The sequence below is a fragment of the Anopheles marshallii genome, chromosome 2 (genome assembly GCF_943734725.1).
Source record: "Anopheles marshallii chromosome 2, idAnoMarsDA_429_01, whole genome shotgun sequence".
NCBI classification, from domain to species: Eukaryota; Metazoa; Arthropoda; class Insecta; order Diptera; family Culicidae; genus Anopheles; species Anopheles marshallii.
In genome coordinates this window covers 62,556,631-62,628,719 of record NC_071326.1, presented here as the reverse complement: position 1 = coordinate 62,628,719, position 72,089 = coordinate 62,556,631, and the positions used below count along the sequence as shown (strand labels likewise).

At 41.5% G+C, this 72,089-nt stretch overlaps 4 protein-coding genes across 4 annotated transcripts; 3 read left to right on the top strand and 1 right to left on the bottom strand.

Annotated features, from left to right (window-relative positions):
- Positions 1 to 29,334: 29,334 nt before the first annotated feature.
- Positions 29,335 to 38,656, top strand: LOC128708652 (STE20-like serine/threonine-protein kinase). Its single transcript, XM_053803630.1, has 13 exons — positions 29,335 to 29,658; positions 30,452 to 30,650; positions 30,729 to 31,039; positions 31,119 to 31,262; positions 31,604 to 31,645; positions 32,597 to 32,672; positions 32,751 to 35,749; positions 35,817 to 36,062; positions 36,139 to 36,293; positions 36,381 to 36,549; positions 36,635 to 36,741; positions 36,823 to 36,955; positions 37,637 to 38,656. The coding sequence occupies exons 1-13, from the start codon at positions 29,335 to 29,337 to the stop codon at positions 38,654 to 38,656; spliced, it is 5,925 nt and encodes a 1,974-aa protein (XP_053659605.1).
- A 1,807-nt stretch (positions 38,657 to 40,463) lies between these two features.
- Positions 40,464 to 41,318, bottom strand: LOC128708653 (antigen 5 like allergen Cul n 1-like). Its single transcript, XM_053803631.1, has 2 exons — positions 41,037 to 41,318; positions 40,464 to 40,955 (listed from the first exon to the last, which is right to left on the bottom strand). The coding sequence occupies exons 1-2, from the start codon at positions 41,316 to 41,318 to the stop codon at positions 40,464 to 40,466; spliced, it is 774 nt and encodes a 257-aa protein (XP_053659606.1).
- Positions 41,319 to 47,039: 5,721 nt separating this feature from the next.
- Positions 47,040 to 47,991, top strand: LOC128707543 (PRADC1-like protein). Its single transcript, XM_053802500.1, has 3 exons — positions 47,040 to 47,166; positions 47,250 to 47,505; positions 47,697 to 47,991. The coding sequence occupies exons 1-3, from the start codon at positions 47,040 to 47,042 to the stop codon at positions 47,989 to 47,991; spliced, it is 678 nt and encodes a 225-aa protein (XP_053658475.1).
- Positions 47,992 to 48,086: 95 nt separating this feature from the next.
- LOC128708173 (alpha-L-iduronidase) lies at positions 48,087 to 51,010 on the top strand. Its single transcript, XM_053803133.1, has 7 exons — positions 48,087 to 48,445; positions 48,843 to 49,024; positions 49,101 to 49,196; positions 49,263 to 49,593; positions 49,681 to 50,517; positions 50,588 to 50,772; positions 50,901 to 51,010. Exons 1-7 carry the CDS (start codon positions 48,087 to 48,089, stop codon positions 51,008 to 51,010), a joined length of 2,100 nt encoding a protein of 699 aa, XP_053659108.1.
- The last annotated feature ends 21,079 nt before the right edge of the window (positions 51,011 to 72,089 follow it).

Sequence of the window (72,089 nt, the reverse complement as noted above, 5' to 3'; positions counted from 1 at the left end):
AAAGTGCTGACTAAACGTATTACTCATTTTTTTTAGATTTTGTGTTATCTTAACGACCTAGGCTTATCATATAGCAATCAGACTAACGAAATCATCACCATGTAAAAGTCAACATTTTGTCTGCGTTTTCGTCAACTGTCTGCCGTGAACTTAACAGATTAAAGAAGTTTGACTACAGCTCAAATATAAGATCAGATTCAAACTATCAAATCTAACAGCTTAGTCGCTTGATTATGCATTCGTAATTTAATTATCTATACATGTGTAACTCCATCAACAAAGCCAAAACATATGTTCGGTTTACCAATCGTTGTGAATGCAGCAAAGTAGCATCTGCAGTGAAACTTGCACGGAATGTCAACGTTAGCATGGTAGTTCGTGATCTTCAATGAATTACTGTCCAAACTCGTATGTCTGCCGGAGCTAATGCTAGAGTGGCATTCTTGTAATATATGAACGATACGTGATATGATGGTGATTGTGTGCAAGAAACGTGCCGCGATCCGCAAACTTTCCTGCAGAGGGGTGGGACGGTGCGAAATATTAAGTTTTACGATGTCTTAAGTTAACAATACTTACAAATATAATATTTAGTAATTCGTATTTTCAGATTTCGTTTTTAACATGTCTCTTTTTTCGTGTAAAAAAAGTTACGCGTTACGTACTAAGTTTCATATAAATGTTAAAATGTAAGCCATGTTTGTATTACCCCGTTAAGCCGGCTTCGGCGGACGATTAATAAACAAAAAAATAATAATAATAAATGCGAAAAAGTTACTAAAAATTATGAAGGGCATTTTGAAGTTTTACAAATACTTCATCGCGATAGGATCATTGGACTCGGCGGGCCGTGCAAATCCCCGGTCAATTGTTAGACTACATTGTCGTTGGATCCAGAGCACAGATTGTTGGGTCTGGGCACGTACATTTTAAATCAAATGGTTTATCGTCTACAAACTGCCATTGGCAATTGGCAGTAGCGTTAGGCCTTTCCTTTCACTCTGTACCATACCGGTTCGCTTTTGTTGCTCAGTTCGATTAATTAGATTGAGCTGATGTTTGATGTGTCTGTGTGTGTATGTGGAAAAGTTTAAGGTAGTTAAATGAAATTGCGTAGGGAAATTGTACCATAACTAGAATATTGATTCAAGCTGAATTTCTTCGATCAGGCAGACTGATAGTAAAATATATAATCTGACAGAGAATTAGTTATTCTAGCAAAATCTAGCTAACGTATTCGTGCCAAAATTTGTGGACATACTTTTAATTCCATCATCAGCAACCCATCGGCATACGTGCCCTTGGTTTCTTAGTGCTTCCTCAACAGAATGGCAAATTCATTAGTTGCGCTTTTAAAAAGCATTTTCTGATCAATTGTACATGCGCTATCATATTGTCTTGTCGTTGGCGTGCAATCAGTCCGAGATTGAATGCATGATCTACCAGGCGTGTGTAATAAAGTTGTCTTCTGCCACCGTCGACCATTTGCTACGTAGCGTGTGATACTTGAAGCACTTAAAGCTGTTCAAATGGCTTCGACAGGCGATTGATATGAAATGGATGGTCTGTATGTGTGTGTGTGTGATTGAAGTAAATTGACGTTGAAGAGAACGAGTTATTTTTTTTATGTAACTAAAGGAAATGGAAGGAAAGGAAACGAAGCAAATGTGTGATTTAATAACAAGCATGGCACCCACACCATCCGTAACTGTTATATGAGCTCCATAAGCTTGAGCACGCCTGTCATTTAGGTTAGTACCGGTGACTTTTCGGCAATGGAATGTGTGTATAGTGCACATTGTGGGAAGTAGAAAAACCTTCAAATTTTACCAGCGGAGGTGGCAAAAATATCCATAAAAATGGCATTTTGGTATCGTAAAGTGGAGTGAAATTGTTCGCTGCCCAATTTCCAGCTTGATTGGTTTGTAGTGGGTATTTGTATTTTTTTTTGGGGTAACACAATCATGTTCAAATGACATTTTAATTGAGTAGAATGAAATTCGATCGATTTGCGTCTACTTGTCGTGCTTTTGTTTTGCTTGGGTGTGGGTTTATTTTCACTATGATATAAGGGTGATTATACGCACCGGTGTACATTTGGATGACGATTGAAGTGTTTCATGTGACTTTTGCTGCATATTTACTTAATGTTGATGTTAATGCATGAGTAAACGGAAATATAATAGTTCAAATTTGATTTTGCCATCAATTGTGCTGAAACATTTACATTATAAGTCATTTCGATGCGTTTAACTTGAAATGTAACGATGAGTCAATTGATGAATGGATTAACTCATCGATTTTCCTGTAGATCAATCAATACCGTACGTCATCCGTATCGGTTAGAGATTATTTTGTCGAGCTCACGTTACAATACTGCATGTTGTGCTATTTCATGATGCCATCCATTGTGATGTTCACCGGTCAACCACTTGAGTAAACGCGACTTGTGATGACTAAATTGTTGTATATTTCAATGAAATTCTTATCGCAATACTTTATTCACACTTTATGGAGCTTACAAATGCAGCTACAAATACATATAGTTTTACTAGCATGGTAGTCACTATCACACAATGGTCGAACTTTGATTGCAAAAACATGTAAAACTTCAATTGCAGCTGTATGAAGTCAACAGTGTACGCAGGGTTCACAGCACTCTCTTGTCCTGTAGCTGAACTGTCAGAAGTTCGCAGAGTTCGAAACACTCACTTGGACAAGGGTTCCGTTTCTTGCGTGAATTGAATAACTCACAATCGCGAGAAAGTAACGAATGAAGTTCAAGAATTTACCTATTCTTGCAGATGGCAGTAGGAATATCAACTTCCGATACACCGTTTTTGGACGGTCGTGGCTTGATGTGAAGCCATGTTTGCGGCTTGTTATCACTGTTATCCGTGCGGCTTGGATCACTTTGTCGCGGATCGACTATTCGATTGACCAAGTCCATAATTCGATTATTTCGATCCATTGTAGTGGTTAGAGGTGGGAGTTTTGTGTTATGCTGGAAACTTACTTGTAGATCCAACAACAGTAACACAAACATCTGTGCTTTTTTCTGATTAATGTGAGTTCGTAATCCAATATATGTTTAAACATCTTATTGATATTTGTGCTGAGTGAGTGCGTTATTTTCTAATATAGTGCTAGATGTGCTCTGTTCATGTTACGAAATGATAAACATAAAAAAACCTGTTTAAAACATTCCAAATACAAGCAGCGGGGAAGATCGTCAACTTCTCCCAAATTACAGTTTTTCCGCATGTTGTACACCGATTAATTCGTGATTGCTGCTAAATGATTGCACATTATGAACACCTTAAATATTGCTGCTTGTTGTTTGCACAAGTGCGACAAGATGGTAACGCACCCCAACCGTACATTAGCATTCTTATGCAAATGTAAGCGGGAGGAATTTGGGCACAAAAAGCCACCTTCTTCAGACGCGAGCGCTATTTACAGTAACATTTTCATGAATGAAAACAAAATTTGAATGCTTGAATGTGTGTAAAAAAAGGTCTTATCTCTTTCCCACTTAAACTTGGCTCTCGGCTCGTATATGATGCCGTGTTATGAGCCATTCCTCTGCCAAGATGAAAACTTTTTTATATGTGCGCGACTGTGTGGTTTAATGTTTTCTTACCCATATTTGTTGCCATTGGCATGTTCATGTTGCCCCATCGAACATACCAACGACGTGTCATTTTACAGCGTGGCCAATATGAATGTTTTCCGATCTTTTTCTTCGTTTCGTTTTGCGTTGGGCGCACGTTGCGTTCGTTTGTATTTTAGTTCCATATACATTTTTTTCGCGGCATAAAAATTTCATACAGTATCTTTTGCGCGGTGTGTCTCCTCTAATTTGTCGTGTAAACAACGGACCTCGCGTTGGAGGGTGATACGTTCAAAAATATCGCTCCGTGCCAACCGTTTCTGCCCTTGCCCTCGACCGTTTGAAAACATCTTTTCCTTCGTTTTTGACCGTTTTGTTTCCTTTTTGGACACAATTCTCATCGAAAAAACGGTTTGCCGGGGCCTCGTTACTTCCCCGTTTGGCAAGGTTGTGTTATTATTTTTGAACATATTAATGTTTCATGCTGATGTTTGTGAACAAAGCTAGATTTAAATGTTTTAAATGTAAATTCTAGTACAGAAAATGGGACAGACAGAGGTTTGGGGAGGCAAATGGAAACAATGCTATTAATAAGGGAAGCTTGATTTGCATAATAACTGCAATACAGCAAAAAAAAAGAAAAAATGCTGGATAATTTAACCAACAATAAAACAACAAAAATCACAACTTTTCGGTTAATTTCGATGTACGATACTTCCCGAACGATTGCCACCAGTCGCTGTGACACTTCCTGGGAGCATCCAACTCTTCTTCACTTGCGGGCAGGAAAGAGACACAGACCTCTTCAAGGTTGCGACGTTGTGACGACTGAGTGGACCGGACCGGACGATACCGTTGCGACCTGTTGCTGAGGTCATGCTGTGGAATTCGGCCATGTTTGAGCATGGTTTTCTGTTGTTGTATACGCGATCCCCTACTTCTTTGCTTTTACCACCTCTGGAACAATTCAACATTTCGTTTGTCACACTATTGGCGATGCTTGATTGCTTTCAAATTTCAACCTTCGGTGCACCATTCTTCACACAGCAATGCCGAATTTTGACAACATTCTATCGGCGGAGTAGTCGGACCGTTTGGACCGGTTGTTACGTCATGACCGGCGTCAAAGTGGCACAACAACCTGTCGGCTCATTAATGGCGTGTTTTATTATCGACATTAAAAGTGGTGTTTTTATTTTGACAGTAAATGTTTAGTCGTGATCCACGAGATACTTTCAAAAGTATTGGAAACTCCGCATAAATTGCTAGTATACTAACGAACGTCGTGGGGCTTACTTTCGTTGGGTTCTTTTCGTGTGATTTTGTGCATTTTACTAAAAAGTTGCTGAGAATAGCTGCTCCTGTTATAGATGTTTTGTTTATACAGCGAGCGAGGGCTGTTGATTGGCTTCTCAACCATTTGTAGCTGGCGATGATATATGGCTCATTCTGCTTGTTTATCCCATTAAATCGGTGAGGAAAATGCTTGATTCTTTCGTTGCGTTGGAATGATGCGGTTGGATGCTGCCCGATCCCGGTGGGAGGATCTTCCGCGAGTGTGGTTAAAAATGTTGAGCTGTTTATTCAAGGGCGAACATTTAACAATTCATCTTCACATTGTGGCGCCATTCGTTTAGTAAAGCATTATTAGTGCTGGATGTTTGGAGTGTGTTTTTTTTATTTGCTTTGCTATTGAAAAGTTAATCGAATGGTTGTGCACAAATGTTCATACACTATCCTTTTCTTCATTCAATTTCTTTATACCATCAAATCAGAACATATATTCAATATGGGCTGCACTATGCTCGATCAATATCTCGTGAAGTGGACTTCCTGAAGATAAGATAATTGTGTCAAATTATTCACGCTTCTATTTGGGGTTGAAAGCGAGCCCATCTAAAAATGTCAACGCAAAACTTTATCTAATCAGCGCGAGTGTGCAGAGATACTTTTTTTTTCCATACCATTTATCATGTTTTCGCAGACGTGCCAGAGCCGATATGTGATACAAATATTCTGCATGGGGTCATCATGATGAGGCGAGTGAAACAGCAACTGATTGCAAACGAGAGTTTATAAATTTGTTTCCCTTAGTCAACCTAGAAAATGAAAACACTAGTTCGTTATGCGTATCGGGAAGCCGGGAGTGTACAGCAGAGCAGCTCGGTGACAGTTTTAAATGGTTTGTTGTTGTTGTTGTTGTTGTGTTGCTTGTTTTGTAAAATCCAATTTACTTATTGGAGATGTTCACGACAAAAACGTGAGAAACGTTTTATCGACCGGTGGGTTTTGCAGCATGGGTACGGGTGTCTACCGTGGGTGGTCATGAAGGTGTCAATTTCTAATTAGCTTCTCTCGTCGATAATGCAATCTTGTGGCTAGCAGATGACGGAGATGTTGAACGTTAGGTGTTTGGGCAAGGAAGAAATATTATGAGGAAATTAAAAACATTTAAAACTGAAATACATTTAATCGGCCTCTATATCTCTTCCTTTTTATCTGCACAACAACCTCAGGAGGTCTTTTAGCCATTTCTGATTTTCTTTAACTTTATTTACCCATGGCAGGATAATCAGTCCTGCGTACGGAAGATTGGTCCGGATGGAATTTTGGCTAGTAAAATTATTCATTGTTATCCAAAAAACACATACATTCAAAAATTCTTTGACTAGTCCACATTGATTTATTGTTTTTGATTTTCTCATATTTGGGGAGTCCTTTTAAACAATTGCATAATTTATGTTTAATAAAGGCGATTTATGGCTCTCTATCTTTCAGTGTAACTTAAATGTTCGTAAAAGGTGCTATTAGTTTTAAATTTAATTTAAGTTTGTTTGGAATAGAATGTGTAGAGGTATAATCTTTCCCAATTTCTGGGCTTAGTACGAAATGTTATTGATTGATTCTGTATAAAGCATTCCTTATCAACGTATTCGTAATGTGCGTAAACTTTACGTAGAATCGATTTCATTTCATAGAAGGTTAAATTGAAAGGTTCCACGTCTGCCTTTGTTTAATCTATTTGAATACATTGCCTAAATCGCTTCAATCGCTCCAAGTAGTAGGGTTGGGTAAATCTGATTCAGATTCATTAATCTGAATAAATATATCTGAATCTTAATTTCAAAGTTTCATGTGGATTCATGATGGATTCATGATGACATTCTTGTAGGATTCTCGCTCAGATTAATGAATCTTTTGAGAGTCGATTAATGATTTGAATGACTCTTTACTTAAGATGCATATGAATGACTCTTCTTCAAAGATTCATTAGGCAGTTCACGTTTCAGACTCCAACGAGTACACACGCGTTTTAAACGAGTCTCCAATAACGAACTTTTTTTTTTCATTGTATTGCAATAGCAAAGTAGAACGACAAGTATCGAAAGTGAAACCCATACGCAGAGCGACTGCAGTCGCTAGACCTATCAACATGGGTCGAGGCAAACCAGCAACAAAACAAAGGAGTGCTAAAATTCCTTTATCAAAATTCCATCGCTTGGATCAGATGACCTCCGAGCAAATTAAAATAGCTACGCCTAATACGTACGCACTACTGGAAGACGATAAAGAGGAACATCCGATGGACACACACATCAGCAAACCGGTACCGACAAATACCAAACAGCGTATTCCACCGATCAAAGTTGCGTGCAAATCATTAGGTGAGGTGCACAAAAAAATTATTGCAGCTGGTGTAGTGCGGTACACCACTAAAGTTGTGAATGTAGGTGTTATAGTGTACACAAATACGCCAGAAGACTTCCGTGCGGTGATTAAACACCTGTCTAATACGAACGTGAACTTCCACACTTACCAACTACCTGAAGACCGAACGACCAAAATAGTGCTAAATGGTCTATACGACATGCCCACAGAAGAGGTGATAAAAGTGCTTGAAACCGAGGACATTAAACCAGTAGCAGTCAAAAAATTGGCCATCCGCAACAAAAAATATGACGAACACGCAACCTACCTTCTTCATTTCGCTAGAGGTAGCATTGAACTTGCAAAATTGCGTAGTATTAACGCACTGGAACACTGCAGAGTAACGTTCAACTACTACTCTAACAGGCAAGGACCGATGCAATGTAAGCGTTGCCAATCATATGGACATGGGGCAGCCAATTGTTACCATCCTGCTACCTGCAATAAATGTGCAGGAAAGCACGAATCAAAAACCTGCCCGGTATTATCATCAAGCGAAGAAGGCATTGTTCCAACACATAAATTAAAATGTGTTAATTGTGAAGGGAACCATCCGGCTAATTTCTGGGGCTGTCCAAAAAGGCCGGTTAAAACTAAAAACAGCAGTCCTAAACCAATAAGTAGAGACTTTGTATTCGAAGGTAATGCATTCCCCGCGCTACCACCAAAACCACCGAATCAAGGAAGGATTCCAACACATCAAAGTGAAACAGTATACACAAATACTAACACGAACGACCTCTTTAATGCCACAGAAATAACGGCTATTGTAGGAGAAGTTTTTTGTAAATTACGCTCCTGCAAAACGAAAGAGCAACAAATCACTGCCATCTTCGAGGTAGTTAGTAAATTCTGTTTTGCGAAATGATGAACCCGCAGGATGAGATAAAAATAGCATACTGGAATGCAAACGGCGTATCCAACAAAAAAATCGAACTCGATCACTTTTTGAAGCTCAAAAATATTGATGTTATGATAGTTGTCGAAACATTTCTAAAACCACAACACAGGTTGCATATCAACAACTACAGTATTTGCAGATTAGACAGAATTACAAGTACCAAAGGAGGGATTTTAATTTTAACTAAACGTACTATAAAGTATAACCTTATGTCCTCTTTCAAACTTAAAGTAATCGAAGCAATAGGAATTCAAATAAGTACAACCAACGGTCTCTTGTCAATTATAGGAGCATATCATCCCGGATCAAATTCGTCAATGAATGAATTTAGTAATGACATTAAAAAATTAACTAAAGTGAGAAGCAATTTTCTAATATGTGGCGATTTAAATGCCCGACATAGAATGTGGAATTGCGCAGCCATTAATTCTGCTGGTAAAAGATTATTTGAAGAACTGCAGAAAGGACAATTTTCCATTTGTTTCCCTAGCACACCTACACACTTTCCAGCCGACTCAACTCGAAATCCTTCGACCATTGACATTACACTTACTAATAATAATCTTAATATTTCCCAACTTAAAACCACAACACATTTTTCATCGGATCATTTACCAGTTATGTTATCAGTTTTAAAAGAAAAAACCAACCCAAAACCCGACAAATTTTTATACGACTACAGCCAAGCCAACTGGCCCTTATTTAGACACTACATTAACAGTAATATAAACCCACTACAAGTTTCCTTCAACAATATACATACTCATGAGCAAATAGACAGCATGATAGAAACATTCACATCAACCATAATATCAGCACATGACACTGCAGTTCCAGTGAAAACCTTTGGAAAATACAACATAACAATCCCCCCAAACATTCTCTCTCTCATTAAACTTAGAAATACATACAGAAAAAGATGGCAGAGACAAAGGCTTAATAACTCATTCAAACAAACATATTATTCACTCAAAAAACAAATCGATTTAAAATTATCGCAACTCCGGAACATTGCTTGGTCAAAAAATTTAGAATCAATGAACCAAGAAAAACACAATCATACAAAGCTGTGGAAATTTGTAAAAATCATCAAAAACAACCAGAAATCACTTCCCGTTTTAAAAACTAGCAACAGTACTCTCATCACCTCGAGCGAAAAATGTGAAGCACTAAAAAACATATTTGAATCAGCACACAAAGTTACAAATAGTTGCACCAGTCCAATTGAACGTCAAGTCAAAGTAGCGGTAAGAAAATTTATTCGTGAAAATTCCAATAGCAACCATTATATATTTCAATTATTCAAGCCGAAAGACGTTTCACAAATTCTAAATCATTTGAAAACAAGAAAATCGACAGGATTCGACCAGATAAATAACCAATCCCTCAAAAAATTACCATCGAAAGCAATAATATACCTAAACTCAATCTTTAACGGATGTCTAAAACTTGGCTACTTTCCAAATCAATGGAAAATAGCTAAAGTTATTGCCATTCCTAAACCAGGAAAAGACCACAGTCTTCCACACAACTACAGACCGATTAGTCTTCTCAGTTGTGTTGGCAAAATACTTGAAAAACTCATAGAAAGAAGATTAAACATGCACTCCGACAATAACAATATAATTCCTAACAGTCAATTCGGTTTCCGTCCATCCCTTTCAACCACACATCAACTCCATAGAGTAACAAAAAATATAATGCACAACAGACGCAATAGAAGATCTACAGGGCTAGTCCTACTTGACACTGAAAAAGCATTTGATTCAATTTGGCACGATGGTCTTATTTATAAACTCATCAAATTAAACTTCCCGGAATATTTAATAAGATTGATACATTCATTCATCTCAAATCGGGTTAACAAAATTCACATTGCTTGCTCAACATCTCAACCCTACACCCCTTCGGCTGGTGTTCCTCAAGGAAGCGTTTTGTCTCCGTTGTTATTTAATATATTCACGTCTGATATTCCTACCATGCGAAATTGTAAACAATATTTTTATGCAGATGACGTTGCTATATCATCTTCCGCAAAAAATCCAAATTCATTGATAAAAACACTAAACACAGCACTCCATAAATATGCTAGATACTGTAAAAAATGGAAACTTAAACTTAACGGTTCTAAATCCGAAGCTATATTCTTTACTAAATTCACTTGCTCTCGCAAGCTACCCAGCAGGAGACTGAAAATTAACGGAAACAAAATACCATGGGGAAATACTATTAAATATTTAGGACTCCATCTAGACAAACGATTAACGTTTAAGACGCATATAGAAAACTTGGTTTTCAAATGCGAAAAAATTTTCAGAACACTTTACTGCTTCCTTAACAGAAAATCTAAACTTGACTTTAGTAACAAAATATTACTATACAAAACATTAGTACGCCCGATCATCACGTATGCTTCACCAGTGTGGTCAAATTGCGCAACATACCATAAACTTAAATTACAAAGAACGCAAAATAAATTTCTAAAGGCTATACTTCAAGTCCCTCCTTGGTACAAAACGTCTAATCTGCACATGGAATGCAATATGCCCAGCATACAACACACATTAAATAAACAAAAAACGGCATACAATACCAAGTGTCTACATAGCTCATTAGAAATGCTGAGGGAGCTGAGCTCAGATACTATTAGTTAATAAGTTGTTTTTCGTTCCAATTTAGAATAAATGTATATGTTTTAGATAGGACCATTAGTTGTAAGGATATGTTTAGGACATTAGCTTAGCTTTACTAATTCAAGGGTTTTTCTACATTCCAATTACCTATTTTTCCCTTAACCGTAAATCAAAACCACGTCCAATAGACAATTAATTCAGCAAAGAAAGCTAAAAACACATATTCAACAATGCGGAGAGAAAATGTATTTCGTACCCATTAACTGCAATGTAACAACAACATCTGTATGAATGTATATATAAATGGAAATAAACTGAACTAACTAACTAACTAACTCAAAGATTCATTAAGCACAACATTAGCTCTAAGTTCAAGTGGATTTAAACGGAATTGATTTCAATATGTAAAATAATCATAAAGTTTCATCAGTTCGATTTAAAATGAGTCGTGAGATGACTGCAATTGTAACTCTTATCCCGTGTGCTATCACTAGACGTAGAGTTTTTCCTGACGAAAACATTCTTAAAATTGTTTAGTGAATTAAATGAATTTTCAATTATGTGATGTGATGTGTAGCAATACGGTATGTTACTATAATTAAGAAAAAATCAATAAACATGTTTTATATAACTAATCCCATCTAAATAGCATCATGACTGAAGTTTTCTGCTTCTTCATATGTTGTTTATTCAACAGATCGACCTTCTCGAGGGCATACTCCGTCGTAAATAAACGTAAGGGGCCCATACAGGCTCACCCTTATGCACACAAAGATCTTTAGAAATTCGTGATCAATGTCAAGGTGTACATAGAAGAAAAACAAACGTATCCCACACATCACACACATACAAGCATGAAGCTGCCCTCAGTGCAAACACACTCTCTAACGGTTACAGAAACGATTACAATCTGTCTCTCGCTGCACTAGCTCGGTGTTGTTTTTCAGGGCTGATTTTCTCTTCTCCTTTATCCGGAAATTGGAAACCGGAAAGTGTCTGAAACTGTTTAAAAAAACCGTGTGTGTAAGTGTCTAAGCGACGAAATGTACCGTAACTTGTTTATTTCTATACCTTATTATTGCTCTTTTCCCATCGCCGTCCATAAAACTCCACCCGTGAATGGGACATGGAAAGGACTGGAAAAGTGAAATAGTGTATCAGTTCTTGCTTCGTTTTTGGTCTATTCTCATCTCTGTTCGCCATCCGTTTCGCCCACGTGAGTTCCAAAATTCAGACGGAAGCTATCATTCAGACAGTCCCCCATCCAACGATCCCGAGCGATTCTAAAGTTAGAATTGGGACCGCGCGAACCACGGTAGATGACGGTGTGCGAAGAGAAGAAGATTTCTGACGTTGCTTTGGTGGGATAGTCTTGTTATCGCTGGTGCATCATGGGTGCATACAAACTCAGCTTAATGGCCTGTATGTGCTGGTGCCCATTGCTTCTACAGACGTTGGATCCAGTGTAGGATGACATCAGCAGCATCCATACGTTGCCTGGTAGACGTTACACAACGTTGGTAGAGTAAAACAGAAGAGAATGGTCGGACACTGTGGGATAGAGCATCACCATCACTTTCCTGATATCACTGCTTGCTACGCGTATCGGGAGGCATCTTCAAGCCCCCAGACATTGGAGATGTTCGTACTTCTCCTGTAGGTGGTGGTTATGATGCATAGTGTGCAGAGGCTTTGTTGCACTTCAGTGATTCCGATTTCGATTCCGATTTCGTCTAGACTAACGATAGCATTCTTTTTCCGGTTGGCGGTATGATAAAGTTGATAATGGTGTACTTTAGTGCGGAAGAAATTGTATCTGTGCAAAAGCGAGACTTCCTTTGGCTTTCAATTGCAGCTTCCGGAGTTCCGTTTTGTTGACTACGGATATATGTTGTGGAATTCACAAAAAAAGGAATCGTCTGACTAAACCTGTTGTCGTTTTACATAGGCTCTGCCTACCATTATAAGGGTGGCGAAGGTCTTCTGTATCGGATACGATGAATTGAATTTATTGCTTTATAATCTTCTATAAAAGAAAATATAAAAAAAAACACAAAATGTACCCAGTTTCAACGTATAAATTAATAATATTTTTTATCATAGTATGTTTTTGAATGTCCACCATGTGCAATGCCCGGATTGTACATAAGGCATTCTTTGAAGAGATTTTTAAATATTAATGGAGCTTTATCGACGAACCAGCTCAATCAGCATAAAAAAATCCATCAAACAAAAGTATACAGTGCTGAATTGGGTGGCTGGTTGGTTGAATGATTGTACGACATTATTGCCAACTTAGTCATTCTCAATGACGGAATATGCTGTAAAGTCGTATCTGGCAGGTGTTCGGCATGAGTCAGCTTCATCATTAAACTTACCGCAGCTTTGCTTGTAAAAAAAAGGTGAAGTTTCTTCTTAGTCTCTCCGCACTTCCGGCTGCATAACTTCAGTACATCTGGAGGGTGCTAAATATGTTTCATGGAATGATGCGATCATGATGAGGGGCTATATGTTGAAGCAAAACCGCTGCGGAGTGCAATATCTACATGGCGGAGGGTTGGTCTGCACTTTTGAAAAGGCGTAAGCCATGCAAGCATGACTCAAGTTTATTTAAGGTAAATATAAAGTTAGGCGGTGGGTTCCAGGGGGTTTTCCGGTTTCTTGTGGTAAGGTTCCGCAAACACGGGTCTTACTGGGAAGTCTCGGGATCAAGATAATTATTAAAAGCGGGAAAAAATACAAGCAAATAAATTTTTTTCAACTACAAAGGCTAATGTGGTGCGTAGATGATTACAGCTATTCTCAAACGGTTCAACAAACATAAAGCAAAATGTGTGTTCATAATATATTTTTAAGTAGTCTTATCGCAGTTTTATCGCGTCAGAACTTGATTTTTGGAGCAGATAAGAAAAAAAAAACATTTTACGTAAAACAACTAAAAGAAAGGACGGCATGTGATTGGTTGATGACATCGTGTTTATGTTAGACGTAAGCATGGGTCGTGGTCTAGAAAATGTACTTATCTATTATCTTGTGTGCAATTGGAGTTTGTTTGGTACAGATAAGGGTACGATTGAAAGTTTATAAAAAAAAAATATTATATCAAATGACAAATGCATTGTGAAGTTCGAACATTTTTCTTTATACTAGTGAATAATTTTGTATACTTAAAAAATAAACAAATAGGAGGGAAAAGATAACAACAGAACAAGACAAAATAAAGTTACATTTTATTATCATATTATAAATAATCAAAATAGGTGTAAAATGGAGCAAAAGACTGCTCCGTCCTGCCTATCCTCGGACGCATCTTCATTTTTCCGATGTGTAAGCATTAATACTTTGTTTAGAGTTCCACACCTATTTTTTCAAAACTATTTTCCAAAGGTTTGGTTCCCCGCATGCAACCAAATCGATGAATAAGCTTTCATTTCAGCACGTTCATAACAGAACGTTTCGCTCCGCATTGGTGGAAATTTTTGGTAGTGTCGAAAAATGGCTACCGAAAATCGCGATCCGGAGCAAATTGAAAGTGTGAGTTTTCCGGTCATATTATTTTCCCAACGTGTGCCAATAGCGTAAGCGCAAGGGAAGAAGGGGAGGGGCGAAAGCGCAGTGCGGCAGTGATGTGAAATTCCCATCATGTCCCTTTCGAAAGATTACCTTTCCGGTGTTTGCACTCTGCGACAGCTGCGAGATCGAAAGCGATTTTAAACATACGGGGGGCTTGGTCGTGTAAAACAGAAGAAATGAAATTTTGAATCGTCAGTCTGCTGTGAAAATCGTCGTGTCGGAGAGATAGTGAGGGCTAGGAACATAAAAAAAAACATCATTGAAGAAAAAGTTCCTTTTTTTGGGAACTCCGCGCTACTCTTGGTCGGAAATTATTGTTGAGAGGAACAGTGGTGTTAACCTTTTTTCTACTCTCTCATTCCTTTGGTTGTTGTGTCAAAGGAAAGTGTCAAAACTCAATAGCGCTTTGTAATGGTTTGTCACCAGAAACGATGTGGTTATGGTTTGGTACATAAGACCAAAACAATTAGAAAAGGGAATGGGAGTATGTTTCCATCATGCCTAATGTTTTCTCCTCAAGCCATTAAATCATGGTTGTCACCGGAAAGGAATATTTGTAGTTTCTTTCATTGCTGTGTGTTACTGAAGTTTGTTATCATGGAACAATTTCTTCATTGTCTTCTTTTTAAAATAATCGTCAAACAACGTTAATTATTTTCACTGGTACATTTTATTTTATTCATTTACATCATTTTAATCACATTAGACATTGCAAGCTGTTATGTCTCTACACTTTATCTAATTAACTTAAACAATAAAATTGTCTGGTTTGACAATACGGTGAAAAGCTGTTATACCAGAAGAAATATTCAATAGAAATTTCGTGTCCATAGCTTTATGATATTGTATAAGATTTAATGCTGTGCAATGATAGTTCATACAACCATCTCTTCAAATGAAGCTAGAATGTGCCGGGATACAACATAATATCTGTATGTTGTTGAAATGGAATCTGATTTTGTTGAGCTGGTATTTAGAAGTTTTAAAACGATCAACTTATTTCATTCCGCAGTTAATGACTTTCAAACATAATTTATTGCGGTGGACAAGTTAGCTTATATGCCGTCTGCCAGATACTGAAATCTATTTTAAGAATTAAGATTACCCTGTGTCTTTTGTAGACGATCACGGGCCGACACCTTCTTCATCTAGAGGGCTCATGTTACCATAATTCACGGCCGTTTCTTTGGCGATCTAGCGTGGCCGTTTGCTGAAAAAACCGGCACAGTGTCCAAAACCTTTGTCCATCCAGTTGTAGCTGCCGAATTATCTTCCTCCTTCGGCAATTTATATTATACTGAACCGGTTCCAATCCTCAACATTTCGGTACTGTACTTCTATTCTAGCCGGTCCGGTTGAAAGATCGGTTGTTATGTGGCATGATGCGAGAGAAAAGATTCTTCCTCTGTTCTGTCGATCGTACGTACTTCTGTTCCTACCGTTTTGTTGTCATCTTCGTCTCGGCGATGCGGTAAGTTGACATGATGATGGTGCGTGAGAAACGAATTAAATTAGATCCGGATCAGGGTACACTACGGAGTATCCATGACCGGTTGTTGTAGCAGTTGTTTTGTGAACTGAAACCAACACTAAGGAGAAGTTTATTGGGTGGTATATGAGCAGCAGCAGTAGCACAGGTATGCCGAAACATGAAATCTTCATTCGGTCGCTCGCGACATGCGACTAGTGTTTAATTGCACCAGCAATTTTTTTACCGGTTGTGTATGTAAAAATTTGAGTATTGATGTACAGAGCAGTTAATTAGCAGTTAAGAATTTTAATTTAAACATTTCTTGAGCAATTGCATCCTATGTTACAAAATCTTATAGCAAATGGCATGCAACTTTATAGTTCAGCTAGAAAAATTCTAAACTCTTCTATTTTAATATATTAAATCGATTTTTTAAATCTCGACTTCATTAGTCGAGATGTTCTATGAAAGTTCTTTATTTATAGTTTTGTAATATCATGTTACCACAAATAAAAACAATATGGAATATAAAACTAAAGCCAAAATATTTGAAAATGTCGATGCTCACACCATAAAACACAATAAAAACGATCGAAATTGACATATGCAGTTGTACTGGCACTCTCAATTCACAATCTTATAACATTTATTACAAGTTAGATACTTAAGTTTGATAAATAAATTATGAATTAAAAATCGACGTTATGGGATTGGTTTCACCAAACATTCCGAGCGTTCCTTTTTTAACACTTTATTTTCGGCAATGTAGATAGGGGTTTAGCTACAAGTACTGCATCACGCGTTGCATAGTGCATTGCACTGTTTAGTACAACAAATTCATTACGGTAAATTAAGCCTTCATGATTATTAACTAAACTGGCACGTACGCCTAGACGACCTCTTGCGGAGTTGTACAATTTAGGTCAATTAATCCATGCTTGTTTGTTGCAATGGTTGTGTGTGGTACATTGCTCCTGTTCACAAATGTGTCCGCCCGGCGCACACATACGTTATGCATACTAAAAGGAGTCAATGATGCGCGTAGGCTAAGTACATCCCAACGTCAACGGTGTACGGCGGTATGTAGCGCGCTTCGATACGAATTTTCACCAGACTGGTTGAGCAAACCATCGACAGCCGAGCGGCGCAAAACAAACATTGCACGGGGAAAATGGGCGAGAGTAATGAACGAAAATCTTAACCTGTTTTAGAGCCAGCGCAAGGCGGGGTCTCTGTGTACATGCTGACATCAGCAGACGATGGTGCGAGCGAGCGGCACTTTGCCATGTGCCATGATGGCTGCATGACCGACTGACAAACAAACACGATGAAGTAAGTGACGCCCCGGTGGTGTTGCGCGCTATAGTTTGATCAAGAAGCTCAGGGAGTTATTATCGGTCTTGAACGATGAGCAACAGCGGCGAGTACATCGTGCCGCGTGATAGGCGGCATATACCCCTTAGTCCTTTTGGCCGTCGAGGGCTTTGAGTAGCAAATGTTTTGTTGGTGCTTCACGGTCTTATGGAACTACACGCGTAGTTATTAAGGAATGGTAGGGCTGAAGACAAGACCTGTCGGGTAAGATAAGCCGTGTAGTGATTGGTCGATCGTAACCGGGTGTCGTAAGAGGGCGCTAGAGAAGGTAAGGTTAGTATGTTAGGACGGTTGTACATTTTTCTACCTATGTTGCCCAGGCGGTGTGTCGTCCTGTCAATGGTACGACCTCGACGGTGCGTTAGATAACCCGCGCCTGGTGCGCTAGTGTTTTGGGAACGCTTTGCTGATGATGTCGAAAAGAAGCCTTCATAGATACGCTTGTGATATGTTGATTTTTGAAGAATTTAATGTTAAGCAAGCAGATATGGTGGTTATAGAAAAGGCGCGAGGTGATCTCTTATTGCGCTGTGAGTATATTCAAACAATCCTGTTGTAGAAATCTGATATGCAGTGGTTTCATCTGCTCCTGGAGTGAATTATTAGAAATGCTTTCCTTTACAAAGCCCATTTCTGACGTAATTTTTCCCCTTTTTCACCTGATCGTTGATGTGTGCTGCAATACTACAATCGTACAAACACGCGCGCTCGAAACTGTTGAAAAGACCACAATTCACAGTTCTCGTCGTTAGCACTCGTCGTTTGGCCATGCTGTTTTTAAGACCTGTGTGGACCGGTGGAGCATTATGAAATCTGAGCGAGCTTAACGTCGATGACGACGTTGCGGCTCCTTATGTAGCATCGATTGAAGTTTGCTACAGTTTTCTTGTCCATCGATATGTTCGACCACTCTGTCCAATTAGCATACAGCCGATAAGTGGGCAGCTTTCCGGGAGGGCAAATAAACCAGACCGCTGCGTGACCGATGCAGACGCGTGAATATAGTTCCCTTGGAACATCTCCGCCGTTACATTAATCCTTGCCAGCAGGCAGATTTCACAGACGGATCGATACGGTTTTTCCTGAACCAATAGCTGGCGTAGAGTGATAATTTTCGTTCAACTCTCCCAATAACGTGCTAAACGAATGCGTTCGATCGAGCATTCGGTTTTATACGTTTCCGTCCCTCGACGCTAGATTGTGTACCACCAACGGAAGTAGCAGTCGTTTGCGAAAAGTGTGTTATATCATCATCAAAAGTTATATCATGATAATTGACAACTACTGGTGGTGCAAATACTTTGTCACAGTTTTTTTTCCTTTTTGAAGTCATTTTCCAATACAAGTTCATATGTTACATTCCTCGATTCCTGCCACTCCTCGCTGTCGTTCCTTTGCAACGTTTATACGACGCAGGAATAAATGCATTTTAATTGCTGCAGATTACGGGGGGGAACAAGCATTGCGAGTGTTAGCAAAATATATTTAAACTCCAGCTGCATATTCATGATACCTGTTAATAGGTGTACGACTCCCCACTGGCCACTCATAGTTCGCAGTATGTACAAGGTAAAGGAAAAGAATTTCAAACATTAGATTGTTTAGTTGATGTAAATGTAATTTTTGTAACTTTATTGCTTGTTTTTGTGCGTCGCTGTGTTTTATTAGATGGATTTGTTTAACTATCTTTTATAAACCCTTTTCTAGAATTCGTAACATTAGCTAATCGTACTTGATCATGAATTGCTTTTATTAAACTTTTTTGATTCATTTTCCTTCCATTTATTTGAGTTATGTTTTTTAACTTTATATTTTTTTTTCATTGCACTTTCGTGCTTTTTCCCATCTTTTTGTTACCATTTTATCGAACGTAGCAGTTGTTTAAAGAAGCCACTTATTTTGTGTTGAACTTTTTCTAACGAGCAGTACGTGCTAATTAGCAATTGTTTTTCCTTCACGACAGCGCTCGTTACGGCGGGGGCTCTATTTTTGGGGACCGACCTAACGTTTTTTTTCAGCAAATTGAACACACTGCCGCTACTGCCGTTTAGCATTAATTTTCGATAATTATACGTCACCACCTACGACTTCGGGTGGTGTGTAAAGTACGTATGTCTTCATCACGCTTGAGAAGCTAAGAAAGTGAGACACAACGTGACCGCGGTACCAGTGTGTGTGTGTGTGTTGCACGAGTTCAAGGTGCAAACTCTAAGGTGCCAACCCGTCCCTTCTTTCGCTCTACGATCAACCTGGATCAATTTGCCTGGAGGTTAATTTTTCTCGACAATTCTTTCCCTCAACCCCCCACCCCATTATATCGCCCGTCAGCAATGGCAAAGAATTTTTACTGAACATTATTAGAGTTTGCTGAACGTTTGTGTCTGTGTGCCAAGCGCTCATCTGCCAACGTTCCCATCGACTCCAAATGGGTAAAGAGATCGGACGGAGGGAAGCGAAATGCATTCAAGTGCACAAATGCACCGATTGGTTGCTTAGTCGGTCGGGGACGATGATGATGGTGAAGGGCTTTAACATGTGTACATGAAGACAGGTTATGGAAGCGTTTGTTGATGAATCGCGAACCGATTCGTTCATGACCTCTATTTCTCTCGTGCATCTTCACAATGGTCTTTGAATGGACGGGAATGGTTGGCTGTTAGAGGTATTGTGTGTGTTTTTAATCTTAACCATGCGCATTAGGTCATGCAAACGTCAGCGCTAGGGTGTACACGTTATTTACACATGAGAAATCAATTATTATCGACATTTCTGTTACGGTTAGCTGTTTCTCTCTGGTTAAATGCAATAATAAACAGTGCGTTTATTTGCAATGGAGATGTTATCTGTTGACGGTTATTAAGCGTGCAGGAAAGTAAGACTGCATTTTGAAATAGATGTGCATTTTTTATTGAAATTTCATATGAATATTTTTTAAATTCTTTGCTAAGGTTGTATTTATGTTTATTGAGTTAAATTGGAATTAAAAACGTCATTAAGAAATCTAATTCAAGCGACGGTCTGTTTCATAACCAAGCATAGTACTGAAATTTGACAAAATAGTTTATTTAATAGATTTTTGATTTTGGAGGAGGAAAAATTTTCGCCTATCATCAAGAGCTCTATTTCGTGGCAGGATGCTACGGTTGGAAGAAAACAGTAGAAAGTTAATGCTTTTAATTGTGGTTGCAAAAATCAGCCAACCACATATTCAGGAAAGCGAAAGGAGATCATATCACCGAAGATGATGCGAGTGATGGGTATGATAATAAGCAAACGGGCTAGGAATGATAATATGAGATTTGAAGTGGGTGGAAATGCATGTGCAAACTTGTGTTTAATTTCGATTTTCAATCTATAATGTGTCGTTTTATGTTTATTGTTTTTATAGCTTGTTTTTTTGTGTTTAGGCATGAATGGAAAGGAAAGGAAATTTTAGGAAAGAATGTAAAAGCTGTGTAAAATAAGGTAAATAATAACATTCACAAATGTTCGTAATAGACTTTCCAAACAATTCAATCGATTTATCGATTCATTCGAATTCATGATTTTTAATTAGTTGCATCCATCACTGTAACTCATTCATACATACAAGCTAATTGTGTTATGCTTTGATTTTAATGTGACAGCTCCACAAAATCGCCGAATTACTACCGATTACTGTGATGATGCATTCAGAAGGTTACGCACAGCTTTTAATTTTATGGCAGGGTGTCAAGTTGAACTGGCACAGTCACAGTCATTTCTGCATTATATTCAGATTGAATTAGAATGTACCGATGTAGATATGGAATTCTCCGCATCTTATGAATCTTGTACCTGAAATGCTTCTATAATAAATCGAGCCTCCTTGGTTGTAATGACCGCGTTTCCAAATTCTATCCAAATCGTTATCTCGTACACTGAACATTTTGTTGTAATTTTGTCGTGAAATAAAAAAAAAAAACCAATAAAAGGCAGGAGTTGCAACACTTGCGAGGTTGTAGTGAACCAATGAAGAAGAGAAAAATACAACCGCGCTTTGTATGTATACATTTATATTACCTCAAACAAGTAGGTTCAAAACTATTATACCAACAAAACTCAGTTATTGTACAAGTAATGCATAACGCGTCTTATAAGAGCTCGATTTGCACAACTAAACGACAGCATCCATTTCGAATCATAGCTTGTCGCGTCTGACCACAATCTGATCTGATCTCCATTCTCTATTGCGGAGCATTTGAATGCACCGGCAGACGAAAATTATTGGAGCGATCGCGTTTTTGCTTTCATATCGATCGTAACACTTCCTTCCGATCATAACACATCCATGCCCTGGTGTTCCATCCAGTCATGGATTAATGAAATGGCCGAATGTCTGGGAGTAGGGCAACGCCAGACATGAAGCACAGAATAGGTTATTGCCATATCGAGTTGCATGATGCAGATCATGACGATCATGCTGTGGCATGTGTGTATGCTTGTGCCCGGGGTACGTTATGTTGATGACTCGCACCCGTGCGCTGTGTTTAGATAGAAAGTCAATCATTAGCAATCATTGCGCGTGATGGAAGGAAAGTAAACACCACTCTGGTTTCCTTTTCCTTTCCGCTCAAATTTCTTTTCACGCTCACCGCGGCACCATCCAGTTTCTGCCGATAAAGTCGTTGAAAGTGTCTCGTTTTGCGAAACTCAAATCCAATATCGTTTACAGTCTCTTATGGGGAGACTGAGGGAAAAAGAAAAAAAAATAGATTACTGGATACTTTGCCAGGGAATTTCAACCGTGTCCGCCGGTTTTATTGGACAAAAGTTCATTGGACTACTGTCCACCTTAAAGGGGGATGTGCAGTAGGGATTCCAAAACTGAATGCTGTCCGACGCTACGAGTGTGTATGTTATCGGAAAGCAGGTAGGTTGTTGCTTCCGTTCTGGCTGTTTTCACCTGCCTGTTTCATCTTCCTTGCAAGTAATTTGATCGCTACACTCGACACAAGCCGCTACTGTCGGGGTGTCGGGGCTTCTATACCACCAAGGCGCCAAAGCTTGCGGTCAAAGATAAAGAGAAAAATGTGCAAGATGCCAATGATTGCATCTCTTTGCCACAAGTGTTTGTCTACACCGTAGCTTCACTTTCACGTTTGAAAGGAAATAGGAATTTCAATACATGCGTGGTGCTGTGTGTGTGCAGTAGAGTTCCTACCGTATATCGTCTTACGCTTGCTTTCCTTTGAGGCGTGATTTATGTTCCTCTGTTGCTTATGGTGACGGTGTTCCCTTCGTGGATAATCTGCCCAGTGAGAGTGGTAACAAAATGATGAAAAAGAAAAATCGCACACGAGGACAAACATGGTTCATACTTGCTCTGTTTGGTTCGTACTGGTTGCGATTCGCGAAATAGTTGCATCTTAATGATTGGAAATGGTGCGTGCTTCGAAGCCGTTTGCATTTTTTGTTCAGTTTATCTGGTTAAAGAGAGGTGTGTTGATCGTGTGCTATGTTTATCTATGCGCTAGAGGGATTACATTGTAGTGAAGGAATGGAAGGTTGTCGGATGTAATTTCATCCAAGCGGTGTTTCTATGTGTACAGTGGTTACCTAATATTTGCTCTAAATCTGTAAGAATGCGAAATTGATCTCAAAGTCTTAACAGACGGATTAGAGCTTTAGTAGATCTCCAACAGCTTGTTCAAATTATTACTTCAATAACAGTTACTCCAGTACAAAAGTACCCCAGCTCAAGAGAATACTCCAGTGGAATAAATGCCATATGTTGGGTGAATCTGAACTAGCTTCATGGCTCGGAATCGTTAATTAAATCGAGCGTTTATGTGATATTCTAAAATAGAGAAACTGAAAAAAAAAGAATACTATTTAAATCATTACCGATTTTTTTTTGAGATAATAATATTTCTTTGGAGAATGAACTTTAATGATTCCAATGATTCTGTACTGAAGATAATATGATAATATCACTGGTTGTGATGTCTTTTTTTGATATTTTATTTTTCGTTTGTTTAATTTTTGGCATTTGTATTAAAAAATGTAAAAAAATTACATTAGATCATAACACAACTTTGCAATATTTTGAAGTCATTTTGAAGTTTTGCAGGTCTAAAATGCCATCCGGACAAGTCTCCCGTACGAAGGACTGATTATCCTGCTGCGGGTAAATAAAGTAAAAGAAAGCCAAAAATGGCAGGGCTGAACCTTTCAAGGTTTTTGTGCCGCTAAAAAAGAGGAACGTGTGTTTTTGAACGATTTATTTAACTTTCAGACACTTTTCAGACAAATAACGTTTGTTTTTCCAAACTATTTTTGTTCAAAACAAAAAAAAAAGATTTCTATTTGTTGTTATCAATTTCAGTGTTCAGTCATATAGTTTTGCTCTAACAAGGAAGGGAATACACTATTGTTGATGATTTCCCATTTGCTTCTTTTTTTGTTATGATTTGTGATTTAATCAATAAATTGCTTCTTATTATGGGTGACACTTAATAGAAATTACCATTCTTAAGAGATATTTCCACAGTGTAATAATAGACAAACAAATCATGTGTTTCCTTTTTCTAATTGCATAAAAAAGAGAAAACAAAACATTTTCCATCCAGTTACCTTTCCCGCACCACAATAATAAAACTGTTACAAGTTGTTTTAATACCCTTTGGTGTTAATATACAACTCCCATCTTGACGCTCCGTGACGAATGTTTTCCGTTCTTTTTTCCCCTTGCTTTTACCATTAATAACCTATCAAACGGGCCGTTAATCAGCCATTCGGGTATGGGAAACACAGGAATGACGGGTTTTAAATTTGGTCATAAAATAATTTAACCTGTTCCACATTGATGGAGCATGTGTGAGTGAATGGTTGACGGGACAGGTGGAGGCCTATTTTTCGATTCACTGTAATTCTGCTAAACCTTGTTTCTGGCGGAAGTGTGTCATTTTTGGAACCTTCCATACATAATCGGCATAAACACAGTGTCTCAAACAAACTGTGCAGTAGAGAGTGATTGATGTTAAACCATCCGATGGTACAGTCGTCAACGCACCACGCACCTGTGTCATGCGTTTGCGTCCCGTTTAAGTATTTAGATGGAGCGGGGGGTGGGGCGGGGGTGGAAAGGAATCGAAGGTCCACCGTATCTAAAAAATGTGAATGAGCGGCAAACAGGCAAACAGGCAGCAATGAATGGTTGTGCTCTCCCAGTGGTGTGTCTCGTGTGTTAGTTTTTCGATGAGTTTTTTCAACGATCACGCCGCTGGTATTCGTGCAGTGTCGAGTGAAGTTGTTGTACCCACCACAGCCGGTGCGATAGTCACCGGACATCGTCGCTGTGATCGTGTGCTTATCGTAATAGTTCCATTCACCATTGGAACTGCGAAACGCTGGAGGTACGGAGACCTCGAAAGCCAGTGCACTGCTGAAACACCAAGCTACCGTAAAATGAAAAGGCGGTTTGACTGCTTGGCTATTTGCTGGTGAGGTTGGAATGTGTCCAATTCCAGATGGTGGCGTAGCTCTGGCCCTAGCCAGCTCTCCAAGGAGTGGTATGCCTGCGAGCCTTTTCTTCATGTTTCGATTGCTGCAAAGGTAGTGGCCCGGTCGGGTATGTGCCCCCAGGGGTTGGCCGGAGGAAACCGTGCGTTTATATGTGTTGTCTAATTTGGTTGTCGCTTGCAAATGAGTGGAGATGGGGAGGACCACCCTTGAAGGTGCTGTGTGACCTTCCTTCCGCGGCTTTCTCCAATGCGGACCAATGAGAACTGTAAGAGATAACTGAGAAGTAGGAAGCTTTTTCTCTCTACCTCTTTACTTACGTCTGCACTGACGTCCACAAGCTTGCGGCCACAATTTCACCTGATTTAATTCTGCTTTGTGTATTTCCTCTCTCGCTCCTTCGCCAGTTACGCATCACCGTCCGCTTCCGTTGCGTTAGATTGGAATCGATGAAAATCGGGTTGTCGAACCCACCCTCCTCCTGACACACGCGAACTCTATTGCTCCGACAGCTCGCGGAGATCCGTGTGCGAAGCATAAGTTTGATTGAGCTAATCGGTTTGCTAGTTTTTGCTCCGATATTTTCCCTTTCCAATCTAATTCACTTTCAGCGACTGGACATACGCAATGAGAGACGGTGCTTATTGCGGCAAGAGCGGCCAGAGAGGATAAGCGAGAAAGTAAAAACCAAAACCGGGGAAAAATGCCGTTCATTCGTGTTCGCGTTCGTTAGCCTGTTACGCATTATTGGCGCGTTGGAATTTAATTTCATAGAAATTAATTTCATCTTCTCATCTCGGGCCGCCACCGTTGTTAGGCGCCCATTGGTTTCCATCGAAGTTCACACACATACCACCAATGACACGCGTCAAGAAGTTGGTGATTACCGTTAGAGATTGGCATGTGAAGTTGTAGGCAATGTGTATCTCTTATCGACCTGCGAGACTCTGTCGTCTTTTAAATAATTGTACCAAACAATACATGCTGAAGACGATATCTTTAATTTTCTGGTTAGCTTATTCTAATTGAAGTTCAGGAGAATGTGTACCATCAGCTATCGCTATACATTTATGCGGGTTTTAAGTCTATATTTTCTTTAGTTGAATATTGGAATTGGGTTCGGCAGTGTGAAGTTTCAAGTTATGACCAAACTCTTTGTGTCGACAGTGATCCAAACTTCTCCATTACGCACGCATTGGGGATGTACTTACCGGAAATATCTCACAGTCTCGACTCCTACCGGCTAATTGTACGTGGATTAAAGACTACGGAAAGACGAAATGGAAAGTGCATCTTTACTCGGCCTTTTCGACCAAGAAAGTACCATTCAACTTCCAAATGCGACACAAAGTGGTCTGTAATATGCAACGTCGCATGGGGGTGAGATAGCGTAGGTTAAGCTTTTCTGTTGTTTCCGTCTCCCGAGTTTGGTGTTAATCTAAATTAGCCATCTACTGTAACCATTAAGATATACGACGACGGGGTCATCTAGGTCGTAAGCTGATGAGAAGGACCATCAGCAATCTTTCCCCTTCCTACGTACACATTAACGACGTTAAACAGCCTAACCTCCTGAAAACCGGTCGCCGAAATTAGTAGCACTCATTGGGTCGATTAGTGAAACGGTCGTCTGTAATTTTGAACCATCTTTTCATTCACTGCCTTACGGTATATCCCATTCTCCCTATCATCCCTTTTGGATTCTACTAGTGGAAACATTTTTTCAATGAGAAGTGCGTGACACTTTTGTGGAACTGTATGTTCGACATCCATCGAACAAGTTTACTTAAACGGGCACAGTGTCTTTGAAGCGAGAGCATATTCGGTACTTTGTGAAAGCATCGCTACATAGTATACCTTCAATCGTAATCCGATGAATTTTGGAAAAAAAAACAAAGAAATGTCTATTGTCATGGAACGCACAGGAAGATGACAACCCGTTAGATAGTATCTCACTTTTGACCTCTCCTTGAACTGACGTGAAGTTACTTCACACAGCATCTTCGCTTCTTTTTTCTCGAGGTGTGTGCAACGTTCACTTCTCGATGGTGGGGTGAATAGGAAAAGCACACCAATCCCACCGTCATCTTGTTGTAATTCCACATGACTGTCAGTGGTATGTGTCTGCACTCTATTCGATTACGTAAAGCGATACCGCTACGCATTCGAGATCGTTGGAACCGATCGTTTTCAACCGTATCGCGTATCACATTACCGGTCACTTGCACCCGCAATCTTGCCGCTTTACACTCACCAAACCCCAAACTAACCTGTCGTCGATAAAGTGGTGTGACCAAAAGCGTTTTGCAATGGTCGGGCAACAACTTCATCCACGGCTTAGTCTTTGGAGAGGCAATGTGCAAAAGAATTTCTTGTGTGTAATTTAGTATATCTAACAAAAATAGCTAAAACCAATGCTTGTAATTGAATAAAGAAAACCTGAAAGTATATATTTATATATTTTTTTTTCCTGTTGTATATTTGACATAACATGGGTGGTATACATAACATAACCCAGGTTGTCCTGCATATCTCAAAATAGCCAACAACAACAATCATATTTCGGGATATAGTTGTGGCAAAAAGTCCTCCTTTCAAGATTTCTCTTCATAGACGCGAAAAAGGCTCTGACGAAAGTTGTCTTTTAGCATTATTTGTCTCTTTCCACATATGCAGTTCTTTTATCTATTTTCTAGTCTTCAAGCTGATGTGCTAATGCACCGCGAGTTCGGAAGCTGAACTGTGCACGTTAATTTTTCGCCAATCAATTGCTTCTGTTTTTGTGCGTTGACACAGTTTAGCACTACCCTTTCGCTACAGCGTCGTGGCATGGTGGCAAACAACAACATAATGTTGTGCTGCCTGGCCTAGTATGGCAGACCCAATTGGGTTTCACAGTTTTATTAGCTATAATGAGGTGCATTGTTGCTTTTGGTTGGTTGTGTGTATGCGGGTGAATTCCGGTGCTTAATTGGTTTCTGTGCGCGATGTTTACCCGAAATTACGATTAGTGGTAATCGTACACTTGTGCACAGAGTGATTACGGTTATCCATGTATTGCTGCACTCGGCAAAAGTGTATCAAAATATGCTTTTGTGGGTGGTGTTTCTTTCGGGTAGGAAAATGAAATAATAAATTATTAGTTTTAAGGTTTTCAAAATTAGTTTATTTTGTTTGTCTATCAAACAAACCTTTATTGTGTTGATGATATTGTTTCCTTTTTTCCGAAGATGCCGAAAATCGTCCGAATGTTGTATACGAGCATTATTGATCATCCTAGATAAATAAACACTAACATTCCTCTTCGTATCGAACAATTTTGTGGAATAGGCTATCCGCTACCTATCCGAGTCTGATTCTCTGCCCTCTGTTGCCAATTCTTCTTGTTTGTACGTGCCGACAACCATTGGTTGGTTTTTTGTTTATTTCCATTTCTCCAAATTTGGACGCTATAAGTATAATTTTATCAGCCCAACATAAAGATGATTCAGTATCGTACATCAATAAATATAACTAACACGATTTATTTTTGCTTTTGCTGTTCTGTTTTACTTTTAGATCTATCGACAAACATATTGCAACGGTTGTACACGCGCATTGTTTACTTTTCGTGGGTAACTCATTGCATAGTTCCATCATCATCAACAACAACCACACCCAGGCGGACTTATTGAATTAACGTTAAGTACTATCATCAGGAATTCGAAGGTAACTTCTAGAGCCACCTTCTAGAGAAGCAACTCTGAACAATCGCAGCACATCGCAGATTTGGCAAACGCGTCCTACAGCAGTGGCAGGTAGACGGACCCTTGCCCCGTATCGGTCGTTGTATTTGCCTAGTGTGCTACTGAAAATGGCACCCAGAGAAGGAGCGCTTGAGGAAGCTGACCCCATCTATTACAATTACAACAACGTCACTGCAGCTCTAAGCTTCGCCGATAACGATTGCGCGGCACAAGGAGGCCTGCGCGCCTACCGATGCCGATTGAATCACTATGGTCATCTACAGCAACTTCATGGGTGCACGAATTCTGCATTTTTACCGTGTTGGATTGAATCCACTACCTGTGCATTGGTACTCAGCATTATAAACGCAAACAGCTCCGATGATCAATTTTCGAATAATTCCTCGCCAATTTTTCTGACAAATTGTGCATAAATTACTACTGCTCTCGGAAAAAGTAGCAGTGGTTTATAAGTTCTCGTTTTGCTCAAAAAACACTCCAGTCGCTAGTGAAATACTGTAAGCAAATGTGAAAAATATTAGTTACGTCGAAGATTTGTATAGTAATCAGGAAAACGTAGTGCGCGGTGGAAGTTCTAGAAAGCGGAGATCTTCCACGAGCACAACGGATAGATAAGACCCGAAGATATTAAGTGATATCGGGACGGCAGATAAGCGAAGGTGTGTAATCATACTGCTGTAACACGCGCACAAACACTCCATAATACACAGCTGTGTAGACCTTTATAATAGTACAGTGATTGTAGCGTACTCGGTTGTCTGGATAAGAAGAGAGTAAACCGGTGTGGCGTTCATTACTAGTGGAGCCCAAACTACCTGCAAACGTTTTTCAAAATGTCGTTCCTAAACAATCTGAAGAAGGTGTTTCACCTGGGTAGTGGAGAGGCGAAGAAGAAACGCATCTTCAATAACATCCGCATGGACACGGACCCGGCCGACTTTTGGGACATGATCGGCGAGCTTGGTGATGGTGCATTTGGTAAGGTTTACAAGGCACAGAACAGAGAAACAAAACAGCTGGCCGCCGCCAAGATGTGCACATTGGAAGATGAGGAGAATCTGAGTGATCATATGGTCGAGATTGATATCCTGTCTGAGATCAAGCATCCTAATATTGTCGGCCTGTATGAAGCGTACTCGATCGACGATAAGCTGTGGGTAAGTATTTGTGTTCTAAAAGAAGCATAGAGTAGTTTAATAAGATAAAGCAAACCGATTGATACAAAATGTTTATTAAAAAACATAAAAGGATGAGATTTTAATATTGGTGTATATACGTTCAGGTCGTGCAGTTTTTGCCATTTTTTTCGTTGGAATGGGCAAACCGTATATACATATTTTTACCATATAGCCGGATAGTCAGTTCTTGTGACGAGGTAATGGTTTGGCTGAGATTTTGTATCGGCCTTGTTGTGTCGAAAGCGACGCACATTATAGAAGAAATACAATTTGTAGTCATTACCAGCCAGGTATAATAAATGTAATACAAGTGTGCATTAAACCACTTACTCACTGATGCATCATATCATGTGGCCATAAGGCGAATGAAACCGTTATTAAACGTTTAATGCTTTGAATACTCGCACGACACTTTAGGTACAGACTGAGTACAGGGAACTGTACTCGCTTATGAAATCTCAATGCACTTTTCAGATTCATATGAAATGCTTAAGTGTAGAATAAACTACTAAACCATATTATTTGAAGTATTTTTCGATTCTTCCGGTTTTTTTTTCTTGATCTTTAATTCATGCTTATGGATATTTTTTTTGCTTACCATTTAGCTACTAGTGCAACCCCTCTGCATAGCAAATAGGCCGGAAAGACCTTCCGTTAGCGTGTACCGATAGCAGTTGATCATGAGGAGGGGAGGGGTAGAGGGTTTTGGCATAACTTGCAAGCATTTCAGAAATTTAATCGTTCCTCGTGTTTGCATGTTCCCTTCTTGCAGATGCTGATAGAATATTGTGATGGTGGTGCCTTAGATAGTATTATGGTGGAACTAGAGAAACCTCTCACCGAGGCGCAGATTGCTTACGTATGCAAACACATGTGCGCCGGACTGAACCATTTACACAAGAACAAGGTGATACACCGGGACTTGAAGGCCGGCAACGTGTTGCTGACAATGGACGGTGGGGTAAAACTTGGTATGTTGTTTTGATGCAAACGAAGATGCGTAGGAAGCTGATAATCATTTACGAGTCTTTTTTTATTTTTCGGTTTAGCGGATTTTGGTGTTTCGGCCAAGAACAAGCATACAATGCAAAAGCACGACACCTTTATCGGTACGCCGTACTGGATGGCACCGGAGCTTGTGCTGTGCGAAACGTTCCGGGACAATCCGTACGACTTCAAAGTCGATATCTGGTCGCTCGGCATCACGTTGATCGAGTTTGCTCAAATGGAACCACCAAACAGTGAGATGTCTCCAATGCGGGTGCTGCTCAAGATACAGAAAAGTGAACCACCCAAGTTGGATCAACCGTCTAAGTGGACGAAACACTTTAACGATTTTCTCGCACGTGCGCTTGTGAAAGTAAGTAGGATAGCATGCTTTACAACTTAATTCGTTGTTACTAAACGGTTTTTTAAATACTATCTAATGCTTCAAACAGGATCCACAGCAAAGGCCGTCAACAGACGTGCTTATGGGGCTACCGTTCATTAGCGGTAATTTAGACTCGAAACCCATCAAGGACCTGCTACTCGAGTATAAGGCGGATGTCGTCGAGGAAGAACTGGTAGACGAGGAAGCAGAGGTGTGTACACGAAGACCTTTTTCTACGATATCAACTTTTATTATAGCATTAATTCAGAATATCATTCATCTGACGGATGTGCCTCACCCTAGGTTTCTACATTTAGAACCGAACCGCCATAATAATACTTTTGATCAAATTGATCTCAGATCTCATCAAATCTCAGTTTTACTAATTATGTTTTCTTTCCCATTCTAATGCACGCTGCCACAATTGAAAAATAATGATAACATCAAAATACAACCATCACGCCCGTACACTTACAAATGGTCAATGTTCTATTAATATGAAAATTTAATCTGCTTACTAAATGGTATTCACATGATACGTATAAACGTTAGAAAGCTAAACGACAAGCGAAACGCAGATCGCTCTATCAGAGGGTTGGTAAGTTTTGTCAGACTAGAGCGTTTTGCCCCGAATCAAACAGGCAGTCCGATTTGAAAAACCCCTTTCTTGCGCGTGAAATGTGTGATCATTTGTTGGCTTGAGTAATTTCATGATTTTTTTTTCTATAATCGACTTCTATGCAAATCTATCTACTCACTATCACTTTTGTAGGACTTTCAAAATTTCTAGAATAAATGTTCATTTCAAATATTTATCTATGTGTGCTAGTGAGTGTTAATGTTTGGTAATTTATTGTCTTCGATCACGTTCGTTTGTTTTTCGTGCGTACGCGTTTGTTAATAGTGTCTTTCTATATCATCTTAACTCTCGACTGTGTACTTAGAGAAAGGAAAATCGGTCTGTAGTGCGTAAACGTCTAGTCTGGCAATAGTTCCGTAGTATTTACTTGGTTGAAGAAGTTACAAAGTTTCATTTCAACAAATTCGATCGCTTTCTTGATACATTTTCATATTGGATTTTAATTTTTATTCGCATGTTTTGTATTAGCATTACAACACTCAAAGCATGTTAATTATTTTCTTTGATGGTCAGTTTTTTTTATAAATGCAGCTGCTATTTTTTTTATTAACACTAGAATGACCAAGCGTTTTTTTTTTATTGATGGTCACTTTACAAACAATTTCGAAGACCTGGATTATGTTTTAATATTTTTTTGAGTACAAGTACTACAGTAAAATTAATAACATTAATTTAACATTAATGTGATGAAGATTAAACAAACCGGTTAAAATAATTGGTTTGGTCGTTCTAGGGTTAATATTTCAATGCATGATTTTATTGTAGGAATTGGCAAATAGGTTTTATAAAAGCATATATTATCTTTTTTCGGTTGAGTTTATATTTTGGATGAATTAGTTATTCAGCCTCCAATTTCTTGTATTTTCGGTACCATCTAATTTTTATATACATATTTCTTGCCCCAGGAACCCCGCAATTCTGCTCTTCCGCTCGACTTGGATGATGATTCTTCATCCTTGCAGAGTCAAGAAACTGATAAGCGTAAGTAATTTTAATCTAATAACCCCCTATAATGATTGTTAAATTATTATGGTAATTCCTATGTTTGTATTCTAATAGTTCCAGATACACCCACATCCCTATCGAAGTCATCCAGGGATTCGAAAGAGTCTACTCCCGTTCCTGCCACCGAAGATGATCCCAGCAAGCCGAAAATTGGCCCAATACCGACTCCTGTCGGTGCGGCAGGTCCGCCGGGCACGATACCGCTTGAGAAAACACCAGCTAGCGTAGATACTAAACCGGAAATCAAAAAATCCCAACCAACGCCGCCAATCGTTCTGGCATCTCCAGCAAGTGGGGACGTTTTCTCGCAACCAACGATGAAAAATTCTTCGTCTTCGAATATCACTGGTGGAGCGGTAAATGTTCCCACTCCTGTGTTACCCGTGCCTAAGGAAGTTATATCTGAAGCACCTTCTGCGGGAGATTTACATTCAGAGTCAACGGTTGGAATTGATCAGAGGAAGACTGCTGCAGCAGGTGGATCGTCCAATACTGCTGCTGTCAAGAAAGGACCGGCACCACCACCACCACCACAAACACCGACATCTCCCATGACCAAGCAACCTTCAACTTTAGGATTCGATGGTTCCTTGTCCAAGGACGTTGTTCCACCAACACCACCTGAAACGCCTCAAACACCATCGGAAAGTGAAATCTCCGTAAAGGCTCTAGACCGTCCAGATGCAACAGTACAGGGCAGTGTAATGCCGCCACCACCACCGGCTCTGATGCGAATGGGAAGTAGTGGTGTGATAGAAGAACAAATGAAATCTCCCCGTAAGGAACATGCACCGACACCACCGTCCGATAAAGAAAGTCCCAAGACTTCCACTCCACCGAGTGGAAAATCAACGATTAACGACCATGAGCGTCCTTCGTCACCGATAGCAAATCAACCATTTGCTAACTCTAATAATAACAATGTTGCCATTCCGAGAGCGATTCACCCGCATTCATCTCTACCAGACGATGGTGGAGTGGACGAGGGAGTGAAAATGATAACGTCCACCTCAACGCCATCTGCGGTACGAAATCAATTGTCTCATCATGCTACCCTGATGAACAGCTCATCATCTTCTTCCACTACATCCATTACCATCAACGATGCGACCGTACTTTCCGATCCTTCAAACAGCTTGGCGAGCAATGTGGCACAGGTAACGGTTGTCACGAGTCACCCACCGGTGATAATTGACAACTCAATTCCCTTAGCATCAGCGGCAGCAGCAGTTGCGTCTTCCGGCACTTCCTCTTCTGCCTCATCGACGAAATCTTTCGGTTCGTCGCAGCAACGTCGTTCCCGTGTCATATCTCCACCTGGTATAGGAGCCCACGATGAGGTGATTATCGTGTCGAACGAGCTCAACAAAACGCACGTAAACGAATCTTCAACGGATGATGATTTTCAGTCATTGGACAGTCTGGAGAACGTTTCCCCGCGTCATCATTCTATCCGAACATCGTCGCAATCGGGAAGTGGTCGGGCGATCGCGCGAAAGTTGGATGAAAGCGAAGTGCTTATTGTTAGCTCCGGTTACGACGATCGTCGTGAGGTGCTCCTTGCGGATGATATGAACGCTGGGTCACCGGATCGCGATGTGGATGCGTACGGCGACGGCGATGCGTTTAATGCGAGCAGCAATAACCTACTGAATAACAGCAGCAAACTTTTGCTGGATACTAGTCATGTATCGGTAGTAACGGTGGGAGAAGAGGAAATTAAGGTTAAGGATTCCTCTCAGCATCATCCGCAGCTGATCAATAATCCGCGTATGTCTCCTCACCACTACCATCACGATTCCACCAGTGACTTGTCAAACGTTAGCTGCGGACCGAGTGAATCTAGTGACGATGTGAAGGTGGACATAGTGGTAGGTGCTGGTGGTCGTCAACAGATGTCACAACAGCAACAAGTTCAACAGCATTTGCACCAGCAGCAAAGATCACCCTCCGGTTCCTCTTTATCGCTTCCTAGCCAAACGGGCAAAGTTGGCACTGGTGGAGGTAGTATTATCAATGGCAATAGATATAATGGTGGCACTGAGTTCCATGAAAGCCGGGAGGATGTTAGTATAATAGTGAATAAGCGAAAAATTGAAAAGTCTCGGATTTCACCGGATAGTAGTGTCGGTTCGCTTGAAGGTGGTGGATCAGTTCGTTCGGCAAGTACGCCCATTCACCAGAATCATCATGCGCATCAACATGGCGGAGTGGCGGGCGTAGTGATCGCTGGAAATCATCATCAACGATCGGGTAGCAGTGGAACGGCACCTCCGGCAATATCATCAAAACATCTTCACGATCGTAGTGATGCGGAAAGCATTGCAACTACCACTAGTCACGATAGTCGCGAACATGCAGCAGTCGAGCTGGAAGAAGAGGTGACTCTCCGCCGGAAACCTGCTCTCGATCTCGAAGATGAAAAGGTACCATCTTCTGTTAGCGGTACAGTGTCGTCCGGATCATCTACCTTGGTTAGTAATGCCGGTGGTAATAGCGTCGCTACGACAACAGCAGGAACTCCTGGAGCTGTTGGAGCGGCTGTAACGGCTGCTACTGGTACTGGAGGTACTGTCGCCGGTGGTAATGGTACGGCTGGCATAAAACAAAAAGCTAACCGAAACTTCACCAAGGAAGAATTGCACCTGCAAAATCTGAAGAAGAAAACGAGAAAACGAACGCGTAAATTCGAAATCGATGGGGTACAAGTGACGACCACCACAAGCAAGGTGATTTACAGTGATGAGGATAACAACAAACTGTACGACGATCATCTGTTCCGCAAGCAAGAATTACGCGAGTTGAAGATGCTACAGAAGCAGGAGAAAAAACAGTTTTACGATCTGCAGGGTAAAGAAGCGATCGCCAAAGAGCAGCAAGAGAAGAAATTCGAGCAGGAGCGACTACAGCTAGAACGTACGTTCGAGGCAGATATGGACGTGCTGGCCCGTCAGCACCGACAGACGGTAGAGAAGTTCGAGCAGCAGCAGGAAGCAGAACTGCGCAACACATCGAAGAAGATCCGTGCCGAACAGGAGCGAGATCTGAAACTTGTAAGTTAAATACGAATAATGAAAATCGTATCACCCATTTAACAACTTTTGCTTAAAATTTGTTTAGTTCCGCGACAGTTTGAAGCAAGAAATACGACTGCTAAAACAGGAAGTGGATTTATTGCCGAAGGAAAAGCGAAAAGATGAATTCCGTAAGCGAAAAACACAGATGGAGTTTGAACATGAGGAGCGTGAAAAATCGTTTTTGTCATCGCTGTCGGAAAATCATGAGCTTGCTCTGCGGCGAATCAGTGAAATCTATCGCGAGAAGCTGTCCGCTACCGACAAAGGTTACCTGCAACAAAAACAAACGGTAATCGTTTAGGAATAGGGGTAGTTTATGTTCAGAACATTATTAACTAACCGTTTGTTTTTCAAAATTTGAGCAGGCAATGAGAACGAGAGAAGCGATGCTGTGGGAGCTAGAAGAGAAACATATCCACGACAAGCATCAACTTGCTAAGCGCCACGTGAAGGATATATGTTTCATGCAGCGGCACCAGATGATTATCCGCCACGAAAAGGAGTTGGATCAAATTAAGCGGTAAGCGTACCCGTTTAGTTTCGTCGCTTCAATTATAACCTTTGCTTACTTATTGCAACTTTTTTCAAATTGATGCTTTATTTGCAGTATGATCACTCGAAAGGAAGAGGAACTGTTGAAGCGACAAACGATCGAAAGGCGAGCCCTGCCAAAGAGAATCCGTGCCGAGCGGAAGGCTCGCGATATGATGTTCCGTGAATCGTTACGCATTTCAATGACCACCGATCCGGAAATGGAACGGGACAAACTAAAAAAGGTACATGATCGTACAGTGTATATCACGCGTAGGAAAGATTCTTTGCAATGAATTTTTGTTATGTTTCTCCTTTTCAAATGTGAAGTTCCAAGAGCAAGAAAAGAAGCGGTACAACCAGGAGCAGTTGCGTTTTGAAACGAAACACAGCAAACAACTTGAAGAGCTGAGAGCTACCTCTGAGGGATCAATAAGGTTAGTGTGCGATTGTTTTACACGCTATTGCAATTTTACCTGTGTTCTTAATGGCGTTTTCCATTTATCATATACCTGCAGGGAACTCGAGCAATTGCAGAATGAAAAACGGAAGCAATTGCTTGAACACGAAACTGCCAAACTTCGGGAATGCGACGAAGCGTTGCAAAAGGAGTTGCGCGAATGGAAGGCGCAACTGATGCCACGCAAACAGGTATGTGCAAGTTAGGAGTGCCTTGATGTACTTTTCAATCAAGTTTGAGATAAAACCAAGAGCGTCGTTGAGAGGAACAGTGATTGAACGAAAAAATTGAAAATTGCCAACGGTTGTGCCAACAACTGGACGCATTATTGTTGTTGAATTGCTGAAAGTTATATATTTTCTGTAATGCATAATCATTATTAATATCTATTTAAACATTCTACTTTGGGACCGATTAACGAGTGACAATATATATAAATAACGTTGAGTATTATAAAATAACATGTTTATAAGCTGTAATAATATATTGGCTCGCCTATTGATTTGAATGTCGTTCGCTAATCGTTCTGCATAGTTACGAATGAATGGTGTACAAATTGAAATGTAGCATGTTGCGCTCAGACAAACTAATTGGCTTTTTAACAGATAATGCATTTTCAGCGTATGCGATTCGTATTTAAATAACATTTGCTGTACAGTTCAACTAACCGTAATGAATTATATTTTTCCTTCCTTTTTTTCTTATGCCTCCCAAACACACAAAATCATGTTCAACAACAAACAAAACCATCTACCTCGCACGTACGTGATGTGTCCTATTGTATTGCATTTCCATGTTCTTTCCCAAAACTTTCATCAATTCCTATTTCCCTGTTCCAATGCCTCATCTACCGACGCGGACGGTGTGTGTAGGTCATTGAGAAGCATCTGAGCCGAATGGTGGACGAGTACGAAGATCGTTGGGGTCCGGTTGATCGTCGTGAGTTCGATGGCGATTTTACCGTGCCGCCGGAGCTGCGCAATCGCACCAATTCCCTCAATACCCTTTCCCTCCGGCTGCTGAACATCACGCGCTCCCGTACGTTCCTAACGCTTCCCACGATGGCAAATGGTGGTGGTGGTACCGGTGGTAGTTCTAACCGAAACAGTATACACAGCTCGGTACCGGATCTTAGTCGGTCCATGCCAAACACGCCAAACTCAGGACATAAACTTTCGCTTGCGTCGTCATACGATTCTGTGTTGGAAGAGAATGAGGGTGAAAATCAACCTTCGACGATAGGCACGGGACGTAGTGGAGGTAGAGGAAGTAACTATCAGCATCCGTCCGCAATCAAGTATATTCACACGAACGATCCAGTGGTGGCAGGGAATGTCCACGTGAGGCGTAAATCGGAGGATATGCTTTCGGGAAAATCGCGATCCTCGCGTGTTCCAATCAAATCTTTCCTTTACTCAAACACACCGAGTCAGAATGAGTACGGCGGTACTGGATCGTCTGTATACTACGGTGGTGATTATGGTGGATCTCGTATGACACCAACTGGACCGATGGCGTATTATTCCGACTCAAAGGACCGCGTTGTATCGATCCGCGTGAACAATCAGGTGATTAATCGCAAACCGGCAAACATATTCGAGGGTATGACTAATCGCTCCAATATACCACAACCGCACACGTCGTCCGGTGGAACAATACCGCGTCGTACGTCCGCTGGTTGGGGCCCAAGTCGACTCGGAGAGAACACGTTCGCTACCGCATCCGACGCGAACATCAATCGTCTGACAACGTTCAGTTCCGCGCGTGGAGGTCTTCCACTTCCGACAGCGAATGGTAGCGGTGGTCGCAACGCTACCACCCCGGGTTTAAAATTATCACCTTCGACTCCAGTGCTACTTGCACCGAGTAAGGATGATGACACGGTGGTATAAGCAGATGTACGTGCTTATCCTATGAGGAAATCCTATCAAATGTTTGTTTAACAACGTTTGTTTAACACGTCTGCCCGACTTTAGAACCGGATGTGTTGTGTATAGCTGTGCCGGCGAAATACCATTCCGTTACAATCACATGTGACGCTGCAGTCGATATCCATAACACACCCTGCCAATTTCCACAAAATCCACGTAGACACCACATATGCACCATCCAATATTCCATCATCCCAAACAGAAAATCACGCAATCCTACGTGAGAGGATTACTGCGGCTACTATTCACCAGAAGGATTCAAACTTTCAACGACGAAAATACAAGTTGCAATCGTACTAACCCGCTATTACTAACAGCAACTAACAGAGAACGAGTACTAATCTCCAAGGCGATGGAAAAAGTACTTTCTAATACACCTATCACATCGCGCACATCATTTTCTGCATATAAGATACTATTCGAAAAAAAAAATGTGTGGACGTTAGAAGTCCTTCAAACACAAGAAGAGAATGAACCGAACAAAGACCGTAAGAACATCCCTTAACCACAAAAGACCGCGTGACTCAAATAACTCCGAAAATATGCAGAATAGAGTTCATCGAAGTAATGTTGATGGGACGTTAATCGTTCAACCGGAACTATCCCCCTCCCTGCCCAAAATGTTCTTTTACTCCTCAACTATAATCGTGTTCGTTAATACGCTCCTTGACGGGCTGCGTCATGCAAACGTCTATTAAAGCAGGTTGGTTTTTATACAGTTCTATTTTTCTTGTCTTGCACCTACAACATGTGGCCACTACTTGTGTGTGTGTTGTGCATATGGTCGATTGTGTACTTTATGTTTTTGTTTCATTTGTGTTTCATACAAATTCTGTGCTAGTGGTTCATTGTGTTTATTAATTAAGAATTCGTTTATTTTATTATTGTCTTGGCATTATCATCACAACGGTACTATGTTTGTGCTAATTTATTACTGTTTATTTGTTGGAATGAAGACTAGCTAGAAATCAATGTGTATTGCTGTATTTATGTTAATCAAAATATTGTTTACACAATAAGTCATGTTGTTGGTGTCGAATCAGGTCTAAAAGCAACCTAACTCATCGCCGATTGCTGCTGTTGCGCTCTGGAAATGATTATTCACCGTGCTTTAATCGTCATTCTAACGCAAGTCACACGTGATGTGTAGTGTGCCGCTCGGTCGTACATAACTCGTTTCGCTTGATGTGATTTGTGATTTGTGATGTGATTAATTTGCTTTTCTTCTATGGGATTTAATAAAACGTGTGGATAATGTGCATCAACGAAACGTTATGTGAAAAGATAACTGAAGATGAAAATTGTACTCTTCAGAAGCAAAGAGTGAATTTGCCTACTTACTATATAACCATGGAATAAAGTGAGTACTCGAGATTGTTTTCACGTATTCTGTAACATTGCAAAGGTGCTTTGAATGCATATTTTTTATTTCAGAGTATGTGAAATGCTGTGAAATAATTGTGTGTCGGTGAATGTTTGTGAATGTCGCTGTTGCTGTAGACAACGAAACATTAGCAAACACATTGTAAGCATCCTTTGCGCGATTAGCTTTATAATCGGTTTTGTATGCAAGGCTTTGATTACACTTATTACATGTTTGAACGTACAAGAACAAAAACAAGTATTTATTGGATTTATCTGCTAATGTACCTCCTCGTTAGAATCGTTAGAATTCCTACTCGCACTGCTGGCGTCAAACCCTCGAGTGAAGCTATCGCATTGATCTCTGCTGCTTAAAAAAAGATCTGCTTGAAGTACACACTCTTTGCTAGTTTCGCTCGAGCGAACGGCACAGACATCTGTAGGACGTGTTGTCGGTGCAACCGTATTTGCACTTGCTGCACCGTTTTCCCTTCCGATAGACGGGCCGCTCGTATAGATTGCCCTCGGAGTAGTTACATACTAGATAGTACTGTGTCACCGGAAGCCCTTGCCGAATCCCTTGGAAGCGTACCATCGCACAACCGATGTACTGCGTATTAGCGTGTACCATTTGTGTGAAGTGTCCAATGCCGGCCTGAATCGAGTGTTGGGAGTAACGGTCGAGCATTTTCTGACGGCCTTTCCCGTATTCCAAGAACCAGTGGCGTTGAAACTTGTCCAATGCCTGCAACACAGTAACGTTCATCCCGTAGAACCAATTGATGGCAAGATTTTGACCAACGGAGCGATATTTGCGCGTGTTTCGACATTGATCGTGTTCAAAGTTGCATGTTCTCGCATTGTATTCAGCCATGCGCGCGAGTTTATTGTCCCAGTGCTATAGGAAAGCATGTGCGTGGTATGAGCTTATTAACAAATAACGCAAAAATGTGGGCAAAGATAGCAGGTCTGAACTTACCAACTGTTCCATCGAGGTTGCTTCAGCGTACCGTCGAAAGTATCCGCAAGCAAGATTATTGCGCAGTCTGTTATGGTACTCCAGTATCTGGGCCTGATATTCGGGCTTCATCTTGATAAGCTTTGGATGTAGGCAAGCAGGCGAAAATTTCCGGCCATTGCAAACGACGTGACGCGTACCGGGCATGGAGCATAGCTCTTCCGAAGCCGCACAGTAGTCGAACGCTAACCCATCACCAACCGCCAGCAGTAACAAGGCCCAGAATATAAAATTGAACTGCATATCTCTCTTTAAGAACGTTCCGTTCGGAACGGATGCTATCACTGTACTGAGTGAACTGCTGTGATGCTGATCCACTTCAAATCTTTCGCTTACGCGTTTCTGGCGCAACCGACCGTCCGGAAGGTGCGACAGCAAGGGGGATAACACTCTACTTATGACACCCTTCGTGTAATACACACCTTGTCCATTGGACGCTTCCGCGAGCTAACGTCATCGATGCAACGCACAGATCCAAACGATAAGATTGATAGTGGAAACGTGCGCCCCGCGTTGGGAAGGTTATGGCCTGGAGTTTACAGGTGTCGAAGGATAACCGACCATAGGAGAATAGTAACACTTAACATTCAAGATCACTACTCGTGCAAATCTATTGTGTATAGTCAGATGACTTTCGATCGCCCGCGGTTTGTCAAATTAATTCCATGCCATCCTTCACTTTCGGAGGGGACGGAAAGATAGGACAATACGATCATTTATTGACAGATCGTTGCATCATGTTTGCAACAGTGTACCATGCAAATTGTAAAATTATTAAAATGATAAGCGGATAGCTGGTTTAATAGTATGATTTGGACATTTCGAAGTGTGATCGTTAAAATCCCATAATACCTTTACCAATGTCTTGCCCTATTTGTATTACATATAGAAAATTGTTATATTTTTAACCGTGTACTGTTTTTTTTTTCATATTTAATTACTTAAATTGCTAGTTGAAGGGCCTGGCTATATTGCTACCCGTGTATTGGTTAGCGTTCGTGAAGTGATAGATCATTTGTTTGCCATTCCACTTATTAAACGATCGATTATAGGCGAAAGGTGCAGCACAATTGCTTGCATTTCAATCTCGATTATGCGTGTGCCCCTGAAATGGAATGTGTCATTTTCATAAACGTGCATATAATAATCATTCGTCACTCTCACACGTTACCTTCCCTTCCTTCCTTTTCGAATGTATATATGTATGTGGTGTGGACAGTATTATAGCCTGTAGACAACTAATGTTTTGTGCGTGAAATTTAAAGGTTTAACTCGGCCCGTACTTAACAAGAAAGAATAGTGTTTTAGAGGATAGATTTTATACCATTTGATTACATTTAATTATAGTCTATGGGACTGGTATACTGGTTTGCAATTAAGATGAAGCTGACATATGTTTCTTAACTTCCACATACTTTTTGTGAGTGTGTTCTTTTATGTTAATTTATTACGGTGTGATGGAGGGACGATATACACTATGTTTGGTTCATTGATGCTTTTTACTGCATTTTAATAAATTTACACTATTTATCAGCAATTATGAATTCGTCAATAGCGGTGCACATTTATCTGAATCATTTATATTCTTATTTCATTTTGTTGGTTGTAAGGTTTCGTTTCAATTGTCTTTTTCTGTGGTACCGGATGCAGTGTCCGCAGCATTACAGTTTATTTTAATTGACTATTTTTTTACATTGTTGTTCTTGCTTTCTTTCTCATTTACCGTGTACCGTATGCCAAATGAAACGATCACTGATCGTTATTTGTGCAGCGTCTCGAGGAAACGTTTGCCCAGCAGCTGGAAGAGATGGAGCAGTTGTACGGCAACAGCCTGGTACCGATGCCTCCCCAGTCACCGCAGGGTCACGACCCACACCCGCACGTACACCACCATCATCTGTTGCAGGTCGGGGGCTCAACGAGGAGCAGCATTTCTTCGTATTCCGATGGATTGGGCGCATGACAGGGGGCGGCGGGCTTCAGGGCACGGTACAACAGTATCAGCGGCAGCGTAACCGGAACGAGCGGCGGCGGTGCGAGCAGTATCGGCCACAGCAGTTACCGGAACAGCAGCAGCTAGTAGTGTGGTCGATTGAAGAGGGCAACTGTTTGGTGCATTTGTGCTAGATCATACAGTGTTTCGTTCTCTTACTTTCAAGTGTCCCAGAAGTTCTGCCAACATCTGTTATTGCGAAATACGGGAAGGAGTGTAATGCGCATGATGGACTTTAAGATAATTTTTAAGCGATCTGTTTAAAGACGAAAATGTTCGAAATGCACAAAAACACAAATCAGTAGCTAATTGCTATGTCCATGGCAAAGATGCATTTGTACTATCAATTTGATTAATTCCAACAGGTGTAGGCAAAACATGATGTCTTGAGAAGGATGGGTTCATAATGGTAGAAATTCGATACGACACGAGTGGATGGTATGATATAGGTAGGTCGTAGCGCATACCTATGATAACTGTATTATTAAAGCAGATATTGATACGTGTTCAATAGATGTGCGTGCGCAAGGAACTAGCAAATTAAATGTTGTTAAACTGTGTACATTTTTAATTGCTTAGTGTTGTTTTCCCCCCGTGTTGCTGTATGGCTCGCAACAGAATAGTTACACGAGATTAAATTTAACAGAAATTGTACTATACTATAGCTTCTACTAACGCCAAAAGCAACGCCAACCAACGACAACATGCTTGTTTAATAAAGTTTCTGTTAAAATAACGGTCACGTAATAAAACTATATAGTTGCGAGGCAAGTAGCAACGCTCCGTTTAATTAGTCAAACCTGGTTGGAAAAGATGAACGTATGTATCAGCCGTAATATGCGGAGTAGAACAACAAGAATTAAATCTACCAAAACTGTAACTTAATTTAACATAAACAGGTGGGATTCCCCCAAGCGTGGAAATTGAACACTATTCTTCACGTTCATACTAAGTATTCCTTCTAGTTTGTATACAATAATATTTCACGTCAACAAGCATGCTGCCGTTGTTGTTTGCCAAAATGTTTTATAGTTAAGCTTAGTGGATGTGTCGATTGTTTGTAAGACATTTGCTATTTCAAGCAAAATGCCGTTTAGCATTACGTTGACCATGATGTTTTGTGCGATTTCTTCTTCCAATAGTAATTAAGCATGTTTCGAGCGAATGCGTAGACAAAACATGGTGTCCGTCGGTATATGTTGAATGTTGGTAATGAAATTGTTTGCAAGCACCGTGTCGAGGTATAGATATGTCATCTCGCGCTTGGTAAGCCTTGGATTGTATCATAACATTGTTTAAATTTAGTTTCATTCAATTTATTGTTTCTTGTTGCTAAGCGGTAGATACTGCTTTCTTAAAGTACCTACAGCAACGATTTGATGCTCGCATAATGTCATGATACCGACGATATTGCGCAGTTTTGTAGCACTACACCACATATGGAATATGAAATTTATTTTAAAAAATTAATTATTTTAACAATGGTTTCGCAACAATCACCTGCACGCCACAATGCTATTGCAAGCCGATAGGATAGGTATACGGCGTAAATGTTCTTTTCCGTGTACATATTTCTTAAAGAAAAAACTGACGGACACACCGTGTGCTTTCTTTTTTTTTCTATTTTATGAGGAATTGGTTCTATTATGTCTCCTACCCTTACCGTGAAGTCTTTCACTTACGAACATGAAGAGCAATATATTCAACGCTTATCTATAAAAGGGCGTAATTATTAATCGAATTGATCCAATCACGTTTCATCCATCAAGTGATCACGATCCTGAGATGATGGACATTGATTACTCTGTACTTTAAACTTCAATTTCAATGTTATGTAAATTTTTGAGGATATTTCTTTTAATTGTAAGTAGTTGCTACTCTATTGTACAAAATATTAGAAACATGCATACCATACCTTCCTCAGATGATTTGGCGGTGTCACTGTCCGACTAGTAAAGTCCTAGTATAACTGCAAAAGATTAACACAATATTTGCGTTCCTGCCAAGAGAGCAATATCCAAACAATCCCTTGCAGCCCGTAGTTTTTCCCGTGGAAATGGGATGCTCAATGAATCGGAATATGTAATAATCTACAAGCCACGTCCCTTCCACACTCCGTCGCGTGGAAAGCCAACATTGAACTGAGTGATACAACCGAAAAAGGATGTTTTCCGTGATTCTAGACGAGTATATATAAACGAAAAGGCGAGTAAAAATTAAAAGAAATTAATCATATTTAGATAGTTGCAGTATAGGAATGGTTAAACGAAAAGGTTATATTAGAAGGAAGATAAATACACGAGAAGGATGAGGAAATGGAGTGTGTACTAGTGCTACGTACTGCACGGTCTGCGTGTGATGGACGTGTAAAATTGTCATGAGGGGAAAGTATAGAGTTATTGCAAGATATGCAATGAATACTGATTAAGAATTATAATAAATTTTCTTATTTTTACTCTAAACTCTTTGTGTATGTGTTAAGAAGAATTTCAATTTGAATATGTATAACGTTTCTAGTGGCATAGAGTTGGGTTTCGACTCAACTCAATCAACTTTTAAGGTGTCCAACCGGAGTTGGGTCCTACTTTAATTGACTCTTCCTGGTTGTTGGATACCATGCACAGCGGAACAACTGCTTTACTATTGCGGTGTTCGATTGACGATTGGACGGAAACTCCTCGTCGGAGTGCTGAACGATAACTGATCTTTGGTACGGACATGGTTCCGTTTTTATACCAATTTTTGTCCATCTGTTACCTCGTATGCTTTGGTATGTGTTCTTTTGTGTTGTGTGTTCCGCGAAATAGTCGTTCCGTAAATTCTTGTCCTTTAGTCCTACTTTTCCGCGTCTCTTGTTTCGGCCAACCTAAAAACAAGAAACATTGTTCTCATGGTTGCCCTGACGACTTCCCAAGTATAATTTTGTTTAGTACCCTCTATTTGGCGCTAGATGGCGCTTTTTCGTGACTTGGCTAATTTCGATGCTCTGGTCGCTACAAACCGAACGAAAACCGAAGAGAGAAGATAGAAGGTCGAGAGTTCCAGCGAGCACGCTTTTGTACTTTGGCCTTTTTTTTTTATTGGAATTCAGTTTGAAATGGAAATTGATTACGATGGAGTGTATAGATCGAACTCTGTAACAAAGCCACTAAACTTTGTTATCGGGATAAGCCCCCATGGTTACCTTACTCACTTTGGCTAGAACTAGAACAGCTCATATGTACGCGAACATTTTCGATTCAACTCACTAGTGAATGAATTAGAACAGAGCGTGAGTAAGAGGATTCTCACTATCGTGAAGTTGAATATTGCTTGTATTCTGACGTCAGAAAGCGGTCTTTTTCACATCAAAGATGTTTGGTCTCACAACTTTCACAACACAACGTATTTTCTACCGTGTAATGAAGCGTTGCTATCGAAATAAAAAATGAAAATCGAACGGTTTTCGAACATTAATTACGCATGTAAATCGTTTGAAGCGTTCGAACAAGATTTGTCAAACGCTCCATTTGACACCTGGTCTATTGTTTATAAACATTGAGGTAAAACGTGTGAAGTAGTCGAACAATTTGCAATCAATATCGATGCAACAGCATAAGTATTGTAGAATAATGGGTTATCATTAAGCATTATCAGTTATTTCCCAGCTTGCACCGAAGTTTGCAGCTTCGATTTCATTACTTCGCAACGTTTGCGGCTAATCAATTGCTCTTCTCCTACTGCCCTAATCTGTCCACGAAGTTGAATTATCATCTTAAGATAATCGACGCCAAGAAATTGGACTCGCTTGTGTTATCTTTTGCCTTGTGAAGAAGTTAATGCGTGGCGTGTAAGTGAGGAAAAAAAACGCATTCTAATAGTAGATCATTTGTTTTGCTGGAGGTGTTTGTGAACATTGAAAATTCGCAAAAAAAACCGTGCTGCTCCCCGCTTTGGTAGGTTAACTGTAGAAGGTACTGGAAAGAAACGTAATGACGCGGCACGCTTTATCCGTTGTGGTGCCTCAGGTATTTGGAATATGGCATCGACAGATGGGACTACAATTTGGTGCTAGCACGATCTGCTGGCTGGCTTTAATATCGTACGTCTGGTGTGGTGGTATGTATTTACGACACAAGATTGATGGCCTTGATCTGTATGTTCACTTACATTGTGTGCTACTGATTTTCGTTTTTCTGTAGCAAACAACCTTCACATGAGCGATGGCGTACGAACGCAGGACATAATTGCGGGAGATGTATTTTTCGAAATTTTAGAACCATCTGCCCTGGAGTACACGTACCGATTGCGACCAGCTAAAGATTTCGGAGGAACGTTCGGAATTTCGTATAAATCTCCACAAGGGAAGCTAGTACCGGCAATACCGGCGGATGCGTGTTCGACGAAATTCGAGAATGCCAAAGAGTTGATTGGGAGTATCGCACTCGTCGAGCGTGGGTACGTATAAAGCAGAAAGCAGTCAATTAATAGGCCCGAATTCGGATGATGATCAATGGAAAACGCCTTGCACGATTGTGACACGGTTTTGAATGTGTTAATGATGTACAGTTTTTTTTTACAACAGTTAAAATCTCTGTTTTATTCTACATATTGTTTTTAATATTAGCTTATAAATTTTTTACTTGTAGCCATTGTTCCTTTTTAACGAAGGCGATCAATGTAGAAGCGATTGGTGGAGCAGCCATAATCGTCACAGAGTACGACACGGAGATAGATGACTTTGATTACTACATTGAAATGGTGCATGATAATACCGATCGCGATACGAATATCCCAGCGGGATTTTTACATGGCAAGAACGGAATCATTATCCGACAAACGCTTAAAAAGATGAATCTACCGTACGCGATTGTCAACATTCCCGTGAACCTCACGTTCATACAGCCCCATATGATCAATCAACCTCCTTGGTTACCATGGTGAGCGTATAAACTGCTCGACAGTACCGATATGATATGGCGCCGAAGAGTAACGAATGTAAATGGATTATGAAACCAATCCCAGTGTGGAACAGAAAAATGACTGATACAATGTGGATGCTGCCACTGCTGATTATGCTGCTGTTGAAGAAAATATTACTATCATATCTCTTCTCAATGGAGAGCCACGTGGTTATTGTTAGTTGCAGTTCATCGGTTACTACAGCAGAACTTAACTATAGCTCAATACAACTTGCACGAGAAGAACTAGCTACTACCGTTCGACGTATGAAACCCTTTTGGACCAGTACTGGATTATGTCCACCGGAGCCACGAAACACAAGTGGAATCTTTTGGCGATCGAGAGACTCAATGATGAATCTGGAGTTGATTGCCTCGTTGCCGAATCGTGGTATAAGCCATGTGCGGATCCATTGGCTTTTAGAGCTGCTCGAAGTGTAAGTTTGGGACGTATATGGCAATATAATTTGTCAGAAGGGCGAAAAAAAGTTAGGAGAATCTTTTCAATTTCTAATATTACTATATTATGACAATTAGTTTCATTGGCACGCTTACAATTGGTTCAAAATTTCTTCTGAAGCGATGACCACTTCGCTTAGGTCGATCTCCTCCAGATGCCCTAAAGTGTAGAACAACTGACAGAAAGCGTACATCAGATTGTGATAACTTTGTTGTAAAATATATTCATTTAATGAAATATTTTCTTTTAAACAATATGTCAAGGATTGCTCTGAAAGAAATTTAACATTAATTCATGTACAACAATTACAATTTCGCAACGAAATATCATGCCTCATTGTGTCCCCCTTTTGTCAAATATTTCATTCGTTTCAGTTCCAAGAAACAGGAACAGTTTCGGTACAACTTTACCGAGTTGGATGCGTTGTTGGATCATCTTCATAATCTTCATCTTTATCCCGGGTTCGAGCTCATGGGTATACCAAATGGCTCGGGGCAACCTTATTCACCAGCTTTTTGGTTTGATGTGGTGCAGCAACTGGTGGGAAGATACGCAAGTTAGCTAGACATTTACACGTGCCTACAATATGGATCCACACATTCTCATCATTTGGTTGTGTTCTGTTTTCTTAGACCGGTACGGTATACAGTACTTGAAGGAGTGGCGATTCGAAACGTGGAATGAACCGGACCTACATGGCTACAATTTGTTAAATTTCACTGTGAAAGGTAATTCAGCATGGTGTGAACGTTTAGTTTCATTAGTTAAGTAATCAATCTATTATATCATTTCAGAATATCTATCCTATGTTTTTGCCATCACGAAGGGTTTACATATTATCACAGAAGATATCAATGCTAGGCAGAATATGAGCTCGAAGGGAAAATTGTTTCCGTTGTACGGTCCGGCGGGTCTTTTTAAATCCATCGAACATCATCCGTTCTGTTGGTCTGTGCTGAAAATTTGCAATTCCAACACTACCGTTGACTGTCCTTTTGATACGATCACCTTCCATCGTAAAGGGAACGGGCGTTGGGCATCGGAAGTATTGGACGGTGGGCGCCAGCTGTTTGAGGAAATGTTGAAAAGTTATCCAAATGTCGGACGCCTTAAGTTTGCCAACGAGTGAGTATGTGCGAATAATATCGAAATATGAATCAACATTCAATTACACAGACTTACAACACTGCTTTTTATGTTGCTGAACTTTAGTGAAGCCGATCCAATAGCCGGATGGTCTACTGCTCGTCCTTTTCAGGCGGATGTGCGTTACGCTGCTATGCTATTTTCGATCGTCACTCAACACTGGTCAACAATTGCAGCGGGTGATACATTTGGACGACGTTTGCTGTTTCTGTCTCATGATAATGCATTTCTTAGCTACTATCCGTATGTGTTCGAGCAGCGTACACTCTTTGCCCGGTTCCAGATGAATCTTACAAATCCGCCACATGTGCAATTTATCGTAAAACCAGTTTTTTCCGTCCTGGGAATGCTTGCCAACTTGGCACCGTTTGCTGAGCCAACTCAATACGTTGAAGGAAACGTTTCTTATGTAGTTTCGGTGGATAAACAACGTTCATATTTATGTCTCATGGCATCACGCTCCAACGATAGCTTCCCGATGTGGGTCCAACGATCGCATTTAAATGTAACCATTCCTTGCGACATGTTTTGTCCTGTTCGCTCATCGATGGTGTGTCGCATTAGCTATCTGATAGAAGTCGTTCAGAGTGGTCGCAATGACCCGTTTCAATTGTGGCACAAGCAAGGAAAACCACCCTTTCCGTCAACGGAACAATTGGCTGCAATGCGTGAAATGCAGCTACCAAGCGTTTTGCATAGTGGTTCTAGGGTTGTAAAATTTGGAGGGACATCTAGTATAGACATCTCCTTAAACTTGTGTGGTCCATGGATTGTAAGCATAAGGGTGTGCATTGAAGATCACACTGCACCGGGCCGAGTGCAGAATGTGCGTATTAGGGAGGTGTTTCGAGACGAAGTGTTAGTCTATTGGAAGTTATCAACGAGAAAACATGCAAAGTGTCGGTATGTATTAGTTGTAGAATATTGCTTAACATCTTCATTACCAACTGTTGTGTTCTGTTATACTACCTAGGTGTATTCAGACGTACGAAGTGTGGTACAAATCTGCAGCGTTCAGAACTGCAGCAGTTGAAAAAGGTCTTAAACAAAATGATAAACGCAAATGGCGCCACATAAACATGGCGAAACATACTCCCTTCATGTTTTATCAATATGCAAGCAACATAAGTTTTCGTGCAGAAGAGCATAATGAAAAAGGTGAGTGTAGTCTATGTTTTATTTTTAATTTTTAAATAGCCATTACCATACCATAAGAAAAGGAAATAGAATAATCACTTACCGATATTAATACATCGAAAGTTATGCAATCTTCCCTTATCCAACAGTATCTTCTGGAGTAATCGGATATTACAAAGTGCGTGCTGTGGATATTTTTGGTCGGAGAGGATCATTTTCAAAAACCACATATTACGGTGGGATTGGTGGTACCACTTAACCAGGTAAATCTACAGACCCCTCACCACTTCTATATATTAGAATTTTTTCATCTGGAATTCAGCCCCACCTGAAAAGCTTTTATTTTTTTTATAGCAATCTATATCGTTCTTGTGTTATCTAAAAAAAAATCTACAGACCCCTCACCACTTCTATATATTAGAATTTTTTCATCTGGAATTCAGCCCCACCTGAAAAGCTTTTATTTTTTTTATAGCAATCTATATCGTTCTTGTGTTATCTTACAATTCGTGTTCTTTCCATTATACCTTGTAAAATATTGGCATTTTCATCCATTTCATTTTCCTTTACTGTTTTTGTTTTCAATTTTAGTCTGAACGATCTTGCCAGTAAAGTTTTATGGTATTTTGTGGATTTGGCGAAAGATTTTTTGTAGTACCCCCCATAGGGTTTGTTGTATTTTATTATAAATTAAGAGCATTACTACTTAAAGATTTTATTCTCGTGAAGCATGACATTTTTATTATAATTTATCTAAAGATGTAGTAAACATTTATGCAAGGGAATATTCCTAATAAATTTAGCAAAGGTTTAAAATGATGTTATGCTGTTAACTCTATGATAACTCTCCTGAAATCATTAATATTCTAGAAGTTAATCGCTGATAGTTTTATATTTTTTAAATATTTCCTTAATTTTTCATAATTTTCATAACCATCATTGTTTTTAACTATTACAGCCACGGAAACAAAAATGAAAACATATTAAACAACATAATAATATTTGTATTTTAACAATGCCATGACCAGCTCGATTCCATAGTGCAACACACATGTCCAGGGTAGCTTCAAACCCTGTAGGGGGGGACTACAAAAATCTTTTACCCAAAAATCTTTTGCCTATGATTTAGTTACACAAATGAATTTCAAGTCAATGGTAATTCTAGAATCTGACAAATAAGCCGGTTGACTGGAACAGGTTTAAAAATAATCACCATTAGAATGTCCGATGGAGTTGCACAGTGTGGATGCACGACCTTTATTCATGATTTTTCTTATTTGATATTCGTAAATTTTTCACTGGGTAATTATCTTCCTCGAACTGTCATCAGCCATTTTTAAGCGAATTCCGCAAGCGAATACGCACGCTATGAGTGAAATTCTATCCTGTATTTTTTAAGCCAGCATCAACACTCAACTAAAACATTTTGAGATGTTGCCGGATCGCGGGGTCATCAAAGTGAGCGTAGCGTATTGCAGGAATGAAATCGATTCGTACTTCCTACAACAATAATTCGGTCATCGTTCCGGTGAGTGGCTTTCTGAATTGGAGGAAAATATTTCATCATTCGCCGAAAAAGAGTGTACCCTTCTAGTTTCATTTGCGATCAATTGCAGAAGTACCGCATCTCCCTTAAATGTAACATTGTAACTACAATTTACCGGGCCTTGCAAACGCTACGATGAAACACTAGCGAGAAGCATCAGCATGTATGTGGCTTATCATTATTTGTTCCATGTAAGTATCTGTAGAAGCAGCTACAACCTGCATGGCGTGTTGTAAAGTAGGGTTAGTGATTTTGTTATGTGTGTTCTCGATATTTCAGGAGGTGCGTGATATTGGATTTGTGATGGCTATGATCACATGCTGGCTGTGATGGCCACATCATTCTCGTTCTATGTAAGTATCGATCGAGGTTCAAGGTTCGTCTTGCGTATTAATTTTCGATTAGTGATTGTGTTTGTGCGCTTCCGAATGTTTCAGGAGGAGCGCGATTTTGACTTTGTGATCGCAATGCTGTTGATTCTGCTGTTAAAGATTTCGATGAAGTTATACAGCACTACCGTTCGCCACGATCATCAGCAGGTATCGGCAGTGTTTAGGCCAAACACGGAATAGAACAAAAAGTCAATACTTGCGGAAGGGTATGTTACTTCTGAGAACAACTAGAAATTCTCGTTTTCGACGACAAGATATTTCATCCCATTTATTAAAGTTCACCAACAACTAGAGGCTGCTATCCATACTCTGTGTGCACAATTAGATTGTTGGTTGAAAGTTTATACAACTTTTTAATGGATTTTCGAAGTAAAACTAACGATGGTGTACAGTTCTGCTATGATATTAGAGCAACCTATAATCAAATGAATCACAACACAGCAGCTGAAAACAGCCGAAGTTGAAAAAAGGGTAATGACAAAACATGTGTTTAACGGAGCTGTAGTAATTGCTTCGGATTGTACTGCACATTTGCCTCGTTGATAAATAAGTGTGTGGATTCGTCAGACCCTGCGCATAGCACTGAATTAAGTAATAACTTTAGTTTTAAAGAAGGTTTCTTCAATCCTTTACAGCTTTTCCAAATCAAAAATTTAGAACATAGTTTAGTAAAGCGTATATAAAATTAGGGGATGACGATACATTAGATGTTGTGAAGGGTATGAAGAAGTAATGAAGAAAGGGTAAATCATTTTCATATGGGATTTCAAAAGAAGAAACAGTAGACAGAAAACTAGAGAAATTCCATGAATCACTCATACTTATTAGCTATTCACTTAACGATGTTGAATTTTATAGGAAGAGATGCCAAACTGGTGTAGCTCTGGAGTAGTTATTGACAGGTTACAAACTTTATTTTCTAATGCGATGAAGAGTCCTTGACGTGCCTAGTCGTTCCAAGATTTATTAATGAAATATTGATAGCCACAGTTGCTAACGCAAAATTCACGAGTCCCTTAACAGAATATCTTGATACGTCACGCTTTAAGTACTGTTATATTGAAGTAGATTTGCGTAACACGTTCAATATTGGCATTCCGTAAATATGTGGATACTGATGGGTTTTATGAGTTGTACAATGATTTGATGGATTTGAAGCTTTACATGATCCTACTATAAAAGTAATCACGATCTTAGTTGGTTCATACGTTGCGGTTATTGTTATTGTAACATCAGAGGATCAACAAAAAGACAAACTTGTGACAAAACTTGCTCGTATGATCCCGTGCCCAAAGTTTCTCGTCATGTAAGATTGTTTCGAAAAAAAAATACGAACGGCAACTCTTATCGATTGTTGATAGGTTAGATGAGATCATACCTTCAATTACCAAAAATTCGAAACAGGTCACTACACCTGTGTACTGACTGAACTGTCTAATATCATGTCTAATATTATCCATTTCGTTGCCAAGGCAGCTTCGGGCAGGTTTATAGAAGAACGATTAAAACACTTTAATTTGTGTATCGATTCTTTGCAGAATATTTTGTCGCTTCGCAGCGGAATTCTTCAGGCAGACAGGAAGAATACCTTTTGATACAGGATTGAACAGACAAGTTCATCCTCGGTTTGGAAAATGCATACGACCTCTAAGGAACGAGGTTACCTGGAAGGTTCCATGTGTTTTTTTTTTGTTAGTGGGTATTTTATTGACCAACAATTGTTTATAACAAAATGGTTTCCCACTGTACTGCCCCACGAGAGGTCTTGTGAGTGGGAGTCAAATGCCTATAAAGGCCTCTGTCCCGTGCATACAGCACCTCTATCTTTTATTTGAATTCGCTACCCGAAACCTCTTTCGATATTATTCTCTTTCCTCTTCAACCTATCCAGAAGGTTTTTCTTCTCTAGTTCCGAATGGGCCGTCCCCGAATCTTCCTTTCAGCTCTCCATTGAGCTAACGGGTGGCAAGCTTCATCTCTAGGACTGCAGCCTGTTCAGCTGCAGACATGCCACCACGAGACGCCTCGACAGACCGTCCGAGACGGCTGGTGCAACCTGGTGCACCAAATTTACCAAATGCTAAAGTGAGTTGTAAAGGGTGTTTGCGAAAATAGTCGCGGTTCCGGAAAGTAAACGACACGTAATGATCAGAGTCGAAAACTCATTTAGTTGCAGCATAGCTGTTGCTTTCTTCTGGTAATATTGGTGTATATGCTCTGGTCTTTCTATGTTCTATGTTCTGATATATGTTCTGGTCTTTGATTTTGTGGCTAAGCGTTGCTTCAGACCGTCATCGGATATGGATAACATGTCTTCGAAAGATTTCGAAACTCAAGAAAATTTGAGGTAACACGGAAGACGGACTCGCAGGAAAAAATATCTTTATCAGCAAGGTTAATAAAAAATGTGTTCTTTGTATTATGGTAACGTACACCCACATTTCAAAAGAAATTCTTACCTACCGTAATTGTAATTCAGAAAAATCAATTCTTCGATTTTTTTGGACTTTAATCTATTTCTACGCTTGGTGGAAATTTGCCCTGTTTTAGAGAAAATTCTCTCACATGGAACAGATGTAGCTCGAACACACAACCGTTTCAGCATGAGATTATATAAGTTGGGATAAAATATTTTATTTTGCTTCCACCAGTTAAGAGGATCGGCATTTCTGGTTAAAGAAATATTTTTCATAAAATTTTCTACCTCGCGGGTTACATTGGCTTCAGGATGCAACGTTGTTTCCCTATTGCCTAATTTTGAGTCGTAATTGGCCCACAAGCGATTAACTATTTCTTGATCAGGTTCAGCAGTGTTTGCAGAACTAATTTGTACGCATTGGGGTTGGTTTTGGGTTTGGTCGTCAATGATTATTTGTATTATTCTTTCGTACGTTTTTTTTAAATAATTCTGCATCTTCCATGAATCCTTCCTGCTTATATCTAGGATCCAAAAATATCGCTTCCACCACAATATTATTATCTTTGAGTTTTTTTTAACAACGTTTGAACCAAAATTCGCACTTCAATAAAATTTGGGTCATTCTGTGTTTTCCTTAACTCTGCAATTAAAATTCGACATATTACACCCATTTTTGAAAGAGTAACTGTTTTCTTCGCAGATACTTCAGTAGTTGCCAAATTAAATAGCTCTAGTACCGAAATTGCTTGTTTCATAATAACCCAATCTTTTTCTTGCAACTTGCTATGAATATTTAATATTACCAAACAAGAAAGTAATGGTTCTTTATTTTTTAAAAATCCAGCAAGCATGTCGTTTGTGGAATTCCACCGAGTTGGAACATCTTGCTTTAGTTTCAGAACTTGACACTTGAGATTTTTCTGCATTTCCTTAAGTTTTTTGGTGGCCTTAGAACTTTTTTTAAAATGTCTAACAATGGACTTAACTTCATCAACAATGGGTTTTATTGACTTTTCGATTCCTTCCTGCACAATAAGATTGAGACAATGTGCAAAACAAGGAACATGACTAATTTTGGCAGAATCGGCTGTTGATTTCATATTCGATGCATTGTCTGTTACTATTGCAATAATTTTATCTTGAATCCCAAAATTCGACAGAACGGTTTCTAACCATTGTGCAATATTTTGACCTGTGTGGCTAATCGAAAATTCCGAGCATTCTAATAGAAATGAACATAAATGTTCATCATCATCGAAATGTGATGTAACAGCAAAGAAGCTAGTGTTGTTGATATTCGTCCATCCGTCCATAGTTAAAGAAACTATGGAGGATTGAAATTTGATACCGTTCATAGGAGAGAAATTTCAAGCCGTTCCTAGGAGTGAATTTTGGTACCGTTCCTAGGAGTGAAATTTCAAGCCGTTCCTAGGAGTGAATTTTGGTACCGTTCCTAGGAGTGAAATTTCAAGCCGTTCCGAGGAGTGAATTTTGGAGCCGTTCATAGGAGTGAAATTTGGTTCCGCTTCAAGGAGTGAAATTTGGTTCCGTTCCTAGGAGTGGAATTTAGAGCCGTTCCAAGGAGTGAATTTTTGAGCCGTTCCAAGGAGTGAATTTTAGAACTGAGGAGCAAAATGTTTTGAACCTGGTGTCGTTCACTCCAGTGATGGAGCGGAACCGTTCCACCAGGTTCGTTCATATTTTCCCATCTCTACTCCACATCATTCCATTTACATTTGTATTTCGCATTAATGCAACTATAATGGTGTTAACGCATCAGTTGCGCTGAACGCTTTAACCCCTGTATCACCTTTTTTCCGTGTATCGTAGAGCGTGCTCTACGTCCGGGGTCCATCAGTACAGCCTCGGTGGTGACGACTTCTTGTGTAATATTCGCTGTATGATGCCATCGCTGGCCTTCGTCAGTTTCGCAATAAGAGCCTCCGGGGTGCTCACCGGTTCGAACCGGCTAATAGAGAGGGCAGCTTTGAAGCACGCCTGGTTGAACTGGGAGGTTTTCCACCTCACTCCGGCGTACCTCGCTGTTCCTCTGCTTCCTCCAGGATGAGACTGCTGATGTTGCTGCTGTTTCGTTGACCGGCCTGCGGGCACTCCAGGCTTGTTTACTGCAAACTCAACGTAACAGTGATCACTCGCCGACTATCGCTGGCTGACCCACCAGGAATCCGTTGTCGCGATCTCTGGGCTGGTAAAAAGGACCTCCGCAATGCTTTCCCGTGCAACGCCATTCCCTTTAAACGTGGGAACGTTGCCGTTGCCAGGAGGTCGTGCCCTCTCCTTGTGGCTCGCGCGCACCCCCACTCCTGGCTCCATGCGTTGAAGTCGCCGGCGAGGACCGCGTGCGTGTATCCTATCATTGTCAACTCCACCGCTTCGATGTAATCGGCGAAGTCTGCCACTCCGATATTGGGGGTAGCGTAGCAGTTGGCGAATGTGACACCGGCGATGGTTACTACCACCAGTCCGGGCACAACGCTCCCCCATAGACGCTGTATAGGGTAGTCACCAGTGGCTATAACCGCTACGCTGTTATCTCTCGGTGGCTTGTATAATTCGCACGCTATCACCAATTGTGCTTCCGCCTCCCTCGCCGTCTGCAGCATCAGATCCTGCGCAGTCTGGCTCCGCCCGAGGTTTATTTGTAGGACCTTTATTGCCGAAGGCAGGACGGATGTCCCACCCGGTCCGGCCCCTTCCACACGGCGCAGCACACCTCCACCGTGCAATCCTTTGCCAGATGGTCCGGCTTTCCGCAAAGTGGATGCACGGGATGCACAGTGCCGAGCGATCGACCTGGCTCTGGCACGCGACTCGCTGGTGGTCGAACTCCAAGCATCGGAAGCACCGTTGCCTGACGTCGCGTCGTGGATGGCTGCACGCTCCGAATCAGACACGATGTATATTTGATTTTCACGTGCTGGCCCACCAGCAGTTCCGCTACCTGATGGGCACCCGTACGATGATCGTCCTGGTGCCGTTCCATGTTGTTGTATGGCTGTTGGTTCCACTATCGACGAGGACCGGTTGGCCAGGGCCGACGCCACATCCTTCTCTTCGGTTAAAGGGTCAATATCGTCAATACGGATTTCGATGGTCGGAGTGACTAGTCGTGCTGAGGCTGGAATTTATGCTTTTTCACATACCTGTTGCACGCTTCGGAGGATCTCCGCGGTGTTGGCCTCCTTCGGCAGCTCCATCACTAGCCGTGCTCGTTTGGTGCGACGTCCTACACCCAGGACTTTCGCATACTGCTCCATCTCTGGTGCCGAGCGAACCGCTTGATACAAGTCGCACCAGGTTTGACCCTCTCCTGGGGGCAATTTGGTGGATTCAGCGGTTTTGGTATAAATTTCACACCATTATCGTTGTACCATTGTAGCACGTCCTTGCTATAATGGCAGCTTGCTAGATCCGGCCTAAACATTATTGGCCCATGATGAGACCTAATAAATGGCAAAATACGTTTCTTAAGACACTCATTCTTATACAAATCCGAATTCATGTTCTTATTTGTCACAAACACGTTGGTCTTCTAGCCACATGAGCAGATTCCTTGCCAAATCGTAAATTTTTTAGCAAATTTATCGGCAAAAACAAATTTGAATCTCTTGGGGACGTTGCCGCAAGCATAAGCCTTATAAAATTTAACATCCGGGATTTGTTTAAAATCGGCTTTCACGTAGGTTTCATCGTCCATCAAAATGCAACCATGCGGTTTGGTCAGCACTTGATCGTACAGCTTCCGAGCTCGGTTTCTGGCCATTGTTTGTTGTTTCATGTTTCGATTGGGATGTTTACTTGCTCGAAAACATTTAAAACCTTATCGGAGTCGGATTCGCCGAACAGTAGAGCGATCGGCGTTAAGATTTTTGGCCAAGTCATAGTCGGAAATATTTGGGTTAGCCTTGATTTTTCGAATGACTCTCAATCGCAGTTCACGATTTACGGTTCCACTCCGTCGCTTAGTTTGCACCTTACGAACAATCGTCTGTGTCTCCTTGTACTTTTTAATCACTCGCGCAACAGTCGACTTAGGCAAACTTAACCGTTTTGCCAGCTCCCGAGATGACACTGCTGGATTTGGCAGATAGTTGTGCACTATCAGTTTTCGCTTCTCCTCTTGCATGTCGAATATCTTGGAGCAGGAAAAACAAAATTGCGTGAAATTTTCACAAAGCGAAGTGTTTACTGTTATCTACAAAACGCTGTCGAAAGCTTCCATTTTTGTCCACGAGGGGCGCCACTATAAATCAATCAAAGTGCCCCATTTTTACATGAGCCAAGCCTTAACAGTAAACACAATACAGGGGCTCTCAAATAAGTGTATCAGTTCTACGATGTCACCCTGTACAAATCTGTCATCTGTTTTTATTTGGTTTGCTACCAATGAGAGAAGTCTATTGACTTCATCATAGAATACTTCCAATCGTCCGATCGTCCTCTTTGTTGAACGCTCATCAATTGGAAATCTAGTGTCTCTAGATTTCTCTTTTCTCCATAGTATGTGATCAATGTCCGTTTGATCATACTCCAATTAATTCCGACATTTGACGCGACTAGCGAGTCATGGGCCTAGTCTCTTATCTTTCCACGAACGAATTTGCAAACCATATGAAACTTGTTCTGTTGTTCTTCTGTATGGCTAGGTGTAGTTTGATACAATTTTATCAAACCATCTACATCACTGATCCAACTATTTAATTTGCTTGGATCACCGGAAAATGTTGGTAAATCTTTAACTACACCAGAAATCTTTTCGAATGATTCTGGGTTTACGGCACTTCCGTCACTTTTATGAAAATAAAGTGGTGGATCACTGAAATCTTCTACCATTACTGTTTCTACTAATCGTGCCTCTAAGGCAGCGAATCGATTAGTTAGAGCTTCCGTTTCGAGATTGGAATTTTCCGATTCAATTATTTCCCGTTTTGATTTTTTATCTTTACGTTCCGACGATTCAGTTCTGTCGGAAAATCGTTTTAGGCTAGAAATTAAATCCTCCAGTTTTGCTTTTTTATATCGATTTACACCTTATTATGAATTACACCTTTTTTGTTACGAACTTTCACCTTTCACTCACTTAAAAGGCAATGAATTGGTTTACATCTACTCACTTTTTTATACTCACATTAATAGATTCATGCTTCACCTCCTCTTACGGGATTGATTTATTCACCTCCTTTAAAGGGGTTGATTTCTTCACCTCCTCTAACGGGGTTGATTTTGTTATACGGGCCTCCAGTGATATCTAGTGACTTCCTTCCGTCTCGATGTGTTGGCGTGATCCCTTTCCTCCGGTAACGAGTTATTAGCTGCTCCCGGCTACTTAGGCACCTGTGCACACGGCTGCAATTTGTGATCGGGAAAGATGTTGTCGCGACGCGGTGTGATTGACACTCTTGCGTGATCACTACTTGGTACTTGCGACACGATAATAACACTCTCACATGAACGCTTTTCGCATTTTCTTCACAAGAGGTCCCTATTCGGGCGCCAGTTAATCAATACGCCGTGATGGATAGATTTAAAAAAAAAAAACATGGTTTTATTTGTCTATTCTCACGTTGTTTTGATGGATTCCGATCGTTAGAACCGAACTCCTGCTAGTACAAGAACTAGGGGTGAAATGAATCGTTTTATGCTATGTTCCCTATTCTTATATACTGATTGGAAGTGGGAATCGCACTTGGGAAGAATGTGTGGTCTTCGAACGAAGTGTTGGCTTCCGTATAGTCGGGTTGCTAGAATGAATTTCCGTAGGGGATCTGCGTTGAACGATGACGGGTTTCGTGTTGTATGGGACTGGCTTCTGACGAACGGATGAGAGTCAAGCGCTGAAGAATCTACTCTACCGGATTTACCGGACGAAAGGATGGAAACTCCCGTTGGTGAGTGGTGGGTTGTCGGGGGGTGGTGTCGACATTTTTCGACCTAGCGGTCACAAGCACTCTCGCACACACACAAGCCGTACGTCAAACGACGCATCTTTTTAATGCGCGGAGAGATAACTTTCTTGTGGCCGCCAAGCGTTCATAGGGAAATCGATGTTCTTCAGGGATGTACAGAGATACTTCTTCTAGCTTGAAGTAGAATGTTGCACTTCAATATGTTCTTGTCTAAGCAGAAACTAAAAAGGACTGTGTTGTACACCTTAGATAACGACGACTCGTTATTTGGAATCATAGTCGTACTAAGCTTATATCCAAACAAGATTCCGTCAAGCAGCTCAAGGTAGTCAACGCCAAGTCAACGCCCCTCTGACTTCTCTGGTGATTATTGAAGAATCACCGTGCTTATAGTGATGTGTAACTTCTCCTTCTTCCCAAGGGTGAACAGGATCATGAAAGAAAGGGAATTCAACTTTCAAGTTCTCATAATCCTGGAGCTCGATTGTTGGGTCTATGAGTTCAACAGCCATAGTCATGTCTCCATCTTCTGCTTGTGAGTAACTCTTGGTACAAACTTTTCCGATCAGGAGACCGTTTCGGTAATAACTTTCTGCAACTCCCATTCCAATTGCTTCCTGCAGAGGATCTTTAGTTATGCCAGCATTATAGAGGATCAAGGATTTCAGGATATGCTGCATTCGATCAAAGTTTCTCTGCAACTGGATCGTATTGAATGTCGTAGCTAGGTTGTCGTAAAGGATTTGATAGCTCAATTCATGGAGCATTTCCGGAGTGACCAACACGAACTTGTCTTGAGGATCATCTGATTCGCCAACTTAAGAGCTGTAGCAGAAAGTAACGCCAATCCCTTTGGAGCATCCTTCCGGCGGCATCAGTAACTGTTGATGTGATTCTTTATCATAACACACAACATCTTCTCCCATCTTAAGACAAGGAACTTCTGACTCCTTTTCTGTTCACTCCAAGGGCTTTGCTAGCTTCAAGACCCAGGCATTCGGTGTTTGACAGAGTGTCTCATCAAGGTCGATTGCACAGGAGCCCTTGAAGTGGACTACAATGCTGAATTTGTGTTTCCCCATTAATGCTACTGCTGATGTGTCTCTTCATGATGGATTGGGTGCTTCGTACACAACGATGCTTAATCCAAGAACTACTTAGTTTTGCTTCACTTTTGGAGATAAAAGGGCATTTCAGAAATTCAGTGGGTGGGAGTGAGAAAATTTTTATTCTATCGAGGGGGAAGATCTATCTCTATATAGATAGATCTTCCAACATCTCCAACATCCCAGAAGGGGAAGCCTGCTCGTATGCAGGAACCGCCACGGTCATGGAACTGTCCGATTTGCATCAGCACCTACGGACTAAAAGCCCCTCTATCCTCAGAACTGTTGACGGATCACCGATAAGGCATTACTTCACCAACAGCCCTTTTGGGTACATCCGGTGATAATGACCGCGTCTCTAACGGCAGCGCCCTGTGGTCCTTGACTAGCGGAGCAGGCGAAAATAGACGGCTACACAGCAGCAGCAAGATGAAAATGCATTCATCTGCTACAGCAGGTGCCATCAGCCGGTTACTTGGCTATCCGGAGATAGCTAGTTTACCCACTACGAAACAGGCCAGCTCATTTAAAATTCAGTGCAAACTCATGAGCCGATCCTCTTTCACTTCAAGCAAGCTGGCAATCGTTGCGTATTGCACGCTGTTGAAGCCTGACCATAACGGCCCTGATGCCTCCATTGATCATCGCCCAGGCATCTTTGCTACTCGTAATAAGAACAATGATATTGCTCGGGGAGATGGTAATAGCCATAGCCTGCTCAACCCGGACTCGCATAGCAGCTGAACTCTCGCAGCAGAATACAGCATTTCCAGCAACTCGACTACGCCGCACTTCGGACACATGGCAGATGAGACGAAGTTCATTCGTTGGAGAAACTCGTTGTGAAAGCCATGTCCTGTAAGGAACTGGGTAAGGTAGAAGTCTACCTCTCCATATTTCCGAGCGTCGCTTCTGGGGTTCACCTCGTTTCCGCATGTGACTGCCCCAGCATGATGACCATGCGTTAAAATCGCCTCCAATCACGATCTTCCTGGTTCCTGTCACTGACAGTGCCAGGTTGTCCAGTAGCACTGCGAATTCCTCTTCTGTTCAACTGGGTGGGGCATGACAGCAACAGAATGTAATGTCGTCTATGACGACTGCCACCAAACCCTTTTGTGTCGATGTTATGACACGTTGAACAGGAAAGTTGCTCGTTGTTATGATAGCGGCGGATTGATCCGTTCAATAGTAGATGTTATTATTATGCGAGTATCCTCTCGCCGGATGCGCCACTAGCACCACATCTACTCTTTCTTCGGCCGCCGTTTGCCACATTAAGTGGAACGAGGCCACGCAATGGTTTGGGTTATGCTGCATCACTCTAACCATTGCTTTTCTTATATACGACGTAACGCTTCGGACACGCGGTTCTAGCCATGGTGTGCTTTGATGCCATATCACCTGAGCAATCCAGACAGGCCATCTGGTTGGGGCATTCGCTCCGCTTGTGGCCCTCTTGACCGCAGTTCATGCATAGCTTGCTACGGTCCCCCTTGGTGCAGGCATAGCTTAGATGCCCTGTGCACCAACACTTGAACCATCGTGCCATTCGCCGAGCCTGGCGAATGTGGCAGACACTCCAGCCTACCTTAAGCTCCCCGGTTTTGGTGAGCTTCTCTGCTTCTGGGACACCCAATTTTATTGAAGCCGTTTGGGTGCCAGCTTCCCGACCCTTGCGGAGTCGGATCATGCTTTCATCAATGGAGATCTCTGCCTGCTCCTTCAGAGCCTCGGCGATCTCCCCAACTGTCGCGATCTCATCCAGATCGCGTAGCTCCAACATCTTCGTTGGAGCTAGAGGCCGAATAGTGGCCTTCTCATTCAGCGCCTCCGCTAGAATAGGCGCAACTGATTGTGCGGATTCGGCCCGCTTAAGCTCAATCAGCATATTGCCGTTTTGGGCGCGGCGGAACTTCGCCACTTGTTGCCCGACTTGCTTCAAACTCTCGTTTGTGCGGAATCCTTTAAGAATCTCCGCATAGGAGGCCGACTCTTGTGAGGCAACCAGGATCGCTTCTGGTCGCTTGCGCTGCTTGTTTTTCTTGGCCTTCTTGGTCTTCTGTGGTGGAGATGGCTTGGGCTTCTTCAAAGCCTTTCGCGACTTGACCGCATCCACCTTTTTTTGTGCCTGTGCGGCAGGTTTCGAATGGCCTTTAGGGGGCTTTGGCACGCGTCTCTTTTTCGTCTGTACGACGAATTCGTCTTTCTGCTTTTGCAGCGTAGATGTCTGCACCGCTTCGTCCTTAGCGGAGTTTGCCTTCTCCGCTCGCGCCTTTCGCGCTTCTTTCTCCCGGAGGAGATCCTCGAGTAGCTCCAGGACTTTGCGAAGTAGCTTAGGCTTAGCCTCCACCATTTCATCCTGGCGCGTACTATCCACCAAGGCCCGGAACTTCCCAAGGACAGCTGTTGGGCCGTCCTTTTTGGGCTTCTTGACCTTGTGATCCAGACCCATGCTGGCTTTCGTTAAAGCCAGCACTTGCTGGATCAAGAGCGACGTAGACGCATCATCGTCGCTCTCCACTTCGATCACTTCGTTGGTTTTTGAATGTATGACTTCCATGTGATATGGGCCCCAACTCCAGTCCGCTTCTGTAGTCCCTTAACACGATCCCGGGGTTGCCTTTGCATGCAGGGAGATCCCGCGAGGGTTGAAGTGTAGCCCTCGTGAGGCTACATCTCAGTGCCAGACCAGGGTAAAGCAGGGCCTTAGCTCACCTGCACCTACAGTGGCCGGGTGGCTAGTCCGGCCGCAGACATCGAGCGCTACTGAAGACTTGCCAGGTTTTAAAGGGGCGTAGACGGACTCACCATTAATCCTGCCGCCGTTTCAAGGAGGTTCCACCCTCCCTTACTAGGGGACAGGGCTGGTTCATCCGCCAGCTTCCAAGCAATCACTCCAGCGTATTAAGAGTCCAGCCTCAGTATCTAACCATTCGAACCGCTCCACTTAGTATGCAAACTAGCGCGACGGTCCAGCTACATTCCACCCAGGGCCACGAGGAGGCGGGAGTCGGATTTTCCCGGGCTCATATTGTTATCTTTAGTGCTTGTTCATACTACTCCCCAAATTTGTGGAGGGATAACTGGCTTTTATAGTAGTGCTTGTTTATTGAGCATGATTGAGTACAATACATTAATTAATGGCTGCACCCTATCCCTACCCACAAGCCCGCCCGCCCTGCCTACCCGCGAAGGATCAGCTGGGGGGCCCCTACGCGCCCTTGTTCTTTATTCATCCTCAAACGCACCCACCTCGAAGTGAGCCCACAGGTAATCAGTGCACGTCGGTGCTCCACTGTGCTCAAGTCTTCTTCGCGCCCTGTGTCGGCGTACGTTGTCTCGTACTCTACGCTGGCGCTCCTCATGTTCCCTTATTTCTTCCTCACTGAGGAGTTGTCCGTCAGGGTGCGTGGGAGGGGGAAGCTCGCCTCTCGCCAGGCGTCGTTCCACCGTTAATTGACGCCGCGCCTCGTTTCGACGGTCATTGCGCGCCGCAACCACTTCGTCGTGGGCCAGCCGTCGGGCCGCCGCAGCCATCTCCTCGTTGGGCGCTGTTCGACCGCTCCAAATACCAATCCTGCTGAAGAGCGGTCGTTATACGCTTCGCCACCTCGCACACAGCGCTCCAATTTTCCCTGCTGCTCAGCAGGAAGGCTTGCAGGGTATTCGGGATAACGATGTCCGTGTCTCCTTCGCCCAGCACCTCCATCCGCACATCCGCAAAACGCGGACAATAGAAAAAGGCGTGGGCCGCCGACTCAACGACTCCCGGACATCGCGGGCAGTTCGGTGACGGAGAAGAAGCCTTGCCTGCGCCAGCTCGTCCCACTCTGCTTGCCACTGTCGCAGGGTGGTAGCACGCTCCTTGAAGCGCAGCTGGACCTCATACCTTACCGATATGAAGGTCCTGGTGACCGGCCTCGCGTACTGCGCCTGCACCCGCTGCAGCATCCTCCTACACCGCCGAACGTTTGTGGCCTCGTGCCACACCGGGGCAGCGTACCGCAGCGTGCGTTAATTTTGCGATTCATAGTGGTGGGTTTGACTACTTGTCGACGAACCGACTTTACACTGATTCTCATATAAAATGGTTGCAGGGATAACTGGCTTATGAATAACGACTGTCCCTACATGCGGCATCTTATCCTTATTACGTACCATTTTTACAATTCCTTTATTACGTGATATACCGCCATCCATAAACTTTGAATCCTTTACTACCAGCAGATTAAACGAATTCGGCAGCGCGAAAGCTCCATTGCCGCCCTTGACGTTAATCACTCGGTCAAAGCGTTTACCTTTCATAAATTCAGGTATCTTGATTTTAGGGACATTCTGCACAAAGCAGATGCGTTCCTCGACATTATTAGCCTGCTCTTCAAATTTATAATAAGTTTTCACCAATACAGAATCGCAGCCCAACGTACGCATCCAGTGGGATGATAAACAACCGTGAAGTGTTTTTTTTTTTGACAGTGGGATCTGCACAGGCAAACTATCTATGTTACCTCGTTTGTTTGCTTGTTGCACCTGAGTAGACATATACTCAGCATCAGCACTACCATACCGCAAAGAGCTTAGGCATGTTGATCGCAAAGCGTATATGTCACCGGGTACATAAGTCAACCAAAGTAGCATTGCACGCAGAACGACCGCCTCATCATACACAGCTTTGAACAAGTTACCTATGTTCTGTTTTGCCAGGATGATGGCTGATGCTTGGTCCACAGCATATGCATTAGGGGTAATGGACTTGACTGTTGCCATTAGAGATGTGCACGCTGAGTAAGAGTGAGTGAGTGATTTGAAACCTCCGAGAGAGTGAATGAATATAAATCAGCACGAAGAGTTTTTATGACTCCTTTAACCTCTCTTTTGCGTTTATACTCACTCTTACTCTCTGTGTCGACTAGAAACTCACTCAGGAGTGAGTCACTCTTACTCTTTGGATTATCACTCTTTGGATTATCATTTTTTTATTATCAGATTCATTCATTGCAGGTTGTAGGTCGACAAATTGTTAAGTACATTACAATAACAATTTAATGGTCTAATGAGAACACTCACCAAACTCCTCTAAATACACACAGCTATGTCCATTATCACACTTTTCCGTCCAAAACCATTCAAAATAGCTGCTTTTTATCGCCTTATTTGAAGAAACTTATTTTTTTTTTGTTTTAAGGACTCCGTGTCACGAATTGTTTCAGTTTTCAAATCTTCCATCTCCATTCTGTTCCAAACGCTTGCGATTTATTTTTATTCTTATCACGTCGACGTGCTCACTACGCTGGCTTTCTTCAGCTGCACAACATAGCATTATGTAGGCACAACTTAGCAACCTTCGGAAATGAATTGTTCGATTTGCTTCATTATTGACTTTATGAAGCAAATCATTTGCATTGGAAGTATACAAATCTTTTCTTTCTGAAGGTAATTCAGATTCGTTCACAATTATCCAAATCATCACTACCACCAAATGGATAACGTTTATCAATATACGGTTTAGATCTGCATTCAGGTTAGCATTGTTAGATGCGCTTCTCCTTCTGTTATTCGCGTTCATTGTTCAGGACTTCAAACTCTTTCACTTCAAAAAGGGTTAACTTTTACTTGCACTCAGCAGATATTGCCTGCTGTTCCCTGTGACTGTTCGTTTTGGTGGTGCGTTCGCCAACTCGATTCACTCACGCTTAGTAAATAATCACGGCTGTCCGCTTTGCCGATGAAACAGGAACTAAACAAAGCTTCATACCGCTCGATGCGGTCTACGCTGCTAATGCACAATGTCGAGACTTGTGCAATGCAACTGCTGCGCGGCGTAATCTTCCTTGTCGATCGGTGTCCCGACGGATCTGTGCATGCCGAATTTCCGCAATGTTGATGGTGGTGGGAGTTCGTCTGCTGCAACAGTGGATTGGGTGACTACTAGTCGACGAACCGACTTTACCCTGAATCTCATATAAAATGGTTGCAGGGCCAACCCAGCTTTATCCTTAAGGTAGTCCAGTGTACGCGCGAGAAAACCTTCGGGTGGGTCAAGCCAATCCATCGACGCATCATCTACTGAGAACTTGATGTTATTGCATCCATCTGCCCAATATATACCACCAAAGCCAAGAGCGACTGCACGTGCTCGTAACTGGTGACGACGCGTCTGTCGTACTATCGGGAGAGGGATAGCAAGCAGTTCCACTTGGCAGAATGAGTTTAGTGGCCGTAGCCCACCTATGCCCATTTTACTACAGTCTATGTTAGCGTAATCAAGCCGACCTGTCACTGTAGGACCTGTGCTTCCAAGCATACCACTCGGAAGTAGTAGAGCTGGGAACTTCTTCCTACCAACAGCATGGTCCGCCCGTTCATAGCCAACAATATTTGAAACAGTTGGCAGTACGCGCCAATCGTTGGTATCATCGATATGCACGCCATAGTATGTCAAAGCAGACGACACCCCGCTTGAGTTGACATCTATGCCGGCCTCACGTGCATATGTTTGTGCCTCGATCTTCGGGCTGTTCGCGTATTCAGCGAACTTTACTATGATACACACGATAAACCGATAATTGACGTGTATTGATGGCCAATCTGCCAACTTAAATTGCGGCTTCTTAACCTGATCCATGACAAACGATGTTATCCGCGTTGCAAACACTGGTCTTGAGATGTATCCACGAGGTATTATTTCGCGGCAATTAACGAAATCACTGGTGATGACTCGAAGCATGCTAAGTAAACCCAAGTCAATGCTTGCATCACCACTGACTAAAGACAATTGGTTAAGATCCATGATGTTATAACCAACTTCACACATTGCCCATCCGCTTATACCCGCCATAAGGCAGGCGTTGCCTTGTAGGAAGTTGAAGAACGTGGTCGAGCATTAGAATGTGTATTTGTCAGAGGCACCAAGTTGTTCATACGCACCTAAGTGACGCAACACACTTATATCACTCTGCGTCGTGCTGACCTGATAGATAGGAGACAGGTCAAGTTGTTTATACGGGCGAAACCGTGTTTCACGACGCACTGCGTCATCACGCTCGAATTGGTTGTCAACTTCGTACCGTGAACGGTACATCATACCTAAAGGTGACACGCACCAGTCACTCTTGCCCATAATCCAGTCACCCGCCTGAGCCCATGCCACGGCCAGATCACCTATTGACTCGACGCCGATTTTGTTCTTATTATCGGTTCTATCAATGTCAATGTTGCGGGGCCCTGACACTTTGCGCTTTGTTGACGTGGCACCGCTGCCATCTGTGTCAACACCATAGCCCAAAGGCAAGGCAAAAGCCATCTCACATACCATAGACAGACAGCGGGCAAATGCCTCATCATACGCTGTATCTTCGCATATGTGCTCAAGGTTGGCTCTCAAACTTGACAAACTTGGTGCAGGGTTGTTGTTATGCGCGCCAAGATAGTCGAATGCCAATTCAGTGAACTCACTGTAGGGTGTATTACCAAGATTCACACTAACACGCCCTGCGAAGAACATGTCGGTTGGACAATATGATGATACCATGTCCAGAACGACAAGTACGATGTAGTCATATTTACCGTCCACAACTACCATGCTAGCACGTGACAGAGCCGTAACTGTCACCACATCAGTGCTAGCGGCACGGTCATCACCGACATTGTACATGTGACACACACTATGGTTCCAAAACCGAGTTGTTGTGTGGCACAAAACATACGGCAACATCCATTCCGCCGTAATGTCTGCTGCACGCACCGGCACAATGACAGCATTATTAACCGGAACGCCTTGGTAGCGTGGGTCACGACTTATATCATGATTCGATCGCAGCCCAACGTACGCATCCAGTGGGATGATAAACAACCGTGAAGTGTTTTTTTTTTTTGACAGTGGGATCTGCACAGGCAAACTATCTATGTTACCTCGTTTGTTTGCTTGTTGCACCTGAGTAGACATATACTCAGCATCAGCACTACCATACCGCAAAGAGCTTAGGCATGTTGATCGCAAAGCGTATATGTCACCGGGTACATAAGTCAACCAAAGTAGCATTGCACGCAGAACGACCGCCTCATCATACACAGCTTTGAACAAGTTACCTATGTTCTGTTTTGCCAGGATGATGGCTGATGCTTGGTCCACAGCATATGCATTAGGGGTAATGGACTTGACTGTTGCCATTAGAGATGTGCACGCTGAGTAAGAGTGAGTGAGTGATTTGAAACCTTCGAGAGAGTGAATGAATATAAATCAGCACGAAGAGTTTTTATGACTCCTTTAACCTCTCTTTGGGTTTATACTCACTCTTACTCTCTGTGTCGACTAGAAACTCACTCAGGAGTGAGTAAAACTGTTTTATCACTCTTTGGATTATCATTTTTTTATTATCAGATTCATTCATTGCAGGTTGTAGGTCGACAAATTGTTAAGTACATTACAATAACAATTTAATGGTCTAATGAGAACACTCACCAAACTCCTCTAAATACACACAGCTATGTCCATTATCACACTTTTCCGTCCAAAACCATTCAAAATAGCTGCTTTTTATCGCCTTATTTGAAGAAACTGATTTTTTTTTTGTTTTAAGGATTCCGTGTCACGAATTGTTTCAGTTTTCAAATCTTCCATCTCCATTCTGTTCCAAACGCTTGCGATTTATTTTTATTCTTATCACGTCGACGTGCTCACTACGCTGGCTTTCTTCAGCTGCACAACATAGCATTATGTAGGCACAACTTAGCAACCTTCGGAAATGAATTGTTCGATTTGCTTCATTATTGACTTTATGAAGCAAATCATTTGCATTGGAAGTATACAAATCTTTTCTTTCTGAAGGTAATTCAGATTCGTTCACAATTATCCAAATCATCACTACCACCAAATGGATAACGTTTATCAATATACGGTTTAGATCTGCATTCAGGTTAGCATTGTTAGATGCGCTTCTCCTTCTGTTATTCGCGTTCATTGTTCAGGACTTCAAACTCTTTCACTTCAAAAAGGGTTAACTTTTACTTGCACTCAGCAGATATTGCCTGCTGTTCCCTGTGACTGTTCGTTTTGGTGGTGCGTTCGCCAACTCGATTCACTCACGCTTAGTAAATAATCACGGCTGTCCGCTTTGCCGATGAAACAGGAACTAAACAAAGCTTCATACCGCTCGATGCGGTCTACGCTGCTAATGCACAATGTCGAGACTTGTGCAATGCAACTGCTGCGCGGCGTAATCTTCCTTGTCGATCGGTGTCCCGACGGATCTGTGCATGCCGAATTTCCGCAATGTTGATGGTGGTGGGAGTTCGTCTGCTGCAACAGTGGATTGGGTGACTACTAGTCGACGAACCGACTTTACCCTGAATCTCATATAAAATGGTTGCAGGGCCAACCCAGCTTTATCCTTAAGGTAGTCCAGTGTACGCGCGAGAAAACCTTCGGGTGGGTCAAGCCAATCCATCGACGCATCATCTACTGAGAACTTGATGTTATTGCATCCATCTGCCCAATATATACCACCAAAGCCAAGAGCGACTGCACGTGCTCGTAACTGGTGACGACGCGTCTGTCGTACTATCGGGAGAGGGATAGCAAGCAGTTCCACTTGGCAGAATGAGTTTAGTGGCCGTAGCCCACCTATGCCCATTTTACTACAGTCTATGTTAGCGTAATCAAGCCGACCTGTCACTGTAGGACCTGTGCTTCCAAGCATACCACTCGGAAGTAGTAGAGCTGGGAACTTCTTCCTACCAACAGCATGGTCCGCCCGTTCATAGCCAACAATATTTGAAACAGTTGGCAGTACGCGCCAATCGTTGGTATCATCGATATGCACGCCATAGTATGTCAAAGCAGACGACACCCCGCTTGAGTTGACATCTATGCCGGCCTCACGTGCATATGTTTGTGCCTCGATCTTCGGGCTGTTCGCGTATTCAGCGAACTTTACTATGATACAC

Coding starts and splice junctions, on each gene's coding strand:
- LOC128708652 (XM_053803630.1), top strand. CDS start 29,335: ATGTCGTTCCTAAACAATCTGAAGAAGGTGTTTCACCTGGGTAGTGGA. Junction 31,040..31,118: donor TCGCACGTGCGCTTGTGAAA/GTAAGTAGGATA, acceptor TGCTTCAAACAG/GATCCACAGCAAAGGCCGTC. Junction 36,063..36,138: donor ACCTGCAACAAAAACAAACG/GTAATCGTTTAG, acceptor AAATTTGAGCAG/GCAATGAGAACGAGAGAAGC.
- LOC128708173 (XM_053803133.1), top strand. CDS start 48,087: ATGACTGATACAATGTGGATGCTGCCACTGCTGATTATGCTGCTGTTG. Junction 49,025..49,100: donor ACTGGTGGGAAGATACGCAA/GTTAGCTAGACA, acceptor CTGTTTTCTTAG/ACCGGTACGGTATACAGTAC. Junction 50,773..50,900: donor AGAAGAGCATAATGAAAAAG/GTGAGTGTAGTC, acceptor CTTATCCAACAG/TATCTTCTGGAGTAATCGGA.
- LOC128707543 (XM_053802500.1), top strand. CDS start 47,040: ATGACGCGGCACGCTTTATCCGTTGTGGTGCCTCAGGTATTTGGAATA. Junction 47,167..47,249: donor ATCGTACGTCTGGTGTGGTG/GTATGTATTTAC, acceptor GTTTTTCTGTAG/CAAACAACCTTCACATGAGC. Junction 47,506..47,696: donor ATCGCACTCGTCGAGCGTGG/GTACGTATAAAG, acceptor TTTTACTTGTAG/CCATTGTTCCTTTTTAACGA.
- LOC128708653 (XM_053803631.1), bottom strand. CDS start 41,318: ATGCAGTTCAATTTTATATTCTGGGCCTTGTTACTGCTGGCGGTTGGT. Junction 40,956..41,036: donor CAACCTCGATGGAACAGTTG/GTAAGTTCAGAC, acceptor GCTTTCCTATAG/CACTGGGACAATAAACTCGC.